The sequence below is a fragment of the Camellia sinensis genome, chromosome 3, assembly GCF_055761805.1.
Source record: "Camellia sinensis isolate YWXY chromosome 3, ASM5576180v1, whole genome shotgun sequence".
Lineage (NCBI taxonomy): Eukaryota > Viridiplantae > Streptophyta > Magnoliopsida > Ericales > Theaceae > Camellia > Camellia sinensis.
The window spans coordinates 22,814,949-22,887,037 of NC_138963.1; the positions used below are offsets into that span (position 1 = coordinate 22,814,949).

The 72,089-nt window shown below is 34.9% G+C and overlaps 3 protein-coding genes across 9 annotated transcripts; 1 reads left to right on the plus strand and 2 right to left on the minus strand.

The window, feature by feature from the left end:
* Window positions 1-1,349: 1,349 nt before the first annotated feature.
* LOC145820933 (serine/threonine-protein kinase AFC1-like) lies at window positions 1,350-4,692 on the minus strand. The gene is made up of 9 exons (XM_082917603.1): window positions 4,399-4,692; window positions 4,266-4,314; window positions 4,037-4,151; window positions 3,708-3,799; window positions 3,034-3,178; window positions 2,872-2,936; window positions 2,428-2,525; window positions 2,212-2,317; window positions 1,350-1,834 (listed from the first exon to the last, which is right to left on the minus strand). The coding sequence occupies exons 1-9, from the start codon at window positions 4,659-4,661 to the stop codon at window positions 1,676-1,678; spliced, it is 1,092 nt and encodes a 363-aa protein (XP_082773729.1). The 5' UTR covers window positions 4,662-4,692; the 3' UTR covers window positions 1,350-1,675.
* Window positions 4,693-40,706: 36,014 nt separating this feature from the next.
* LOC114282013 (V-type proton ATPase subunit a1) lies at window positions 40,707-52,890 on the plus strand. Of its 7 annotated transcripts, none has more exons than XM_082919285.1 (7): window positions 40,707-40,948; window positions 43,585-43,629; window positions 50,915-51,036; window positions 51,310-51,415; window positions 52,034-52,147; window positions 52,253-52,426; window positions 52,623-52,842. In XM_082919285.1, the coding sequence occupies exons 4-7, from the start codon at window positions 51,344-51,346 to the stop codon at window positions 52,653-52,655; spliced, it is 393 nt and encodes a 130-aa protein (XP_082775411.1). In that variant the 5' UTR covers window positions 40,707-40,948; window positions 43,585-43,629; window positions 50,915-51,036; window positions 51,310-51,343; the 3' UTR covers window positions 52,656-52,842. The 7 variants fall into 7 exon arrangements, with proteins under 7 accessions (XP_082775411.1, XP_082775409.1, XP_082775413.1 ...); XM_082919286.1 differs by having other exon boundaries at window positions 40,734-40,948; window positions 50,930-51,036; XM_082919283.1 differs by having other exon boundaries at window positions 52,253-52,677.
* Window positions 52,891-64,264: 11,374 nt separating this feature from the next.
* LOC145820934 (serine/threonine-protein kinase AFC1-like) lies at window positions 64,265-67,607 on the minus strand. The gene is made up of 9 exons (XM_082917604.1): window positions 67,314-67,607; window positions 67,181-67,229; window positions 66,952-67,066; window positions 66,623-66,714; window positions 65,949-66,093; window positions 65,787-65,851; window positions 65,343-65,440; window positions 65,127-65,232; window positions 64,265-64,749 (listed from the first exon to the last, which is right to left on the minus strand). The coding sequence occupies exons 1-9, from the start codon at window positions 67,574-67,576 to the stop codon at window positions 64,591-64,593; spliced, it is 1,092 nt and encodes a 363-aa protein (XP_082773730.1). The 5' UTR covers window positions 67,577-67,607; the 3' UTR covers window positions 64,265-64,590.
* Window positions 67,608-72,089: the final 4,482 nt, after the last annotated feature.

Sequence of the window (72,089 nt, forward strand, 5' to 3'; positions counted from 1 at the left end):
ATTAGTTTCACACACGCTATGAACATGCATTGCTTAATACAATAAAGTTTGAAAATGTGGCAAATGACAAAATGGGTGTTTTAGAAATGTGACAAAAGTGAGGACTTTGCTTAAATGATCATCCTCATCAACTAGGTGTACTAGGGTCATTATTGAGTTCTCTTACTTATCACCTTAGTGGGAGTTACTTATTCACTCAAAAAAAATAAATAAAAATTAAAAAACACCTTAATGAGAGTTTAAAATATTATTTTAGCGGCGTTATTATGGATAATATACATTATTTGTGGGTGCAATTACAGCTATAAATGATAATGACATGGTTTGTTGGTACTCTATGTCGTAAATTGTCAAAATATTAGAGATGACTCAAACCATTAGATTATTTAATTTGTCATTTAAATTTTATTAAAAAATTATAAAATATTTCTTCTTATCGGAGGTCTTGTAAAAAAATTCTCATTTTGATTTTAGGTCTAAGATCTGAAAAAATTTGAACTGCTACTATAAAATGAGCATATAACTCTCTTATATCTGTTACGTGTTTCACATTTATTCTCAAGTTGAGTGAAATTTTTAATGGTATATTTCAATTCACAAACTACAAATGAATTATGTGGTCATTTCCAAACGTTAGAGGATAAATTAAACAAGCTCCAAAACACATAGAGATAAAGTGAAATTTGTCCTACACTCTTTCTTCAATAAAATTGAAAGCAACGAAATTGCAATTTTTAATCAATCAAATAAAGAGAAGAGACAAAATGATTTTTTCTTGAGAAACAAAAAAAATCTTTGTAAGGAATTAAGAATTCTATGCTTTAAAAGAAGTCTGTTTTTTTTTTTTTCAAATTTTTGTTATATATAAAATTTATACAAAAAAATCTAAAAAATAATTTATAAACATAAAATATCTTTATGGGTGTTTTATTTTAAAGTGAAAAATCCATATTATACAAAAATTATATATAAATTTTTTTATATCATTACTAAAAAAAAATGATATTATGATATTTATTATGTCAATATAGCTATACTAACCATATTTTTACATGATATGTAATACGTGACATACACAATAACTGTTGTAATGATATTTATACAAATTTCATTCATATTCATATTCAATCATTAATAGTTATGCGTGCTAATAAAAAATGATATAAAATTATGATAAACATAGAATTAATTTTTTTTAAACAATTTTTTTTTTTTTGTTGTTGATAAATCTATTTTTTTGAACAATTTAAATGATGTCAATTTATGAAAACCCCTAAAAAAAATTTATATAATACTACATAATTCTAAAAAAAAAAATTCAAAGTTCAATAGGTTCAATTCAAAGAAGAAAATCACAATACCAGGATATATTTTAACAAATTATTGACTAAATAACTTCTTCATCAATGGAATGCAACAGACTTTATGGGTAATTCAGTCCAAATACGATAGTAGTATAAGAGGAAACCGAAAAAAAAGAAGGGAGGAGACAAGGAGAAACAAGGAAGAAGGGTATACACTTCTATACAGAAACAGCAGTAACAAGCAGCTCAGAAGAAATGATGTTGCCGGTCAAAAACTATTGAATGGTGTCGAATTTTCGTCTTCGTTTTCTTTAAACTTTTTGCTTGACGAGTAATCACTTACAGTCATGAAAGCATTAGACAAGATCCAGTTAGAAGGGATAGCCACAATTTCTCATCTCTCTGTTGAAGAAAGGATGTCTAAGAGCTTCCCTTGCTGTGAGCCGCTCTGCTGGGTCATAATGCAGAAGCCCTTGCAAAAGATCAATCATATCACCAGCAGAGTGATCCACATGGTCCATTATCAAGTTCTGCAATATACATAAAGAATAAACAGAAAAGGAAAAAAAAGAAAAGAAAGAAAATATAAGAAAAGATCAAATTAATACATAAAGAAGACAAGGGCAAATATCACAAGAAGAACAAGGTTTTCGTCTCTGAATATATTCACATGATCATAAACCAAACATCATTATTCAATGTTGGAAATGCAAATTAATCTCTTGATGATGCAAATTAATCTCTTCATAATGTCATCTGTTTCCTGTATGTGCCAAATGGGATCACACATCCGGCAGCAGGAGGAGGCATTGTAATGATAATGAAAGACACTTAAGTCACACCCTTTACTACAGCTTTACTCAGTTGCCTAACATGAGAGATGGATGGCATAATATCTACCGATTACCTGTAGGCAGGGTAATTTCCCAACTGCCCTCATACTTTCTTTGGAGCTTGCACCCTTTGGCCAATCCAAGTGTGCACTCCTCTTGAAATATTTCTTAGCACCACGGCTGAAAAAAATACAAATAAAAGCTTTATACATGGGATGAAGCAGATAAATAGTATGAAATAAACAAACAAAAACAACATGAAATAAACAAACAAAAACAACAGATCTTACTCTGCACTAATAATCATATGATGTGGCAGTGGCCCTAGCACCCTCTCCATCATAGCTAGATGTTCCAAGTTCTCTTGTGCTTCGAAAAGGGTCTCACCCTGTTAACAAACAAAGTAGAAGTCAAAAAAATGCCATAAATAGAAGCGTGATTGAATGAAGTATGCAATGATGAGTGAACAGAACAACTAAAACTCAGATCAATTACAAGGATATTTATTTTAGACACTGATTTCCTTCCCAATAAATTAATTCTATAACAACATAACGTTTGAAGGGTGCTCATCTTATAAGTGATTGGTCACCACATTGAAAATTGGACGTTCCACTGAATCTTCTAAATCCTTCTTAGCAATTTGATCAACAGACGAAAGATAAACTAAAACCAACATGCCACTAACGCTCTCAGTAGTAGAAACAAACAAGAAAAAGCACAATCTTACTTACCGAACAAAGTTCAACAAGTATGCAACCCACGCTCCACAAGTCACAAGGATAGTTCCATCCAAGACCTAGTGAAAACAAAACAATAAATAATTTTAACACATCAACATTAAATGACAAACATAAAAATACTGACTACAAAATTTGATAACAAATGGCCATTACCAAGAATAACTTCTGGTGCACGATACTGACGCGTTGACACCAGGTAGGTGTGGTCCTCATGTCCAAAAGTAGTACTCCCAAAATCAATTAGCTTAATAGCACTTGACTTTGGCAGATTGTTGCATATAGTCAAAACATTAGAGATCTGAAGTTAAAATAAGAATCAAATTCATAAGCACCAGCCTAGCAACAGTATTATTGATTTACACAGTTTATCTCATCAACTAATATCAATACTCGATTTACATGAAAAATTAGACCAAAGATTTTTATTTGCAGTAATTCAGGACAAATGCAGCAAAAAGAATAACCAAAATATCAATTGTATCCACAAATAGACTCCAAATGAAAAGGCCAACATATCAGTTGGGTTTAAATATAAAACCCTTAGGCTGCGTTTGGATCAAGGATGTGAGGAGGGATTTGCGAAGGGAACGGAAATAGGAAGGGGAAAGTGAATGAAATAGAAGCTCAATTTTTGTCATCCCTTTCTTTTTCCGTTCCCTCCACAAATCGCTTCTCAATCCTAGATCCAAACACAGCCCTATTGAGATGGATTGGAACACACCCTAATCTTGCCAAGTCTGATTTGCATGCACACACAAATGCAAAACTCTTTTAAAGATAAACTAATAAACAAATAAATAAAGAGAACATATCACATGAGTCAATACCCTATAATCTGGCACTTCAACATATTCTGATGAAACAAGAAGTATGTTTTCTGGTTTCAGATCTGTATGAATCAGGTGTAAATCATGCATACCTGCAAAAGCAAGTGAGCAAAATGAATGAGAATCAGAAGTAGAGTTGATCATCAATACTAATCATGCTTGTGCAAACAAAGATTACTCTGGGTTTCAATCTACTGTTAAATAAATCAAAGATGGAAATAGGAGTCCCAGTGATTCCCAAATCTGAGCTTAATTAAAAAAGCATTTGAGCTGCTGAGCAATAAGTTGAAGCATTTATAGAAAAAATGATGCAAGATGTGTGCACACACATGCTACAGATTCCAAAAGTTGTCTGCCAAACTCCCGAACAAGATCAGTTGGAAATGAACGATAGCTGTTTTTGCAGAGAAAATCGTATAAGCTTGGTCCAAGCTTCTCAAATACCTGTTAAGACCATTAAATCCATCCGCAAGTTTTTAAATCACAGAATATCCAGGCACAAAGGGACATCATCGCCCTTTCAAATTAATTAAACCACAAGTATCAATAAATACTTACAATACAAACATGATTACGATAGTCAAACCAATCCCGTATTTGCACACAACTGCAAAGAATAAAACAACTTATACCCAATTACTGTAAACTTTTACAGTTAAAAAGGGACGAAGATATGGAATCTGATGCGTACCGTGTGCTACCAACATCATGCCTGGAAAGTTCCTGTAGGACACCAATTTCAATCATGGCAGCTTCCCGGTACTTGTTTATTGAACGAACAATTTTAATTGCTACAATCTCTTTCCTTTCATAGTCTAAACATTCCAAGACTTTCCCAAAAGTCCCTGCAATTATATTACCCAATGGATTTAATTCATCGAATGAATTAACAATGACGGGAATATGGGATGTCAATTTGAAAAGTTTATGGAACCCAAAAAATGAGTGTTTCATATTAATACCAATCTCTAGAAGACTCGTATTAATAACAAAAATAAATAATAAATAAATAAAAAAAGAAAGAAAGGAACAGGTAAAGGGAGAAGGAAAGAAGCTGAAGGAAAAACTAACCGTCACCCATTTTACTCAAAATCCGGTCTGCAAGTACAAGTAAATAAAATATGTTATTGGTGAACAGATTACAAATCAAAGAAAAAACTGAGAACATGGATCCACAAATAATAGGACATATCTAAACCGAAGATCAATTAATTTGTTATTTTTAAAAATTTTTTAGAAATGAGTTAGAGAACCATTTTCTAGGAAGCACCATAACACTATTTTCTGTTCTCTGTTTTGTGGTTTCTAGTTAGGAATAGTAATATGAACACACACACCCAAAAAAAAAAAAAAAACATGAGTCCTCAAAAGTTTCACAACTTTTAGAAAAAATGATTGAGAGCATTTTGGAAACCACTTCTTAATTACATAATGTGTCCTTTTGAATCTTTTAAAAGCAGACTGGACCAGCCAGTTTGCATTGGGCAGAACACAGTTGGGATAAACTTGTAGCATCCTTTTGAAAGAAAGGCCACCTTTTTCAACCAAAAAAAAAAACACAAAAAAACAAAAATCAGACAGCCAATTTAATCCATGAAAACTGCTCATAAGTCAACAGGACTGGGCAGTCCAAATATCATATAACTAAAAAAATTAGTTGAGCAAGAAGCCGACCATGGTCAGCCTCTGTCTCTAGTTCCCTATGTTTTATGATTTCTCTCTCTCACATCCTTTCTGTCTTACGACTTCTACTCAATCTTGGACTGACTTTTTTTTTTTTTTTTTGACAAGTAGAGAAGTCTTGGACTATCATCGATATATGGTTTGAATCCAGTCATTGGAATTGTTTTTCTTATAGATTAAATGCAAAAATAAATTCTAGTTGAGTCAATGTTTGTTTACTTTCAATCAAATAAGAAAATAAGGTTGAGATGTTCTCATGAAGACAATATTTGAAGATTATCAATGCAAACTTACAACGAGAAGTTAAGTTCTCTCCAATGGCAAAAACAAAATGCCCATCTTTATCATCTGGTCTCCAAGGAAGTGATCCAAGGAGGTCATCCTTACATTCTTGGAACTGGGCAGTCCACTGTTGATAAATTTCCGCGAACTCTTTAGGTTGTCTGTGAAGAGGCTGCTGTGGAGGCAGCCCATCAAGACCCATCAAACTGGAAATAGCATTCGGTGGAGTGCCAGTAACTCGTCTAGAAGAGCTACTCCACGACTCACATGAGAACTGCATATGCAAAATGAAATTTAAATTCATAAATTTAGTATAACCAGATGAAAAAGAACCACTATCACTACTAGAATAGTGGTTTTTTGCGACTGATTATTTGACCGTCGCAAAAAATAATATTTACAACCTTGATAATTTTTTCTTTTATTTATATTGCCCTTTTCTTATACCTATGCCCTAACCCTTTTCACACTCCCTACAATTCAAAAACAGAGAAAAATCTTATTTCGCTCAAATATGATTTCGCTCGCTCGATTGTCTGAAGAAGAGACCATGGTCGTGATGAAGAATCTGATTTTGCTCGATCGTGAAATCTGATTTCGCTTGCTCAAACGTCTGAAGAAATTGGTTGTGATCGATTCTCAAGAACTATGGGATTGCTTGTGATTGATTTCGCTCTATAGACCGCCAACGGTATGAACTCTCTCTCTCTCTCTCTCTCTCTCTCTCTCGTCTCAATGAGTCTCTTCAAATCATTCATTCAATCTAAGTCTTTTTTTCGTCACTATATAATTCGATCATTGTATCATTCTCACTATAATTCATTCAATCATTCGTTCTCACTGTAATTCGATCACTTTTTCGTCAATCTAACTCTCTCTCTCTCTCTCTACATAACCATAGGTCACCTTTCGATGAATCTTTGGTTTAAATCAATGCTTCCTCATCTGCTACAGGTACAAGCTGAACCATTCAATTCTTAATTGTTGTTGCTTCACCTTCCAATTCTCACCTCTCTCTCTCTCTCTCTCTCTCTATATATATATATATATATATATAGCATTGCTATGAACTTGCTTGATTTCAGTTCTGAATTCGAATTATTATTATTATTATTATTTTCTGTCATGTTAGATTGTGGTGCGTTTTGAGTAAAATATCAAAGGTTAAAAATATCAAAGATGTGAACTAAGTAATGATGTGCATGAGACAATTTATGATGTGTAAATAAAATTTTCCACAAAGTAGTGCATTTTAGTGCACAGATAGTGAAAAACTTGAAGAGATGTGATGCTGATTTCTGAATCCTGAATCAGAGTTTACATTGGCTCACATATGAGCCCCCAAGGCTACTATATATATATAATGGCAATGATGGGACTGCTATTGGGAAATTTCAGCTCACAGATGGTTTGACTTGCTACTTCTCTATTTTATCAGTCTAGAAGTTCAATGTTCTTCCATCCTCTAAACTGGTTAGTTTCCTTGGTTTTTGTTTGTGTTTTGCTTCTCAACACCTTCATCAGACTTTTTATTTTTATTTTTATTTTATCTAGTTTGCTTTCAAATTTGAATAAAAAGTTTGATTTTACATGAATTATTTCAACTCTTTCATCAAAATCTTTTTAAAAATTTCCCTTTTATTCCAAATTATGCTTCATCTTTTTTAATTCTCATCAAATTCTAACTTGATGACGTGTTTGATGAGTTCTCATTTTGATGAAAAAAATGTCACTCTCCTGATTTGATGAATGGATTAGAGATGTATTTTTAGCACTTTTGGTCGAATTTAAATTTGATAAAAATAATAAATAAATAATAAAAGTGTTAAGGATTGGAGATGGTTCAGTGAACTTGTATCCTGTATATTTGTATGGAATTTTATTTAGCTTATACTTTTCTATTTATTTTTATTCCTTCTTAAATTATTTGTTTCTCCTATTTGATGTATATGTATGGTTGTCTTAGTTCGTCTGATGTTATAACCATACATGTGTACAAGGGTTTGATGTTGGGGATGTCCCTAAGAAATGTTACAAGGAACATAACAAATACATAACCAGAATAAGGATATTGGACAATACATGTGTACAAAGAACATAACGTCATGTGTACAAGGAACATAACAAATACATAAGCAGAATAAATTTAGAAGTTAGGGACTTATATTTATTTTTGTTATTACTACATGTGCACAAATACATAATCTGGAAGTAAGGGACATATATTTATTTTTGTTATTACTACTATGTGGCAGTAGGGAATGATTCAATGTCAAATGAGTAATGCTAAAGTGACCGCATTTGGATGAAACATTACATTGAACTCACCACATCAAATGAAAGGGTTTTTTAAAATGTAATCACCAGAGCATTACTCATGTCAAATATGTACCTGGGTCCTAGGCTTATACTTATTTTGGGGATGTTCTAAACTTCTACTCCTATAGGATTTGATTTTGGTTATTCATGTTGAGTTCTAGTGCCTCATCTTAGTTCATGTGATTTTGAAAATGGCAGGTTAGCCACAGAGGCACCTACTTCAACATGGTTGGAGTGTTTTTGTAAGCTCTAAGGGTGCGTTTGTCCGGATAAGGGGAGATTATAATTCATCGGACTATTAGTCCTGGGATACATTGTCCCGGGACTATTTGGTTGGACTAAATTTGTATCCTATGTTTGTTTAGTCATGGGATTAGATGTCTAGATTGGACTATTTTTAGTTATCCAATATTTGTTTGAGATATTATAGAGAAGGATAAATGCTCAAATGACTATTTTATCCTTTTCAATTATTTATTAAGTAATAGCAATATTAAACATAGTTTTAATATTTTAATTATTTTTAGCTAGATTAAATAAAAATTTGTTTTATTTTATTTTTTGCACAATATTTTAATTATTTTAATTTATTATTTTCAATTAAATTAAATTTATAATTTATAATTTATATTTTTTATTTAATATATAATTTTAAATTAACGACAATAAAAAATAATTTTATTTAATATATAAATTAAATTTTCAACAACACTAAAAAAATTTAATTTATAAGGCCATAATTTATAATTTATTATTTTTAAATAAATTTAATTTATAATTTATATTTTTTATTTAATATATAATTTTAAATTAACAACACTAAAAAAATAATTTAATTTAATATGTAAATTTAATTTTTTAACAACACTAAAAAAATTTAATTTATAAGGCCATAATTTATAATTTATTATTTTTAATTAAATTTAATTTATAATTTATAATTAAAATTTTTTATTTAATATATAATTTTAAATTAACAACACTAAAAAAATAATTTATAAATGTTCAAAAGACTATTTTATCCTTTTCTAATTGTTTGCTAAGTAATAACATGGAGGGTAAAATGAACACTTCACAAAATAATCCCATGGGATACCAATCCCATGGTTTCTATCCCACCTCCCCCATGGGATAGAATAGTCCCATATTTGTGTGACTAATAGTCCGGGAGGACTATTAGTCCGGAGCAAAAAAAAATAAAACAAACAATGGACTATTAGTCTGGTGGGACTAATAGTCCAATCCCACCCCCTAATCCTTCAAAACAAACACACCCTAAGGCCATGTTTGATTCACAATATTAATAGTGATGTATTAATAATTCTATCAAATTAGTGTGGTATTAACTATCCCACCCCTATCTCATTACTAATAATCCTACAAATTTGTTGGATTAATTATCCATGGGATTAATAGTCCTAAACCAAAATGTCAAAACAAACATCTTTGCTTTAATCCTTCCAATCAAACATGCACTAAAAGTCTTGTTGCCGGGGATGCCTTTATATTTTTAAGGTGTGCAAATCATCTTTACATTTTTCACATTCCAAGTTAGCTACTCGTTACTGACTTACGGAATGATTTTAACATGGGACTTTTAGAGGTGAAATCAACTTACCCAATCTTCCTCTTCCTCAGCGGTGCCACTGCCACTGCTGTAAGAACAATGCCTGTTTCCTGATGTAAACACACAAACACATACACATATTAAAACACATATACATATTAAAACACAGAAACAAATTAATAAAACACAGAAACATAGAAACCTGATGTAAACACAGAAACACTCCCTGTTTCCTTCTGTTCCTTTCTCCTAAAAACCTTCCTGAGTCTTGCGACTACTCGGGTCTTGACTTTAGCTTTGAAATTCTTTTTTTTGTTTTCCAAGGTGGTGGTGGTGGTGGTGGTGGTGGTGGTTGGGATGTCGGTGGTTGGGATGTCGGTGGCGGGTTCGGATGCTTGGGTTGGGAGGGTGCCGATGCAAAGGAGGCATCGGAGGATGCCGGAGAAATACTTCGCCATGTTTGTGAGAGTGAGAGAGAGAGAGGGAGAGAGAGAGACTGTGTGTCGAAAGGGGCAAAAGGCAACGTTGGTTTGGTACGATATGGAGGGGAGGGATCCGCGGGGTGATTTTAGAATCTAATTTCTTAATTTGAATCGAATTTCCATCATTGGAATGGTTACTTATTAGGTAAAATAAATATTTAGAAAAATGTTTGGAAGCACTAAAAATGGAGCACTAAAGGGAGCACTAATGATGTGGCAGTGGGCCTTGCCTATTTTCTATGTCTAGTTTTTATTTTATTTTTTTGTTTTTTGTCATTCTCAATACATTAGTGCTATTAGTGGTGCATTTTTTAGTGGTCTAAATCATTATTGAAATATTTATATAAAAAATTATGATGATTAGATATTAATTCTTTTATATTTAAATTAAATTTATATTTAAAAAATAGATAATTATTTTTAAAATTATATTTGTCGTCTATTTTTTTAAAACAAATATGCTTTAAATATATAGCTACTAATATTAAATTATCTTAATTTTTTTATATGAATATTTTAATTAAAGAGTTTTAAAAAATAAACGGTTCAAATCATCGGAATCAATTCTAAAATAGACCTACTAAATCCAAACGCTCTCTCAGGGGTAATTCGTATTTTAAAAAATGAACGGTTCAAATCATCGGAATCGATTCTAAAATAGACCTACTAAATCCAAACGCTCTCTCAGGGTGTGTTTGTTTTGAAGGATTAGGGTGTGGGATTGGACTCCCCCGAACTAATAGTCCATTATTTGTTTCAATTTTTTTTGCTCCGGACTAATAGTCCCCCGAACTATTAATCCCATATTCGTGAGACTATCATATCCCATAAGAGGGGTGGGGTTATTTCCATGGGATTGATATCCTATGGAATTAGGCTCTGAAATGTCCATTTTACCCCATGCTATTACTTAGCAAACAATTAGAAAAGTGTAAAATAGTCTTTTGAACATTTATGAATTATTTTTTTAGTGTTGTTAATTTAAAATTATATATTAAATAAAAAATTTAAATTATAAATTAAATTTAATTAAAAATAATAAATTATAAATTATGGCCTTTTAAATTAATTTTTTTTTAGTGTTGTTAAAAAATTAAATTTACATATTAAATAAAATTATTTTTTTAGTGTTGTTAATTTAAAATTATATATTAAATAAAAAATATAAATTATAAATTAAATTTATTTAAAAATAATAAATTATAAATTATGACCTTATAAATTAAATTTTTTTGGTGTTGTTAAAAATTTAATTTATATATTAAATAAAATTATTTTTTATTGTCGTTAATTTAAAATTATATATTAAATAAAAAATATAAATTATAAATTATAAATTTAATTTAATTGAAAATAATAAATTAAAAATTATGACCTTATAAATTAAATTTTTTTAATATTATAAAATTATAAATTATAAATTATAGATTACAAAAGGGGCAAAAGGCAACGAAACTAATATGGAGGGGAGGGACCCGCGGGGTCAGTCTACCAACTTGAATCTAATTTCCATAATGGGAATCTAATTTCCATCATTTCAATGGTTACTTATTAGGTAAAATATTTATATAAAAAATTATGATGATTAGATATTAATTCTTATATATTTAAATTAAATTTATATTATAAAAAATAGATAATTATTTTTTAAATTATATTTGTTGTCTATTTTTTTAAAACAAATATGCTTTAAATATATAGCTACTGATATTCAATTATCTTAATTTTTTATATGAATATTTTAATTAAAGAGTTTTAAAAAATGAACGATTCAAATCATCGGAATCAATTCTAAAATAGACCTACTAAATCCAAACGCTCTCTCAGGAGTAATTCGTATTTTAAGCTAACCTCAAGAAGTGTATTTGTAATTTACCCTAAAGTAAACAACAAAAATTATTTTGAAAGGGTACAACCTGCACTGTGAAATTTGTCTATTGTGAGCTTATTTCAATAATTCGAATTGTGCATCTTGTAAGACCTTTCGAGTAGATCATCTATACCAAAAATCAAGTTAATCGGATACCAATATCCACACGATTAAATCACATTTTTTAAAAAATATATATATATAAACTGTCAATTCTTGAAATGATGCATGCCATACATTTTTTCAATTTTTTTTTTTGTTCCAATCATGTGGCAAACAATATTCGATTAACTTAATTTTTTGTATAAATTATCTACTTAAAAAGCCTTGTAAGATAAATAATTCAAATTATTAAGATAAATCCACAATAGGCAAACTACAAGATACATTATAGAGGAAATATCATTTTGCCCCCCAAACTATTACGTGTTTTTCAATTTGACTCCTGTACTTCGATTTATTTCAATTTAATACCTGAACTTTCATCAAATTGATCAATTTAACCCATGCCGTCACATTCCGTCTACAATTGGACGGAATGTGCTGACGTGACACCAAAATTCATTTGGAATTTCATTTTACCCCCAAACTATACCTTTAAAATCAATTTGCTCCCCAAATATAAAAAAATTAAATTTAAATATTTAATAAATAATAAATAATTTTTTATCCCAATAATAAAAAAATTAAATTTTAAATAATATATACTTTGCACAAAAATAATAAAAAATATAAAAATTCTCATTTTGAATTATTTTGAGACTATAAAGCATAGATAATTTGACAAACATGTCGTACCCGTACTGGAAACTTACAAATAGAATTTAATTATATGATTAGCCATGTTTTTATTTTTATTTTTAAACATAAAAAATAAATAAATAAATAAATAAAAAAAGATACTCTGAAGTATGATCACTGCATCGGTGGACTCAAGTCCCGAGGTAACTAGTTGCCAGCCTGATTTAACCTAACTTAAAAGAAGGAACTCACCACCTAACACCAGTGAAATTCAATCATATGCCACAAACAAGCTTAAAATTCGATAGAAAGATTTTCACATAGCGTCACTAGAATTACCCAGCATTAGCCATGTCCTCTAGATTAATTTTAACATGAATAATTGGCTTTAAATCTTAAAAGTTAGCTGGAGTGGACCCCATGAAAATGCGGTGTTGAACCCTAATGGACTTGTGATACGATGTTGAGTTTTGAAAAAGAATAGTTGAGTTCATTAGTATAATACCAAAAATTACAATGAACATCATCAATGGAGGAATTTTTATGTTAGTGAAGAAGCATTTTGTGAGGGGGAAGTGATTGGCTTTTATCAAGGTTTGGGATCTAATTAATTACTTTTTTTATATTGATAAATTAAACTATTTCTTTTGAGATTTTAAAAATAAAAGAAAATTTACTCACAAATCTCATACAGGGGGATGTTGACCTATTTAGTTCTAAGAGTTTTCTTATGAACCAATTAGTTATTTTTGTTTTGAAAAATTGTATTCATTTAATTTGATATCATTTGAGTTTAAGTAAATGCCTTTTCATGATTTATTTTTCTAATTTTTCGATTCATTTTTGGAATGAGAATGGAAATGTGAGGTGTAAAAGATTCTTTTTGAAGGAATTAGTGCCTAAAGTGTTGGTATTGAACATGGAAATCTACATTTCTGTTAGTGTGATTTTTTTATGTTACATTGGAGTGTTATATTAGAGTGTTATGTTTGAAAAAATACACTAAGGAGTTTTTATGTGTTACATTGATTGGAGTGTTACATTTGGGGGGAAAAAAATACACTAAAGAGTTTTTTTGAAATGTTACGTTGCTATGTTTGAGAAAAAGTACACTAAGAAGTTTTTTAGTGTGTTACATTAGAGTGTTATATTTGGAACAAGTACACAAGTACACTGATTGGGATGTTATGTTTGAAAAAAATACACTAAGAATTTTTTTTTATAATGTTACATTGTTGCGTTTGAGAAAAATATACTAAAGAGTTTTTTTAATGTGTTACATTAATTAAAGTGTTACGTTTGAAAAAAATATACTAAGGAGTTTTTACGTTTGGAAAAAATACACTAAGAAGTTTTTTAATATGTTACATTGGAGTGTTATGTTTGGAAAAAGTATATTAAGAAGTTTTCGTGTCTTATATTGCTTGGATGTTACATTTGAAAAAAATACACTAAAGAATTTTTTAATATGTCACATTGAAGTGTTAGATTGCAGTGTTATGTTTGGAAAAATTACACATGGGAGTTTTTTTTTTTTAGTTTTATGTTTAATAATTTCAACATTATGAGAAAATCCACATTTTGGCTCTTTCACACTAAAGTTGGACCTTTGGGTTTATAAAAAAAAAAAAATGAGGACCAAACAGTTCATAAGAGCACTATTTGGAATTTATTGGTATTTCACCAAAAAGAGAAAACTAAATAAGTTTTCCAAGTTTTGCATAATTACATTGAGTTCCTATAAAATTTTCATTTATATAATATTTAACCTTTTTTTCATTATAAATTTATTAGTCATGTGAATGAATTATCTCTTTTACACTTAAATGCATATTCCACTTTATTTATTTTTGTGTCTACACACCGTTTACATTAATTCTGATCTTTTTAGCCTCACTAAATGGGAGGGTGTAATTAATCCAAAATTATAGGTCTTGTTATATTTTCTCCAAATCTTAAGGAGGTCAATGCAATTCATCCTCTCTTTTTTTTTTTTATAAAAATTATGTTGAAAATTTTTCTATTCCATTCTTTCTAGTATAGAAGAATCCAACCCCCCCCCCAAAAAAAAATTCAAAAAAAAAACCAAAAAACTAAAACCTATCTATTTTGGCCTTTTTTTTTGTTGGGTTGGGGGGGGGGGTTGGTATAGTCAAGTAGTGTTTATGAAGGTAAATTTTAAAAATTAAAAATAACCTCATTAGAGACGGAAAAAGAGTCAACAGTAAAGTTATTAAAAAATAAATCTTGAATTCTGATGGAGAATGGAAATTTATAATTAATGTAGAATATCATTTGATAATATCAAGTGATGCCTTCTATAGACTACATGTACCCAAATATAAGGCGGTACCACAAATGAATAGGAGAGAAAAAGAAAGAGGTTTAATGGACTAGTAAAATAGAAATGAACTTGTGAATTGATTTAATTTTTTTTTATAAATGATGTATATGAATTTTTATTTTTTATTTTTTTTAAATGATTCATATTATTAAAACTGATTTGAACCATACATTTCCATCTAAATCTAAACTGGATAAAAACTCAACTCTCTTCCACAAAATATGTTAATCTCATTTCATATAAGATAATTATATTTAATTATTTTTTTATTGAAGTCTATGTACATAAAACAACTTATTGTTAAGAGGTGCATAAACTAATTAATAAAGGTCCCGTTGGGATGAACGTTTGGACTAAAATAGTCATATAGGACAAAATAGATTATTTTAATTAAATAAGATAAAATGTCACATCCAACTCATAATCATTTTATTTTTTCTCTCACAAAAGTTAAAAAATTTTAAAAATCTACCTCAAACGAGTCTTTTTAGCCTTAGGCTAAAATAACTAAAAAGTTAATCCACATTCTAAACGAACACATAATGGAGAGAGAGAGAGAGAGAGAGATGGCTTTGGCATTGAATGATGTTAGATTTTTTTTTTTTTTTGGAATTTAATATTTGTAGGATGACACTAGTGAATCGTGGAAGAAGAAACAAAAAAAAAGGATGACCATTGTGTGGTCCTTTTGGTCGTTGTCACATTGCATTGCATTCACATTTCATTTATTTACTACATTATTATTATTTTTTAAAACAACATTTAGTACCTAAATTCACATTGCCTCCACTGATATTAAAAAATATAGATTGTGTTTGATTTAATTTTTTAAATGAGTTTTTATTTGTCTTTAATAATTTTTTTTATATTTAATTATTTTTTTTTAAATACAGCAAAATTAGATACATCTTCTTATGTTGTGACATTTATTTATTTGTCTTGCAAAAATCAATAAAAGTACTCTATATTTTGAGTTTTCAAAAATATTTTTTAAAATTCTTAATTCATTTTTTCAGTAAATTTTTTTAATAATGTAATTAAGTTTTTAATTTTTTTGATCTGGCTCAAGTAGATATAAAAATTTTAAATTAAACAAATAAATAAAAATTGGTTAAAAAAATAAAAACGTTCACTATAAAAAAATATATGAATTGAAAATTCAAAAAACTACACTTGAAAACTCCAATTAATAAAATTTGAGGGCTGCTAAATGCCCCTACCTTTCTATTGCAGATCTCCTGCTTCTTTAGCCTTCCATCACCAAAATTGCTTCCCTCTTTAATTTTCTTTTGACCCCTACCATAATCTCAAATATACCCTTTGAACCTCACCCGTACACTTTCTACTTGTAACTCCTCCTCCTCTTCTCCAGTAGTCCCCCTTCCACTCCAGCGACCCTCTCTCTCCGACCAACTAATTTGTAATAGTATTCTCAAAGATAAATTTATTCCTTGTGGTCTAGATTTGATCATTGAACAATGGCCAACAATGATCATTCAACAAAACTTCAACGTCAATGATTATTAGATTTGATTCAAATCTCTGACATACATGTTCAGGGTAAAATTGTCTAGAAAAAAGAAAAAAATCTATTAATCTATCTTTTACGAAGAACACGCTTCTTGTTCAGGAGGTTTAAGAAATAAAATAGTTTAGATTGTCCTTTACACAGTAACATGTTGCGCATAGAGAATTTTGGCTAAATTTCCCTAATATTGTTGACAAATGCTGACTTTATTTTTTATTTTTGTCAAATAAAAGAACATGATTTTATTGATAGAAATAAGACGTACAACTAAAGACGCCATCATCAACCCATTGTTAATTGGAATCTCATATCGAAACGATTTGGTACAATTTATGCGCTACTTAGTATAATTTTCTTTTCTTTTTATTTATTTATTATAATTTGTGCAAGAATTTTGGTGTCACTTTTGTTTACATTTCATAAGAAAAAAAATAGCTTGAATAAAATGAAAAAAATATAATTTTTGAAAAGCAAAACAAAAAAACAAAAAAGTGATTTAATTTATGTTTTTTGATTATCCAGTTTCAACATGTTAAAATCTACACCAAATATAGTGATAATAGTCTTCAATTGAAATAGCCTTAGCTACAATTCTATTTTATTGTGTTGGTTTGTATAGCGATCCTAGTTCTTCCTTCTTTGTTGTACAGTATTCCAGACTTAGATTCCGTGTTGTTGGTTGTTGTATATATCTTGTTTCCGTCCTTCAATACTTTGTATTTGAGTTATAGAATGTTTTGGGCAAGATTGTTACAGGTTGGGTGTGATTGGGAGCAAATGGTTGCTGCCCAGAATTTTGGTCCTTCGCTTGAGCGAGCCTTTTGTCGCTCGAGCGAGCTTTATGTTTTAGATCCTTCGCTCGAGCCAGGATTCCTTCGCTCGAGCGAGAGTTGAGTTTTGTATCTGGTGGCTCGAGCGAGAAATCCTTCGCTCGAGCTTGCGTCTGCGTCCAGTACTGGACCTGAGAGTTGCAATCCTTGGCTCGAGCGAGATTTTCTTCGCTCGAGCGAGCGAGGTCTATGTTTTGGGTTTCTTCGCTCGAGCGAGCATTCTGTTGCTCGAGCGTGCTTCTGGGTTGTAGACCTGAAGTTTCGAATTGTTGGCTCGAGCGAGGCTTTCTACGCTCGAGCGAGTATTCCTTGTGTCTGGTTGCTCGAGCGAGCCTGTGTTATATTAGTAGGCAGCAGCGGGTAAACACTTCACTTTTTCATCCCTTTTGTTTTGCAAACCCCAGATCCGAGCTCTCTCTCTCTCTCTCTACACACCTTCTCTCTAGGGATTGATCTACTATTAGTGTGTTTCTACCCTAAGTTCTTTGCAAGAAAGATAGAGGGTGACTTGGGCTTTCTTTTAATCTGAAAAATCTTGGATTTGGAGCACTTTGGGTTTTGGTCATCTTCTCTATTTGAGCTCTTCATTTCGAGGTAGGGATAACCTACTCTATCTTATGAGTTTTGACATAAGTTTTATGCATTTTGATTAGTTGGCGTAGTTTGGTAATTTTGGGAAAAGCTATGGTTTGGTTTGTAAATTATAATGAGGGGTTTTGTGTTTTAAAGCTCCATGTGTATATAAAGCTTTGGAAATGTGGGATTGAGATTTAAATTGATGGAATTTGGTCTTAGGATCTATATTTGGGAAGAAGGGATAAATGCCCTAATTATTGAAATAAATTAATTAGTATAATTAATTTGGGAAAATATGAAATTGAGCTGAAATCTATGAAATTGGGAAATTATGGGATTGAATGGTGTAGTGGGATTAATTTATCACTCAGCTATGTAAATGCTGATATTATATCTGTTTAATGCATTTATTTTTTGTTTAGAAATAACTGCTTTGGGCTATCGGTGGAGGATAGCCATCATTTGTTGTAGACATTGTATGTTGATTAGGGAAAACTGAAACTAATCACATTGAATATGTCATTGAATATGACGGTTGAATTAATATAGCAAATATGTATATTGATTGATTATTGTGTATGACAAGTGTTGAATACATTGTATATGTATATTGTTTAGGGGGGAGATAGGGGATGTACTCCATGGTTTGAGAGGAGATAGGGGATGGACTCTCAAACATGTTTGGGAGGAGATAGGGGATGGACTCCATGGATACAGCAAATATGTGTATCACTTGAAGTGTTAATACAGCAAATGTGTGTATTAAATTGAAATAATGGAAGTGTTTTAATGTGAGTTGTAGACTCATTTGAATTGTGAATAAAAGAAATGTTTTAATATGGAATGTATTCCCATTAATTGTTTGGCCAGGTTCTGAGTCATGTTTATGAAATGATTTGGATAAGTTGAGGAAAATAGAATGTAACATGGACATAATTGTCATGAAACTGTATTATGATTTAACTGGTTATAAGTGTTAACCATCTATCAAATGCTATTGTTTTAGTCATTGCTTATATTTGGTTTAGTATACCTCTACTGGGCTTTGGCTCACCCTATATGGGACATCATTTTCAGGTTCAGGTGATATGCCACCTCCAAGGACGTAGCTTGGGAGGCTCGAGGCTGATAGACCTTTTTCTTGTTCTTTTGATATTACATGTAGATTCAGGCCAAGGGCTTAAGGTGTATTTGAGTTAGTACTCTCTTTTGTGACCAAGTGTTGGCTTCGAAAGTTGTAAGCCCATAGGGCATTTACTTTTGTTGTCAACATGTAATATTTTTGTACTTAACTACTCTGATGAATGGAAGGACATTTTATTCTCTTATATCAATGCATGTCGAAAATGTTGTGTTTTATAAATTATTTTGAGGGCGTTACAGTTTGGGATATAAAGTCATGTGATTAGACTATGTATCTAGTCAGTTCTTAATTCCATTTTCGGATATAAAAATGGGTCTTTAAAAAAATTTATATTGATGTATTATTTTTTATCCTTTCATTTTCAGCTAAAATACCAACCAGCTCATGGGTGGAACTGAATCAATAAATTTTGAATCCATAATTGATTTTACGATGTTGTTTGTTTGATATCCTATATTCTTTGTATATTGGACAAATATATAAACATAAGGAGTATACCCCCCCCCCCCCAAAAAAAAAAAAAAAGAAACAAAAAATCACTTATATAGAATATGATTTTGGAGTTTTATATCAATTCATTTTAAACTGTAAGACCTAGGTTATTATTTTAAAAATGTCATGCAAATTTGTATCAGTGATTTTAAACCAAAAGACCTAATTTATTATTTTAAAAATGTCATTATAATATATTGATGCATTTTATTTATGTCAACGACATTTTTAAAATAATAAATCAATTTAATATTGGTCTGTTTTTTTTTCTTTTTCATTTCTTTTTCATTTGAAATGAACGAATTCAAATCTATGACATTATTTTGTACAAATTTTTATTTGTATATCAAAAATTTTCGTTTATTTTTATTTTTATGAAACCAATTCTTGGCCATACTCTCTCATGCTTGTCCATCCTTTTGGTATTTTAATGGTTCTTCAGGAGTTCATATATCATATTGCAACTTCTTTTAACTTGACAAAATTAAAAGACTTGTATTGATCATAAAATACTAAATAATTTGGGGTTAATTAGTCAAACTAACTGAGGTCTAATTCACATGAACCAATTAGTCACACAAATCTTGTGCGCTCATAATAAGGTTTAAATTTTTTATAACTATATTTGCTCTTTAAATGTGGAGACAATGCAAATGAAAAGTTCCAACGTAAAAAAAATGGAGGGTTTTCTTGGTTAGTGAAATGCAATTTGTTAAGATTAGTTGCTTTTTTGGGTAAATCTATAAGGCATTAATGTTTGCTAATTTTATATTTTGAATTTGTGGAGGGAAATGAAGAAAAAGTTAGAGAAGTGAGTGCAATATTAAATAAATTTTTGTTTACTTTTTTTGTTTATTTATTTATTTATTTATTTATTTTTCACAAATTACCTTACAAAATCTAAACAGAAAAATGAGATATAAGAGAAAACCATAACAAATTTATAGTCTATTGCAACAACTCCAATCAACAAATAAAGCACAATGATGGCCAACTAATCAAGTGCCACCATGACCACGGTTCAAGGAATCCAACATAGTCATCTCATCAAGCGGGTTCTCTACCTGCAGCTTAAATGCCTCTACCTTCACGGCCACCTTCCATAGTGTAACTCACATGAAAATTAATTAATACATTTAATATCACAACATTGCACAATATGTCATAATATCATCTAATTTATTTTTATTTAGAAAATATTTTTTGTTTCTCGTCTTTTGTGTTTGTTAAGATGGATGATATATTTTCTAAAAAAGAAAATAATAAAAAAATAGTTTTGTCTTTAAAAAGATTATTGTATAGTACATTAATTCACCTGAATTGATTGTTTGATATTTATCTTTGATCTCTCTTTTTTTCTTTCTCTATCCTCACCATACATTTAAATAATGTCATTTTTTAAAAAAAAAATTCATGTGAAAATGTTTTGTATAATGAATTTAAAAAATATACCTAAAAAGTAAAACTCAACACATTTTAAATTCTTAGTAATTTTTTAAATATTTTTTTTTCTAAGCAGACCATCTCAGTATAAGGATAACTATTGAGGTACTCTGTTATTTTTTATTTTTTCATTTGAGTGCCTACAATATCATTGATTTGTATTAAATTGGTAATCTGACAAGTATAAAATAATATAACATAGGCACATAAATTAATTATATGCTTAAAATTATTTTCAATTGACTTTTTACCAAATCTATTTTTTAGTAGAATTATTTTTAATTGACATTTTACCAAATCTATTTTTTAGTAGAATTATATAAAATTGGTAAATCATTTAGAAAATATTTCTCAAAGAATTGGTAGATTTTCAACCCAAAATTATTAAGTTTGACAAAATATTGCATAAGAATGAAAGTAGATATGGTTTTCCATATTTTTCTTTTTCTTTTTCTCATTATTATTATAAGAAATATATTTGAAAGTTCTAATTAAGCATTCCTAATCCACCCACAATGACATTGAATGACCATATGAAGAGGGACCCACACTCCTCATTTCTTCTCTCTCTTCCGTCTCATTAGAGGTCAATACGGAGATGATGTATTAGGAAATGTAACACCACTCTTATAATTGAGAGCTCGTTTGGCATAAAAAAACCAAAGGCAAAAAAGACAAAATACGCTTTTTAGCCAAATAAGACAAAGCATCATATCTAATCCATTATCATTTCATTTTTTCTCTCACAAAAATTAAATAAACCAAAAAGCCTATTCCAAATGAGGCTTTTTAGCCCCAGGCTAAAATAACCAAAAAGTCAACCTACATCCCAAATGAACCCTAAGTTTCATGAGTTAGAGGTCAACATAGGGTGATATATTGGGAGATGTAACACCACTCTTATTATTGAGTCTCATGAATATAGGTTAGTTAGGAAAAAAATAGCTTAAATAAATTAAAATATATATATATATATATATGTACGAGCACGAAATATTGTCCTCGTATAATCCTGTTGATCAAGATTGCACTCCTCCGTACGTCGTCGCTTTACTCCCTGAAAACACAAACGTGAGCTAGCCAGCGCGGCTGTGCCGGATACCTCTCCGATGCCTAAGTCAGCAAAATAGACAAATAGACAAAAAGCTCTGTATATTCGGGAATCAAAGTTGTGTTACCTCTCCATAGGTGATGCTGTGAACTTTTATAGGTTCTGCGTGGCACAATCTTAGTAGGACTCTTACTCCTCCATGTAGAGTCCTCCTAGGAATCACATTCCTGAAAGATAATGCTTATCCTTCAACACCCCCCTCACTGCTTAAGCCAAGTGAGATGGTTTTACCATGGTCAGATTCCAATTCGACCGAGCTAACATGACCGTGCTAAAGCCACAGACTAGACTGAGTTTCAGCTAGCTCGGTTCTTCCTTTCACTGCGTATACCTCGGTTTGACATACTCCAACTGTGGTGTTTACTTACTACCGTGCTAACCATAGTAAACCCCCGACCAAGCTATCGATAGCGAGGTCCACCGCAAGAAGCCCAAATACCTTGGTTCTGAATACCATGACCGAGATAACTACCTTTACTCCGTCTGGTGACTTTAATCACACTTGGACCGTGGTGACACTTGCCAATCCCTTTTCATACTTGGGCCGAACTAACTATGGTGCATTAAGACCGCGCTAACCAAAGCGAGGTCCACCATGAGAAGCCATCATACCTTGGCTCCAAATACTACGACCAAGCTAACTATGGCGCGCTACGACTGCGGTGACCGTCATTACACTTGGACCGAGCTAACACTTGCGATCCACTTGCTAAGCTCTTTTTACCGCGGCTAACACCTTTACCTCGGCTGACACCTTTACCTCAGCTGACCCCTTACCTCGGCTGATATCTTTACCTCAGCTAACATTGCGGTTAACCAAGTTACTTCGACTCTTCTCTCCATTTGACTACCTTACTTGGTAGCTCGGCCATAGTGTTGACCGCCACTAGGAAGTAGCTAAGTCCCGTAACTAGGTCCCGTGGCTAGTTCTCATAGCTAGGCCGCGTAGCTAGGTCCAATAACTTGGTCCCGTAGCTAGGTCTTGTAGCTCGGTCTCGTAGCTAGGTCCTGTAGCTAGATCCAATAACTTGGTCCCATAGATAGGTCTTGTAGCTTGGTCTCGTAACTAGGTCTTGTAGCTAAGTCCAATAACTTGGTTCTGTAGCTAGGTCCTATAGCTAGGTCTCGTAGCTAGGTCCTAAAAATATCTTTGACCGCCACTCCAACCTAGGTCGGCCCAATTTGGCTACACAAATTACCCTTTCAATTGCCCCTTAATTCCATCTACGTAGCATGATTTGGGATTACCTGTTAACAGCCGAGCTAAAAACTTCAGCCCTTCAACCGAGCAATAACTTGGGGCGAAACCAACTCCCTGACTTAGTCAAAACCGAACTAAGAATGCCGCACCATAAGCATCAACCGGGCTACGAATCCCTCGTTCCACTTAGTCGAGCGAGGACTCCATTTATTTTGCCTTTGTTTCTTTTAGCACGGTCCAACGATCCGTGCTTAATATTTTTCCTTTTCACTTTGCAGACTGATTAGGTTGGCCAGGCACACCTTTGCACGCTCAACCGTGATACTATATCTTGCAATGTGAGGCTGCCAAAGACCTCTTCTTTAAGTGTGGGTGGAAAGCAGCTGTGGCGCAACTCAATCATAGCCAAGAGACCGAGGTCTTCCTAAACCCTCCTCCATATTTTATACCGAGCTCCATGGTGGATTATGCAAATGTTATTCAGCAAAAATTTCTTCAAGCTGAAGAGGAAGATGATGCATCCCAAGAGCCTGATAACAACGCCCAGCTCGGTCGCCAGTCTATCTCTCCAACTCCAGTGGTCTCCATCCAACCTTTGCCTGTTATGTCTGATGCGGTGCCTTCGACCGAGCTCAACCAAAGTGTGCTTGCCATAACCTAGCTACCTTTAGGTGAAGCCAGGGTTGAATTGGACGCCGATTTAGATGACCTCTTTGCATGACCATGTACTTTCTTTTCTTTGGATGCTAACTTTGGAAGCTTTTGTAACCGGGCTATGGCCCCTCCTTTTGTAATGCACTTTTGGAATGAAATCTTCAGTTTGGAATGAAATCTTCAATTTTCTCATCTTTCTGTTCGCTTTATACCTGCATCCATTATTCAACTATAACTTGTATGAAGTATAACAATTTCTTTCCAAGATACCAATCTCGATCTCAACCTTGCAATCTACTTATCCCTGCCAACCACTCTTTAGCCTAGATCCTTATCTCGGCTGAAGAGTACCAAAATTTGTTTATTCTAGTCAACCACTCTTCAGCCTAGATCCTTATCTCGGCTGAAGCGGACTAAAAGTTAGTTTTTCCAGCCAACCTCTTCAGCCTAGATCCTTATTACGGCTGAAGAACAATGAATGTTGGTTTTTCCAGCCAACCTCTTCAGCCTAGATTCTGATCTCGGCTGAAGAGAGCTCAAAGTTGGATATTCCGGCCAACCCTGAGTGAAGTGTTTGGTTATTCTGGCCAAACTTTTTCATTGCCTCCCAATCGGGCAAAGACTTGTTGTTCAAACCTGCCAACTTCCTGCAGCCTAGATATCCTTATCTCGGCTTAGGAGAGCTAAATATTGGTTATTCCGGCCAACACAGAGCTAAGCGTTTGATTATTCTTGCCAAACTTCTTGGTTACCCCCTAAGTCGAGCAAAGACTTGTTGGTCAAACCTGCAAACTTCCTGCAGCCTAGATATCCTTGTCTCGGCTTAGGAGAGCTAAATGTTGGTTATTCTGGCCAACATAGAGCTAAGCGTTTGGTTATTCCTGCCAAACTTCTTGGTTGCCCCCTAAGTCGGGTAAAGACTTGTTGGTCAAACCTGCCAACTTCCTGCAGCCTAGATATCCTTATCTCGGCTTAGGAGAGGTAAGTGTTGGTTTTTCCAGCCAATGCTGCTTTTAATGCCCCTAGCTCGCTAAAACAACTTTTACAAAAGAAAACAATCTATGCTGAAAAGGAAACTACTTGTTTTATTGAGGAAAAGAAAAATTACAAGCACTCTATAGGAAAGCTAAAAATAAAATAACTTGAGATTGGCAGTGTTCCGCGGCCTGGGGATAACCTTGCTATCTCCATCTTCCAAGTGATATGCCCCTTTTCCTGCTAATCAACCACTTCGTATGGTCATTCCCATTTGGGCCCTAGTCTTGCCATCTCCGAGTGCCAAAGTGTTTCCCATTACTTTGCACAGCACCCAATCTCCAATCTTAAATTGCCTTTTATTCAGCTGCCTTGCCAACATCTGTGAACAGCTCCTTGCTCTCGAGTTCTTCCACTAGCTGTACATATCCTTTGGCAGTGCGGCTGCCATTTGCTGTGACGAAGCATTGTTTGGACATAATTTGGTCTCCAAAGACTTCTTCAATTACCCCGGCTTCGTTGGGGAACCGCAATACTTGATGGTAGGTTGAAGCTACCGATCGCATGGCGTGCAACCATGTCCTTCCCAATATTATGTTGTAAGAGGAAGGGACTTTCAATACCCAGAATTCCACTTTGTTTTGTCATGGTTCCTGCCTTGACTGGGAGGATTATCTTGCCCACTGGCCACTCTGGCATTGAGTTGAATCCGATCAGGGGAGATGTTACAGGTGCCAAGTCTTTGTCCTCCAGTTTCAATTGTTTGAAGGTTTCGTAATACATTATCTCACATGAGCTTCCTTGGTCGATCAAAATCCATTTGATGTCGAAATGCTTGACGCGTAGAGTGACGACCAGTGCATCATTATGAGGGCAGTATATCCTTGCTAAGTCTTTGTCCGAAAAAGATATAACCTTTATGGGTTCTATTCTCTCCTTTTTGATGGTAGGTTGTGCACTTAGTACCTCCCTTAAGTGCTCAGCCTTTTTTATCATCCCCTGAGCTCACATACTCGCTCAGGTTCGAATACTCCATGTATTACGTTTATTACGCCTTGAGGTAGAGAGTCTACCGGCATCCCATTTGGGTTGCTGTGGTTTTGGGGGGTTGGCTGTGTCCCTCCTTCTATGTATTGATCCAGGTGCCCAGCTACCACTAACTCCTCCAAATGCTGCCTTAATGGTGTGCAATTTTCAGTGTGGTGCCCCTTTTAATCATGGAAGGTGCACCACGACCTCTCGTCAGTTTAGCAGGCCATCGGACGAAAGGTTCATTGGGAATCTCGCTGAGAATCCGATAGATCAGTTTTTTGAACACCGTGGTAATGGCAGTACGGACTCTCAACCTCCTTTTGTCTTGGTCCTCTCCGTTGTCCCGCCTGCCTCGCCCGTTTCTGCTTGGACGTTCTACCGCGTTGACTTTTGTCGTAGTCTTTTTATCTGGTATTGCGGTTGTGCCAGATTTTGCTTTAGCGCGGTTGTCATCTTCCTCCACGCGAATATGTTGGTGTACTCTCTCCATCAAGGCTTCCATCGTATAGGGTGGCGTCATGGTGATTGAGTCCCTCAACCTGTTTCTGACTGGAAGACCTCTTTTATATTGTGCGATGGCGAGATTGGTGGGGCAATCCCCAATCTGGTTGAAGGTCTCCCAGTAGCGGCTATTGTAGGATCTTAACGTCTCCTTGTCGCCCATGTCGATAGAGAGTAGCTGATCGATCTCCACCGGGGTTTTGGTGTTCGTTCTGAACCTTGTTACGAACGCCTCCGCCAATTGCGCCCAGGAGGCTATGTTGCCTTCTGGAAGCTTTTCGAACCAAGTCAAGCCTAGGTCGCCAAGGCTGGATGGGAAGAGGATGCACATCAAAGCCTCGTTTCGCCGATATACCACCATAACCTGGCGGAAGTGGCTTAGGTGCATGTAGAGGTCTGTCTTTCCCTCGTACATGGTGAATTTAGGCTGGAGGAAGCCTGAAGGTAGGGGCGCGTTCTCAATTGCCTGAACGAATGGCGAGGTCTACAGCCTCGCTAATGCTTTTTCTGTTGGTTCGTAGGCAGAGCACGGTATTGGCATTCCAACCTCGACGCTTCCATGCGTCCGAGGAGCCAACTATTGAAGGGCAGAAACTTTGCGAGGGTCGTGCGCCCTAGTGTCCTCCTTCCATCGTGCCCTTTCTTCTAGCACGGTTCATAAGTCGGATGATCTAGGCAACTCCGTCTGCCTGGATGATGTCTGGTGCGTGCGTGAGGGTCGATAGGTGCTTCCCTCAGTGCAAGACCTCTCAGATCTCGTTCTCTCAGACCTGGAGCAACGAGTCCTGGAGGTTCTGGATTGAGTATCGCCTGTTCTGAGGCTTCTACTCTCTGCTCGTGATGGTGTGGTATGCCTACCACGATCTTCTGAGTAGCGAGGGGGCGTTTTGCTTTTGCGCCCCTCTCCTGTCGCTACTCTTTTTTATTTGATCTGGCGTTTCATAGACTCCTTGTCCGCCGCCATCCGTCGTATCAATTCGTCATGCTCCTTCATGCGGTCCTCCAGAACTTGAGGATCAATCCTTCGCCTTTGTCTGTCAGGACTTTGTGAGTGAGAACGACGGGGGCTATTATTCCGCCTCCCCCTAGTATCCCTCCTGGGGTTCTGTCGTTGGGGCTCCAAATCTGCCATGAGAGGGATAGGAGGCAAACCTTCACGCCTCCCACCCCCTTCTAGAGTTTGTCCATCTATGGCGAACTGTGGTAAATCTTCGTTGTGCGCCATTGATTCTTACTAGCAAGGAAAACTTGATCAAGAGGTTTTGTTCTAGTCTGATGTTCCCATAGACGGCGCCAATTATACGAGCATGAAATATTGTCCTCGTATAATCCTGTTGATCAAGATTGCACTCCTCCGTACGTCGTTGCTTTACTCCTTGAAAGCACAAACGTGAGCTAGCCAGCGGGTGTGTGCCAGATACCTCTCCGATTTCCAGTCAGCAAAATAGACAAATAGACAAAAAGCTCTGTGTATTCGGGAATCAAAGTTGTGTTACCTCTCCATAGGTGATGTTGTGAGCTTTTATAAGTTTTGCGTGGCACAATCTTAGTGGGACTCTTACTCCTCTATGTAGAGTCCTCTTAGGAATCACATTTCTAAAAGATAATGCTTATCCTTCAACAGCCCCCTCACTGCTTAAACCAAGTGAGATGGTTATACCATGGTCGGATTCCAATACGACCGAGCTAACATGACCATGCTAAGGCCGCAGACTAGACCGAGCTTCATCTAGCTCGGTTCTTCCTTTCACTGCGTGTACCTCGGTTTGACATACTCCAATTGTGGTGTTTACTTACTACCATGCTAACCATAGTACGATAGCTAGGTCCACCGCAAGAAGCCCAAATACCTTGGTTCTGAATACCATGACTGAGATAACTACCTTTACTCTGTCTGGTGACTTTAATCACACTTGGACCGTGGTAACACTTGCCAATCCCTTTTCATACTTGGACCGAACTAACTATGGCGCGTTAAGACCGCGCTAACCAAAGCGAGGTCCACCATGAGAAGCCATCATACCTTGGCTCCAAATACTACGACCAAGCTAACTATGGCGCGCTACGACCACGGTGACCGTCATTACACTTGGACCGAGCTAACACTTGCGATCCACTTGCTAAGCTCTTTTTACCGCGGCTGACACCTTTACCTCGGCTGACACCTTCACCTCGGCTAACCCCTTTACCTCGGCTAACATTGCGATCAACCAAGTTACTTCGGCTCTTCTCTCCGTTTGACTACCTTGCTTGGTAGCTCGACCATAGTGTTGACCACCACTAGGAAGTAGTTAAGTCCCGTAAGTTCTCATAGCTAGGCCGCGTAGCTAGGTCCAATAACTTGGTTCCGTAGCTAGGTCTTGTAGCTCAGTCTCGTAGCTAGGTCCAATAACTTGGTCCCGTAGGTAGGTCTTGTAGCTCGGTCTCGTAGCTAGGTCTTGTAGCTAGGTCCAATAACTTGGTCCCGTAGCTAGGTCCTATAGCTAGGTCTCGTAGCTAGGTCCTGAAAACATCTTTGACCGCCACTCCAACCTAGCTCGGCCCAATTTGGCTACACAAATTACCCTCTCACTATATATATATATATATATATGACTATTGAAAAGTAAGAGAAAATGTGTATTTAAATTCTACCTTATGATTCTCAGCATTCAACTTGTTAGAAACTACTGTTGGACAATCTTCACTGTAATTAAATAGATTAAATTTTGTTGTGTACTAAATAACAACTAGAATATAAAGAAACAAAGGAAATGAGAGAATTTGTTTGATTACAAAAATCAAACTAGAAATAAAATTAAATAAATAAAAACAGATTTTATTTTGTTACAAAAACAAAATTAAAATCTGATTTAATAAACAAATAAAACAGAATAATAAATTAAACAACTTACTTAATTAATTTCTTCAAATTAAAAAAACTGATCAAGTCCAGTATTTGACACTTTGTCCTTAAGACAGATCCGTCCTCTCCACGGTGCTTTCAGAATGTGGATGTCTATCTCCCAGGATGAAATGATCAACTACAAACAATAGCAGCACTACAAACTGTTTGCCTAACGAACACACTAAGTGTTTATACTCTTTCTGACAAAAAAAAATGCAGCAAAATGAAGAATAAATTTGCAGAGGTGAAGTACGAAATTTCTGAATGAAACATCAAATGAGGGTTGTCCTATTTATAGATGGATTGGTGGCTGCAGGTTTTGAATTAAACAGGTGCAAACTTGTTCAATTTAAACAGATAGGCACTATTTGGATATGTTGAAAACTGTCTGGATTTGAATTTAAACAGATTTAAATCTGTTGGATTCAAAAAACGAAAGGGACCTGTTTGGATGTGTAGAAAAAATCGGACCAATTTATTTCTGGTTTAATTTTAGCAAAAAATAAAATAAAATTCAAATATTTTTTGCCCAAAAAGATAGGTATTGGGCCGGACAAGCCCAACCCAACCCAACCTCACACCACGCACTCGCGCCCAAGCCCAGCCCGCCCAACTGGACGGACGGCAACGGCGGCGTACGCGTGGTGACTTTTGTGTCCAATGGGTCTAGCCTATTTTGCCCATAACCTCTCCCTCTACAAAACTTGGATATCCCTTGGGGCACACCCCAAGTACCAATCCCATGCCTTATAAACCCATTCAAAACTTCCCACAAAATCAATGTGAGACAAGCCATTTTACAACCTTAAGGAATTTCCACCAAAACTCCATTTCCATGGAGCACACTTTGACTTCAATTTTTCATTCACTCGGTAATGGTTTTGAGTAACCAAGTATACCACGTGAATCACAATGCGGCATAGAACGCGTTACCACTTTGACCCGCCAAATTTGACGCTTGGGTCCCACCTAAATAATAGACCAAAGTTAGGAAAATTTTTTGGTTTTACCTAGAATTTTCCAGCCATTTCCAACAATCCCCCACGTGAATGGAATTTGATGACAACGGAAATGCAACAATATGCAGACTTTATCGAAAGAGTATAAGTCGAAAACATCTTGCATCAGGATAGGTAGCTTTCGGCCTTGAACCTTCCTTAGTGATAACCTATCGGACTTACTAGCTAACCAATGTACGCGATGCCTTGAATTGTTTAACCGTTTGTGTAAGCCAAGACAATAGATTTCACAGAAAATATCTTCTAACACATCATGGTTCTCACTGTTGTGCTCATTTTGGCCTTGAACGCTCCTGGTTTTCATGAGTGTTTCTAGAGAATTTAGCCTCGTCATTCTCATAGAACCGGCCCCAGTTCGACACTTATATAGGTGATTCTTACTGTAAGTATCTCCTTATACTCGTCTTGATTTTATGCCTTAATCAAGATATAAGTAATCATTAAAAGTAAAGCTTATCCTTATACCCCTACAGACAACATATGTTGCAGATATCACTCTCACCATAGGAATGGGTAGGGAATTTTTATTCCTTGGTGATTTCTGGCGAGCCACACATAACTTAGTTATCCCTTTGAACTTAGTTCTTGGGATCTCCAGTCATATAAATAGGGTTACCATTATGATGACTCTTATATAATAGGCTTTAATCCCATCCCCTTCGATGAATTATACACTAGCTCTTTTGTCAAACCTTTTGTTAACGGATCCGCAATATTCTCTTTAGATTTTATATAATCTATTGAGATTATTCCATTTGACAACAATTGCCTTATGGTATTATGTCGACGACGAATATGTCGCGACTTACCGTTATACATATGATTCTGTGCCCTGCCTATTGCAGATTGACTATCACAATGAATGCAAATAGCTGGCACAGGTTTTGGCCACATTGGAATGTCTTCTAAGAAGTGACGAAGTCATTCTGCTTCTTCTCCTGTTTTGTCTAAAGCAATGAACTCAGATTCCATTGTGGATCGCACAATGCATGTTTGTTTCGTGGATTTCTAAGAAACAGCAGCGCCTCCCAGAGTAAAAACATATCCACTTGTGGATTTTGAATCTTTAGTATCCGATATCCAATTTGCATCACAATAACCTTCAAGTACTGTTGGATATCGAGTAAAGTTCAAACCATAATCACGGGTGAATCTTAGATATCTAAGAACCCGAATGATCGCCTTCCAATGGTCTTCTCCGAGGTTACTTGTGTATCTACTCAATTTACTGATAGCATAAGCTACATCAGGACGAGTACAATTCATAAGGTACATTAGGCTTCCAATGATTTGGGAGTATTTTAACTAAGACACCATATCACCTTTATTTTTCGATAAATAAAGACTAATGTCTACAGGTGTTCTTGCTACATTTATATCATCCTTGAAAAATTTACCAAGAATTTTCTCAATATAATGTGATTGAGATAATGCATATCCGTCAGATGTTTTAGTAATTTTCATTCCTAATATAACATCTGCGACCCCCATATCTTTCATATCAAATCTTTTGTTAAGCATTTGCTTAGTTGATTTGATCATGTTTTGACTGCTTCCAATGATAAGCATGTCATCCATATAAAGGCAAACTATGACATATCCTTGGTCAGTGTTTTTAATATAGACGCATTTGTCACATTCGTTTATCTTAAACCCATTAATAAGCATTGCATGATCAAATTTTTCATGCCATTGCTTAGGTGCTTGTTTTAATCCATAAAGAGACTTTACAAGCCGACAAACTTTCTTTTCTTGCCCCGGCACTACAAACCCTTCAGGTTACTCTATATAGATCTCTTCATTTAGATCACCTTTTAAGAAAGTTGTCTTAACATCCATTTGATGTATCTCTAAATTAAACAACGCTGCTATAGCAATAAGCATGCGAATGGATGTTATTCTTGTCACAGGGGAATATGTGTCAAAATAGTCCAAACCTTCCTTTTGTCTGTAACCTTTAACTATAAGTCTTGCTTTATACTTGTCTATTGAACCATCTGCCTTCATTTTTCTCTTGAATATCCATTTATATCAAAGAGGTTTAGAACTTGGTGGAAAATCCACCAATTCCCAAGTATGATTTTGCATAATGGATTCAATTTCATTATTAACAGCCTCTTTCCACAAAGGCGCTTTAGGACCTGTCATTGCCGCCTTAAAGCTTTGAGGTTCATTTTCTAACAGGTATGTCAGAAAATCTGGACCAAAGGATTTTGATGTTCTCGCTCTCTTACTTCTTCTTGGTTCATCATCAGTTAAATCCTGTTGGTCAAGACCATTACTAGTCTTTTGTGTTTGATTGTCATTAGTCTCTTGACTTTGTGTACAATCATAAGTTCTTTTCTGTGAACTTAATTCCTGTCCTTTCTTGTAAGGAAAGACATGTTCAAAAAACACAGCATTCCTTGACTCTATAATAGTGTTCACATTTATATCAGGTATTTCTGATTTATAAGTGTCACGACCCAAACCCGACCATATGGGTTTAGCACCGTAACCGGCCCGTAATCCGTAATTACCGAAGGCCTGCTTAATAGTAATAACAGTAATACAAAGTTCAGGGGCTGGCAGAAGCCATAACAGTAATAAAAGATGTCCAATGAGCTGTGACATTCTGTATGCAAAAAGACTTTTCTGACCATATTCACATTCAAAACCAAAACGGTATATACATGCATCATATACAGACATTCAGGTTAGGGACCAAATCCCTACCATAACAGTACAATACGAGTCTTAAACATTCATACAAAACAGGGACGAAACAGAGACAGAAGGGTGAAATTGAGACACCCCAAAAGCAGCCTTAGCTTGAACAGATCTGGAACCTCAAAGTGAGGCACAAAGGTTGGCTTGACAAAACAAGAGCTTAGCCTGACGCTCCTAGCAATGGTCCGGTGCCTGAACACCTACATATATATATATAAACAGTGAGCTAAAGCCTAGTGGATAACAGTTGTGTAAAGAGGTTAAGAATGAATGCCCTTTCAGTGATTAATCAGTCATATCAGTCATTTAGAAACCATAGCAGTTATAAGTGGCATATCCAATAGCAAAACAGTACAGTAGGTCTTAACAGACCGAACAGTCAGTTGATGGCCATCATGTCAGTAAACAGTAGTGGTTCCAAACATGGGAACCGACAGAGATCTCTGTAACAGTAGCAGTAACAGTACAGTAACAGTAAATTGCTATGGATGCCACGAATACAGTTCACAAATAGGACAAACATTCATTCAGTAAACAATGTTATTTCATAAAGCAGTTCAGTCATTCGTTCAGAAAGTAATCTCAATTGAACGTATCTTTACAACATTGTTACTCACAGAGCACTGGGCTATAGATAGGCTAGTGCGCGTCCTCGGATGCCAACCGTACACAGTTACAGAATGAACACACACTAAGTCAAACACTTGGGTTTGATAACTTAACCCTTATCTTGACTCGGTGTGGTTCTACATCAATCTCCCCATTAAGATGCCTTAAACATGGCCTAGGATGGAAAGAGGATGCGATCATACCACAGTAGGGGCCATCATCGCACATCTAAATTAGAAGAAACTGAAAGCAGAATTCCAAAAGCAAAGAGCGGCGAGTATTAAAAAAGGGTCTTTTGAGATAGTGAACCTGGATAGTTAGAGGGCGTTGAAAAGGCAAAGCTCTTGAAGGTCTAGAGCCCTATCAGGGACAACCCGATCATACCACTCTTGCCACTCCGGTCTCACCGTGGGCCAGCATCGGTGGGGACGGTTCATCATCCAGTTTCCCCAGTCAAGGCCACCTTCGTAAAGGAGACAATGGTCTTCCAGACGTGGATATAAAGCTGGAAGCTCAGTAAGAATCTCCTTGAATATGGGCCCAAGCACATAGTCTTGTTGCACATGACGACGAGGGATGAAGATGCGTCCGTCGATGGCGCTTTTCTCCCCAGCCTTGTACTTTTCACATTCTGCATTAATGATTCTTTTCAGGGTTACAGACGGGCTCGCACGCTCTACGATTGGTACTTTCAATGAAGAAGAAGCCATTGATAAAACGCTTTCTCAGAGGACGAAGCTGGGAAAGGAAGTAGAGAGAAGTGAAAGGTCGGTAGAGATAAAGGGTTTTGTGTGTTGAGCGAGAGAGTAATTTCAGAGCACGAAATAAAAGGGTTTGAAAAGCCTTTGTGTCTGGAAGATATATAGCGTAATTCGTTAAGTACTAAAAGTACAAATATGAAAAGTTTCCTTCAATATTGATACTTTTGGAGGGAAAAACACATCCCAAATGTTGACGCCAGCTTCGAAGTAAAATGTTTGGCTTCGAAACCAGATTTTGGCACCAAAAAATTAAATAACAACGGCTTCGAAACTGAGAAGCCGGCGTCGAAGCACATTCCATGCCTAAGGATGTATGAATGCTTAAGTATTTGTTTGCTTCAAAGGGATTAAAGACCTATTTTAGGTTTCTTAATGAGAGTAATGTCTTTCGAAGCAAAACTTGATGCCCTTTAAGGATGGGAATTGGTGTTCGAAACATCAAAACCAATAGTTGGTTTATATATACAAAAAATATTATCTTTTCGAACTAAAACAGTGCAGCCCTAAAAAGGAGCTTCCATATTTTGAAAGTATGGACTGTTGTTCAAAGCAAAAAATGGTTAATTTAAAACTGATTGATCGTACTAACCATGACCATATTTTGGTTATGATTAAAACAAGCTTTAAGGGGTAAGACTGTTGATTTCAAAACACTGATTCTAAATGAAAATCAGCAAAACTGTCAACTTTATTCCATAAATTGGAAAAGTTCTTGCTAGTTTTTTAGTGTTTCGTTTAAAACGATTGAGTCTAGATTCGAAGGATAAGATTGTTCAGTTCGAAGCCCTAAATTTGCTTTTAAAGACAAATGGAGACAAGATCAAACAATGCCAAACAAAGAGAAAAGTCTTAGTTGTATTAAAGCAAAAGCAATTACATCGAATGGCCCTCTTTGGGTACAAATTCAAGTTCATAAAAGTAAGGAATAGAATAAATAACAAGATCATGAAATTTGATCCAACTATGATCAATGAATTTCTGTTCTTTCTTTATTCTATCCTCTATTTCTTCTAGGATTGGATGCATGAGTTGATGTGCTCTCACTTCATACAAGAGTTCTTCAGCCTTTATTTCGAATGCTATTTCTCTCAATCCTTGTTCCAACTCGTCAATATCTAAGTCATCCCAGTGCGCAGAGTCTTTATTCTTGAAGTTATCGAATTCTTCAATGAAGTTCTCCACTTCGTACTGGGCATGAACTCGAAGGGATGAGAGTTGGTCCAAAGATTGAGTGGTGACCACAGAGATCCGATGCCAGTGAAGAAGCAAGGGGAGTTGGTCCAAAAACATGTGAAGCTCTGCTTGGGCGAGGGGGTTGAGGACGTGACCCCGAGTCAGAATGTCACAAGCCCATCGAAGGTTCTTAACAGGAACATCATCCTCAAGGACATTGAAAGGCAAGTGAGAGAAGGCCGCGAGCAGAAGTTGGGCTTGTTTCCGCTCAGCTGGAGTAGGGGAAAGTGGAGGCTTGTAAGGAGGAAAGACCTTATCCGCAGAGAGGGCAAGCCTCAGTCTCTCTGTCCAGTAAGGATTTGGTGTAGGAGGAGGTATGAAAGCTTCCATTTCGGGAGAAGGGGCAAGGGCAGAAGGAACAAAGGCATTAGTATAATCGAGCCAGTCAAAAGAGCAAAGCTTTGCCTTCTGGGCTAAGAACGATGGGTTGTACCCTTGTGCCTCTTCTGGGCGTCAGGCAGCATGCACTATCTTTGTAGGCATGGAGGATGTGTACCATGCTACAAGCAGATTGTCCTCCAAACTGCGTCGTCGGTCGATAGGCACGTGAGGATAAACCACCGAGCTTCGCGCATAGGAAGGAAACTCTAGAGGATCAGTGAACTCGACGAAGTGATGGTTAGTTCGCTCCCTTAAATCACAGGCCTCAGGTTCCGACCAGCTTGCCCAGTCAGAAGCCCTAGAGGAAGAAGAAGCCACAGCCTTATCCCATGTAGAGGGTTATGAAGAAGAACTTCTCATGTCCATATTTGCAACTTTCTGAATCAAAGGATTGCGGGCAGTTTGTTTGTAGTCCAAGGGTGAATCAGAAGAAGAACTTCCCATGTCCATAGTCGTAACTTTCTGAATCAAAGGATTAAGGGCAACGTGTTCGTAGTCCAAAGGTTGATAAGTTGCAAAGGCTTCCATGACTTGAATATAGAAAGGTGGGTAAAGGTAGCCAATTAATGTAGGGAGGTTCTTTCAAGGAGGAACAACATCATCAGATGACTCTTCGTGTGTTCGATCAATAGAGGAGAAAATTGATTCGGCCATAAGAAATGTATCAGTCTGTTCGAATACTAAGGTGGTGGGGGTGTTCAAAAGATTGAATGAGAGTTTAATGCAGATGATGAATGACATTTGCATTTCTGGAAGAATGCAAAGCCCATGCACATTCTAAGACGTGGATAAAAGAACTTGATCTACTAATATCACCAAGTATTGGGTATATTAGTGCGGGGGGTAATGTTGGCTACATATTTTGTATAAACCAATTACAATTCGACACGTGGCAGAATGAGGGTAATACGGGAAGAATATTCAAGTCTTCAATCATGATCGTACATGTGGCAGTTAGTATTGGTTAATACAAGATCTGAGTAGCATTAGATCAGCAAAAAGATACAAAGTGATGTGACTTCAACGGTTACTCACATTCAAATTCAAATTCAGGAGGGAAGCCTAACTGCAAGTGATGGCATAGTGGAGCTAATTATAAGGCAACATGATCAGCGATCATGGAGGAGCAGTTTGACGGTTGGAAATGCTGTTTGATGGTCATCCTTGAGAAGTATAAATAGCAGAGAAGGCCCCAGAAAAAGACCCCCAGACTCAGATCCAAAAAACCAGTCGTATTCTACTTTATTTCTTTTTCAGTTTTACATTTCCAGTTCTTTACATTTCTGCACTTTAAAATTCCTGTACTGCACTTCGTTCATAGGAGTAGTTTCAAGTAGATTGTTGCTGTAAACCTCTACGAGGCTGAGTTTGGATCATTGTAAGTTTTTCATTTTAATGAAATGCTTCAATTGTGCTTCATTTAATTGTTATTTTGCTTAATTCTCCTAAATCAAGCCACCAGTAAAAGTCCTCTTCATTGAGGCTGAAAGAACTAAAAAACAATCGTCTGATAATTGGTTGACAATTAATTTTCTATAAGGACTGATTGATCCTTGCTGGCACGCTCGTAATTACAAAAATAACCTTCGAAAGCCAAAAAGCCAACAACCATCATATAATATTTAGCTTAGTTATGTGTATTCCTGTGTAACAATGATGTGATTTGAGGGTGTTGTAAGCAAACTTAGGGTTTGGGTATATATATGGAAAGAGGGGTTGTTGTTAAACATGAAATATGTGGGTTTTGAAAATGAAATGGTGTTGGGTCACAATGGTTGGAAATGATATTTGGGTTGATAATTAGGAATGGGAAAGTTTTGCCCTAAAATGACTATCATGATTATTTTATAGAGATAATTGAAATTGCCATTGAAAATGTGAAATTGAGAGAGTCCTGATATGAATGGTAGGATAAGTTATGTATTAACTCATTCTTTGGAAATTTGAATAAATTATTTGTCATGAGATTGAATATCTATTTACAAATAACTATATTAGGCTATCGGTGGAGGACAACCATGATTGTTGTAGAAATTACATGAGGATTAGGTGGATTGAAACTGATCTCTTGTTGTTGACATTTGGATATGACTTTGCTTATATACATTGTACATGTATGATTATGTGGGAGTGGAAAGGGGATGTGCTCCATTGTATGATGTTGTGTTTAAATACATTACATATGTATGAATAATTGTTTGGGAGGAGAAATTGGTTGGACTCTATTATAATTAAGTTAGCCGGAACGTACTAGGTGAAAGTCACGAAATTATGCATGGGTGCCTAGCCCGCGAACGAAATATCCGTAAAATGAAAATTGTAGTGCTTGTATAGCCTACGTTTATATGGATCCCGTTTGACGGCTGCCCGCGGACGAAATTTCCGTAAAATAAAAGTTTTGAAGTGTTCATGCATTTTTGATGTGATGGTAGAACTAATGAGTTGAAGTCTCATTTGGATTGTTAAAGAGATAATGAAACTGGTTCATGTAATGAAACGAATGGAAATTGGTACCTTATGATTATATAAACTGTGGATATCACTATCACTGATGTTGTGTATGCATAGTGTGCTTATACCTTTGCTAAGTTTCATATATTGTGCTAGATGATTTCTACTAAGCTGTGGCTCACCCTATTTGGGAGTAACATTTTCACGTGTTGGTGACTTACCTCCACCAAGACAATAACTTTAAGGGATATTTTGGGGGGGCAAGAACTTCTTTAATTTGAATTGTATATTTTTGTAAAGCCTAGGACTAAATGTGTATGAGCTAGTCTCCTTTTGTGTAACCAAGTTAAGGCTTGGAAAGATGTAAGCCAATAGGGCATTTAATTATGTTAAACCATTTTGTATTATTAACTTCATGTAATGAAATGACTATTTGCTCTGATTCATGTTGTTTTTAATTTATGTTTGGGTAATATTTATTGTATTATTTTGGGGGCACTACATTCGCAAACCATCACCCCCTCCTCCTCCAATTTATTATGTGAATTAAAAATTCAAAGAGAGCATTTTGAGTGCATTTCTACTAAAACCTTAAACCTTAAATGGCAGGTTGATTATAGATTTAAAATATGAAGACAACTATATCTCACCAAAAATTTTGTTATTATTTTGTAGGGCAAACTTCACTTTACCCCCCGTGGTTTGGACAGGGTGCGAATTACCCCCATAACATTTGGAAATCACCACATAACCCCTTTGTGATTGGTAGACTAAAATGCATATTAACTTTTATTAACAGAAGTTGTAAATTGATAGTTATACCCTTCTTCTCTCTCTCTCTTCCTTCTCTACTTCTTCATTATATCCAGAAGTGGTATACTCTTCTTCTTTTTCTTCTTCTCTCTCTCTCTCTTCATTCCCTTCTTCTTCCTCCATACCCATTCAACAAATTTCCACTTCCATTCAACAAAACACCTGATTTAGCTTCATGCTACCAACTCTAACACACCCACACACACATATAAAGGTTGCCCTATTTTGTATTATCAAAAATGTGGCAATATATTACTTGCCATCAAAATTCATTAATTATTTATGAACAAATAAACTAATCATTAGTACATAAAAAAAGAGAAGAAGCTTTCTCTAGAGTCAATAACAGATGTTATTGGACCCTCATAGGTTGATTATGCAGCATATATTGATCATTCAAATCATTCATATTGTAAGACTCATTTGATCATTCTTACAAAAATCAAATTGAATAGTTGTTGATGCATTGTTATGTTATATTTGTCTTTTAAATAATGAATGGTATATTTTTAAAATTACAATTATCATTATTTTGACTAACAATGTGATCTAATAATATAGTTACGATTATTCAAATAAATTGATTTTTTATAAAAATAATATTTTTGATAGATCGTATGAATAATTTAGATTTTTAAAGTGAATCCTTATTATTGAACCATCAAATTAGTCGATCGTTAAAATTGAATAGCAAGTTATAAAAATTGGAGCGATCCCCTGATGGACCACAAGAGCCCAAATAAATAAATAAATAAAATACAAATAAATAATTAAAGGGGGTGAAATATAGCATTTTGTTTGAAAAGTGAGTTGGGATTAATTTAATTTATTAAAAAAAATAGATTAAAAAATTAATAAAATAAAATATTACATTTAAATTATAATAATTTCATTTTTAATGTCACAAAATTATAAAATGTCAAAAATTATTCTTAAATAAATTTGTTTAATCAGATTAAAATAATTTTAAAAATTCGGCTAATTCCATCGGAATCATCATATCTGGAGGAGTGAGGATCCTCTCCTTGCAGCTTCCGTGCTTGCGCCCGTCCTTGCAGGCCTTCGGGTCTACTTTTAGGCTCAATTTTGATAATCCGAACCGTTCATATTTTATGATTTATTCAGGTATATCATACCTGTAAAAAATCAAGTTGATCGGATATCAGAAAGCATATGTTCGGAAAACTGTTAAATTCTTTAAAAAATAGTGTTTAGTTCAATTTTTCAAACACATACTTTCTGATATCCGATCAATTTAATTTTTTACAGGTATGATATACTGAATAAATTATAAAATATAAACGGTTCGAATTATCAAAATTGAGCCTAAAAGTATAGCCGAAGGCCTGTAAGGACGGACGCAAGCACAAGCTTGTAAGGAGAGACTCTTGACTCGATCTGGAGATCTAGTCAGTCTCTCTGTGTCTCAATTCCATCGCAATCATCACTCGGTTGATGGAAAATGGAGTACATAGACAACTTGCCAGCCATGGATCCGATGCGCTCCCAGAAGATGACTTTCGTTCAACTCATTGTCCCCGCCGAGTCCTCTCACCGTGCCGTCTCTTACCTCGGCGAACTCGGCCTCCTTCAATTCCGAGACGTACGCTTCCACTCTACTCAGATCCTCCTTTTTCTTTTTTTTTTTTTGTTCTTTCTTCTTTTTTCCATTGCATACTCATCTTCAATTGATGTGCTAATTCGCTTTCATGAATTCCAAATTTATAAGTTTTTGTTTTTTTATGCTTTTTTAACCTTCTGATTCTCTCTAGGCACGTAAATCGCAGACTAGTGTGGTATAGCTAGGGTTATTGTAATTGGAGATGGTATTGGATGCAATCTCAGTGGAAATTTGATGAGTGGAACAAAAATTTCACACGGTCATACATTGAGACATTTGTGTAGTTTTGGATTTATAGGTTGTTATGTCTTGAAAAAGTGCAATGGATGGTATAGTGGAGGGTGAATAGGACCAAATTATGCAAATTATTAATCAATTTTATCTGCCAGAAATTTAAAGCAATCAAATCATAACCACAAGAACAAGGATTTTTTGTGTAACCATCGAAGAGAGGAAAATCATGGTCACTTGGCTCGCAAATCAATCAATTATTTCAAGAGATTAAAACATGACTCAAATAAAGTGACTTAAAATGCTTACCATTGACATCCGTTTGTTCTTGACTCACCAGTGGCGCTGACCCCTGTTGGCTTGAACTCCACGGATTTCTCTGATCCCTGCAATGCAAATCTGTCACCATCATCCTTCTCTTGAATACAAATTGACTCCACCACAGATTGTTTAACACTGCTATCACAATCGACCAATGACAAACATGGTGCAATTAGGTTATTTATACTATGTGGCTTTGAATTTGCACAACTACATCACCTTTATTTTATTACAAGGAGGGCAATGTGATGTGTCTAGGTATGTATTTTGAGTAGAGCTTCTCTCTAGAATGCTGAAGGATCTTTTGTGTAGTATTTTACAGGGCACACTAGGAGCTTAGAGAGAATAAAAAAGAAAGTTTACAAGCAGAGCTATTAAGGATGGAGAGGAGAGTGACTTGAAGAGCTTTCTACTAGCTTGATCCTTGAGAGCTTCTACCACACTTCTCCTTATAGGGAAATGCTCAAAAATATATTCAAACAAGCATCTCAATTAGTCTTAAAGGTCTGCATCAAAAGCCTTCAAATTAGGGATGACGAATGATGACCAACTCTAGGTTACTTGAGCAACTCATTTTGGTGCGAAATTTGTTGTTTGCTCCATGGGTCAGTCGAGTGAGTCTTTCAAGCGATTGCCACCATCAAACATTTTGGCTTGATTTTTTCTTCTCAAATTCAATCAAAAAATCGATCCCTCAATATCTTTTGTCCATTTTTAATTTTGTGCTAGGTCTAGTAGGTAGCTAGAGCGAGGTTGTTTCTACCCCCTATCGCCACTATTGATCCATCACCACAATCGATCTCAGTCACCACAGTTTCGACTGCCACCCCAATTCATTCCGTAAATCCATTTCGGAAATCAAGGTCCACAATATAGCAATAACAAAAATCTCATCCCAAATTTACAATATGAAGCTTGAAATCTTGTTCCATCGTACGAGGTACAAGGGATTGTGTGTTATTAGATTGGCTGGGCCAAAGTGGGTAGGAGGAAAGGGAGCATGGGGTGGGTGGTGTGGTGGATGTTAGGTGTGGGGATGGATTTAGGGAAAGAAAGGGGAAGAGGGAGGAGGAGAAAAGGAGCTGAGGGCTAAGAGGGAAGGGGTGAGGATGGTGGGGGAAATGGTGGGGATGGCGGTAGTTGGGGAAAGTGGTGAAGGGGGTGATGGTGTCCTGGGGGAAGTGGTGAGGGGGTGGTGTGGGAAGTAATGAGGGGTGTGGTGGTTGTAATGGTGGTTTGTTTGTTCAAGGTCTAAACAAAGAGGAAAAATTTGTCATTATCTTCTCCTATTTGGTTTTGCACTGTATAAAGAGCCCACGTGAGCTTCACTTTCACATGAGCATTTGTTGTCAACTTAGCAAACATAAGTTAATAGGACCACATTGCTAGTTGCCTGTAAGTGGGAGGGTGATTGTTACAATTGAAAAATGTGGGATCAAAGTGGAATTTAGGGTAATTTGTAGGGATTCTAATTGTAATTCACCTATTATTTGCTGATGCTAGGTTTCTATTAATTTGATTTGAATCTTCACAAAGAAACAAAGAAGAGGGAATTTTACTTATTATCTTCCTCTATTGGGTTTTGCACTGTATAGAGAGCCCATGTGAGCATCTTCGGTCAATTTAGCAAACAGAAGTTAATAGAAGGACCACATTGATAGTTGCTTGTAAGTGGGAGGGGTTGAGTTTTACAATTGAAAAATGAGGGACCAAAGTGGGATTTGGGATAAAGTGTAGGGATGCTAAGTGTAGTTTACCCATTATTTACTGATGTTACGTTTATATTATTTTGGTTTGGATTTTCTCAACAGAACTGATGGTGTAAGCAGTTAGAATTATGTAATCTTTATTAGATTGTGAATTTGGAATTGTGTTCAATCTCGTTTTTCTTTTGGGGATAAACTCTGCCATAATTTTCATATTGTGAAAAATGTAGTTTTACTCGGTTTTCTTTTACAAAATTGTTAGCTTATTGTCTAACCAAATAAAAAATAAAGGACCTTTTTTTCTTATTTTTTAGTTATTAATTGATCAATGCACTCACTTTTATGAATTGTTCTTGGCAGTTGAATGCTGATAAAAACCCTTTCCAGCGAACATTTGTTAATCAGGTATTGTTTATAAGAACTGCTATTTGCTTTTGTATAGAATGTTTAATCAAAACTTTTATTACTTTTTTTCTTGTAATGAATGGTTTGCACATTTTATATTCAGTACAGGTACTACAACTAAAACCCAACATCGATGGAAACCTATGTTTTCTCTAGCTTTATGTTGTGTATGGTAAATAAAGTTATTAGTATAATTAGCTCATGGCATAAATTCCTGCCCGTGCAATCGTATTTGCAGTTTTCATGCTTCCTCAACTCATTGAACAGAGAAGTCTGTTGGTATCTACATGATCATCTTTTCATTAAGTATTGACAAATAAAATTACACTCAACCATTTTAGCTATCTAAGTGTACAAGCTATGTTGTGATGTGAGATACTTTATGTCACTAGAGTTATATATACGTGTACAAATTTATACAGTCTTTGTTTCTTCCAGTCAAGTGGAAATGGAAGTCTTCTGCTTCACTTGCCTTTATATTGGTCTTTAACAAGAGGATGGGTCCGAATTGTGCCCGTGCTTCGTATCTTAGATTAGCTCTTGTTTTTTATTCCATTTACCTCTCTCTACAAAGAGAATTTGTGAGTAGTGGGAGTTTAGGACGGTGGAGCACAATTTGAATTTTGTGAAATTATCAGTTTGCCTTTATTTTAGAGAAAGTGTCATGGATTTGTTTTGGAAGAATACAGGGAGCACTAAAACAATAGTCAGGCTTAATATAGTTGAGTGATGAACAAGAAAGATTAATTATGCGCCACTTTAATGCCCTACTTTTTAACTTTTTAACATCATGAGGAATGCCTTTCATGTTCTTAACAAACACAAGCAAATGAGGGACAAAGCTATTACCCCTTATCACCATTTGTTGAGAGAGAAAAATAACAACAATAGAAGAGCTCGATAAGTTGGCTTCTCTTTCTGTGGAATATGTATACCAATTGAAATTTGGGTGCTGGATGGATGTTGTGAATTTTTTTTTTTTTTTTTTTTGATAAGTAATTAATTTTATTTGAAAAGCATCAAGAAGATGCAAAGAATACAAAGAACCTAGAACTCCTAACCAATAATATTATCCAAAAAATCTATGAAAACAAATATATCCGGGTTGGCCCGTGACTCCAACCAAGTGCATAAAGTAAGCAACAAGCTATTCTGAAGCCAAGACCCCGACTAAGTAATGTCGAGAAACGTCCGCCGATTCCTCTCCAACCAAACCAGCCACATCAAACAAAAAGGCACGACGAACCAAATCCGTTGACGTCGACGACCAACACGAGCCCCTCCCCAACTCCATAACATCTCCAACACCCCCTGGGGCTGCACCCAAACAACCCCAAACAAAGAGCATACCAACCCCCATAGATGAGATGCCACATCACAATGAAGAAATAAATGATCCACCGACTCTGCATCCATACAACACATACAATAGCGATTCACTAAGACATGACCTCGATGGACCAAATTATCAATAGTGAGATTCCGGCCCAAAGCAGCTATCCACAAAAAGAACACTACCTTAGATGGAACGCCCGGAACCCAAATGCTTCGCCAAGGGAACAACGTGGTTGCCCCCCCCACCAGACTCCGATAAAAGGATGACACCGTAAAGACGCCTTTTGTACCCAACACTGTCCACACCACCCTATCCTCCCCTCGCCCAACGGGCCCCAAACCATGTACAAACCCCAATATCTCCTCCAATTGAGTAGCCTCCCAATCCTGAACTGTCCACCGTAGGCGGACGTCCCAGACTACTACCTCTCCATTCCCAAAACAGTTCGCCATAGTCACCTCAGGGTCCGCCGCAATGCCAAAAATCAAAGGAAATCGATCTTCCAACAGCACCTCCCCACACCATTTATCCCTCCAAAACCTAACCCTCTTCCCATTTCCCACTCGGAAATGCACCCGATCCCAAAACTCATCCCTCCAAAACCAAATCCCTCTCCACAATCCCCGCCCATGAAATCTTGTAACTTTTCTGGTCCTCCAATCCCGGCTATCCACCCCAAATTTTGCAGCAATCACCCTTTGCCAAAGCCGGTCTCGCTCCCACGTAAAACGCCAAAACCATTTACCCAATAAGGCTCGATTAAAAGTAACCAAACTCCGGACCCCCAAACCACCCGCATCCTTTGGAGAACAAATCCGAGCCCATCCCACCAAATAATAACGAAAAACCTCCCCTCCACTCCTCCACAGAAAATCTCTCTGAAGCTTCTCCAAACGTCGAGCCACAGAAACCGGAATTACCTGTACTGACATAAAGTAAGTCGGAATACTACTCAGCACACTCTGAATCAAAGTGAAACGTCCCCCTTTTGACAAATATTGCTTCTTCCAACCTGCCAGCCGTCGCTGCACTCGCTCCACCACACCATTCCACACCCCTTGCGACTTAAAAGTAGCACCCAATGGCAAGCCTAAATAAGACACTGGCAGAGCTGACACCTTGCACCCCAAAATAGCTGCTAACATGGGGACTCTGTCAACCTCTCCTACTGGGATTAACTCAGACTTACTCAAATTCACTCTCAGACCCGAGACCGTCTCAAAACACAGCAAAACACACCGCAAATAGCCCAACTGCTCAGCACGCGGCTCGCAAAAGACCAAAGCATCATCTGCATACAAAAGATGCAAAACACCCACCACTCCTCTGCCCAAAGATCCGACCGAAAAACCCTCCAACAAGCCTTCAGCTACAGCCCGCCCCAACAATCTAGTAAAGGCCTCCATTACCAAGAGGAACAACAATGGCGACAAGGGGTCTCCCTGTCTAAGGCCACGAAAAGTAGAAAAGAATCCTACCGGTGTACCATTCACCAATACAGATAGCTGGACCATAGAAATATAGAATTTCATCCACCGACACCATTTCTCCCCAAAACCCATCCGCCTCATAACGTAGAAGAGAAACTCCCAATTAACACTATCATAGGCCTTCTCAATATCCAACTTACAGATCACCCCAGGACGCCCCTGCCGAAGCCTCGAGTCAACACATTCATTAGCTACTAATACGGCATCCAGAATCTGACGACCCCCGATGAATGCATTTTGAGCTTCAGACACCACTGTTGGCAAAACACCACGCAGCCTATTTGCCAAAACTTTAGTTAACAGCTTATACATGCTTCCAAGTAAACTAATAGGCCTAAAATCCCGAATATCCTTAGCCCCTCCTTTTTTTGGAATCAAAGCCAAAAAAATTGCATTGAGACTCTTCTCGAACCGCCCCGAACTAGAGAAAGCTTGAAAGACTTGCCTAATTACCCGCCAACAATGCTGGAAGAAGGCCATCGTGAACCCATCTGGACCTGGAGCCTTGTCCCCACTTATAGCCTTCAAAGCCCCCATAACCTCCTCTTCAGAAAAATCCATCTCTAGAGCCTCCCTATCCCCTCCATCAATAGCGTCAAAAAGCACCCCATCCAAACCTGGCCTCCACTGTCCTTCCTGCCGACTAAACATAGTCTGATAGAAGCCCACTATACCCTCTCTAATCTCTGTAACTGTGGTCAAGTCAGTTCCAGCTATCCGCAATCTAACAATCTGGTTCACCCGGCGATGGCAATTTGCCAAGCGATGAAAGAATTTTGTGTTTCGGTCCCCCTCTTTCAACCATAAACATCTAGATTTCTGTCAGAAGCACACCTCCTCCATACGAGCCAGACGAACAAAATCTTGCCTAGCCGCCTCCCTCTTAGCAAGATCTGCTTCCCTCAACCCCCCATTCATCTCCAGCTCATCGAACAACTGCAAAATCCCTAGCACTTCCGCTTTCTGCGTCTCTATCCGACCGAACGACTCTGTGTTCCACTGTTTCAAGTTACCTTTAAGTAGCTTCAGTTTTTAAGCCAGCCTGCCACTCGGCGAGCAAACACCACGTAGCTCTGCTACCACTTCTGGACCATGTCAATGAAACCAGTAGACTGTAACCACATGTTCACAAAACGGAATGGCGTAGGCCCGCCACGAAAACCTCCACTATCCAACAGAAGAGGCCAATGATCTGAAACTGGACGAGGCAAACGAAGCTGCATAACCCCCGCAAAATGTTCCTTCCAATTTCCGCTGACCAAAAATCTATCAATCCGAGACATCTGCTGCCCATTAGACCAAGTAAAGCTCCCCTCATGAAGCGGTAAATCCATCAGTTGACAATTATCAATAAATGTACAAAAGGCCCGCATTGCACCGTTCACCCGACTATTCCCAACCTTCTCAATCGGCCCTCTGACCACATTAAAATCACCCCCCACACACCATGGTTCTGACCACCGGAATGCAACCATTTCCAGCTCTAAAAAAAACTCAGCCCGTTCAGCATGACGAACCGGCCCATATACTTCTGTAAACACCCACCGAAAACTATCTGCCACACACCTAAACAAGCAAGAAACCGAGAAACCCCCTAACTCCTGTCCCTCCCTCACTACGATCCTGTTGTCCCAACAGAGTAGAATCCCTCCTGCTGAACCCACAGCAGGCAAATAAATCCATTCCACAAAACGACCACCCCAAATTTGTCGCACCATCGCATCCTCCATTACCTCCATTTTTGTTTCTTGTAAACATACTACATCCGCTTTAGCATTTCGCACCACTATACTGACAACCATCCTCTTATCCCTATCGTTCAACCCTTGCACATTCCATGACAAAATTTTTAATCCCATTTCAACAAAAGCCCCCCCCCCCCCCGGTGGCTTACGAACCTCTCGCCCTGTTATCCTGTTGACATGGTCATAATTAATTGAACAATGCAGATTTTTAAGCTCACGAGCCCCTTTCCGGCCTGCTACTGGCGACGACTTTCTGCTCGTTCCAGAACTAGAACTCCCCGGCCTCCGTGATGCCTCTACCGCTGAAAATAATCGCATGGCCTCTGCCTCATGTCCTTCAAAAGACACTCCTAACAAGCGGCTTACCTCACTAATCCTGTCCAGGACCCATTTAGACACAGCAGTGTCAGAAGGAATCGCAGTTTCACCAAACCCAGCATGATGGCCTGAAGCTGAGTTTGAACCGTCTTGCCACAACCCTTTGTCACTTCCCATAGCCAAGGGCTGAACCACCAGGGATAGTTCTTTCCCAACATCAACCACAGTCTCCATTCGATCGCCCCACGAAATCGCAGCTATCGGCATATCTTCCCTATATCGACCCCCATCGTCGTGAGACTGGCAGAAAAGCCCCCACCTCGAGACGACTGACCTCGGCCACCTGCTCCGCCTCCTGCCAAGGTGCGAAATCCTCACCACCATCAGCCAAGCATTGATTCGACGTCGATGGGTCGCCCGTCGTTACAGTCGGAACTCTCGTAGAGGTCAAAACCCGATCCGCCTGAGGAAGATCCAATCCCTGATAAAGGGTATCAAAAATCTTGGCCACTGGAGTCGTGTGTCCATTAGATTGGACCCTACTCTGCCCTAGATGGACTCTTCCCTGTATTGCCCAAGAGCTCATTCAATTGAAAGTGGCCCACTTTCGCACACTGAGCCCAAATCCACTGCCAGAAGCCCTCCTAGAGCCCACATGCACTGTAGGTTTTTTATTTGGCCCAAGCCCATTAAATGGACCCAGACCCAGTCCCAGTCCCTCCCGTTTGCCGTTTTGGTCACAGGTGGAACGAAATTGTGGCCCAACAAATTGAGTACCTCCCCTAATCTTTCGGCCCAAGGTAGGCCCAGCCCCCTGACCTCGCTGCTTTGGTAACCAAATCTAAGATGATCTGACCCTATCTCTATTATTCTGCAAATCTGGCCTCCGCCATTCTCGCCCAAAATCACGATGTCCAAATCTCCCTAAATCTCGCGATTCCAAATTCGGTCGTTGCTGGACACGATTTTCCGACGAGCTCCATCGCTCCATGGCTGGACCCACCTCTAACCAGACTGGAAGGATGTACCACCATTGGCCCCATCTAACATGAATCCGCGGCGGAACTCCATGCCCCGAACCCCGAACCTTCAAACAAATACAACCCAGTGACTCCATCGTCGTCGTCGCAACATCGGTGGCCAGAAAACCCCCACACCGATCCCCGATTGGTCGAAACACTTGCTCCCCTCGAAGGTGAATCGAAAGTCCCAACACCTGTACCCAAACACTTTGTAGGGGCAAAGAACGACCCTTAGTGCACAGTACCTCCGGTGACCACCGTTCAAGCTGTAGGGGTCGACCATCAACCACCCATGCATTATTCAGAATCCGAGTAGCATCACCTCTGTTCGAAAAGGCAAACATTACAAATTGGCCTCCAATCGGTTTCACTTGTACCCCTCTAGTGACGCACCATGCCCAATTTGCCCATGCCGACAACCGGTGAGCCTCCATGCCTTTCTCCCCCAGAGCACCCACTCAACCTACCAAACAAGAATCCAAAAAACCGACCCACCCTAGTTCGGACCCCTGCTGGACTTCCACCTCCCTACCAACAGACCTCGCCACTGCTACCCCCGCACCTTCTGGCCAAGCTCTTACTGTACCAATGTGATTTGGACGCCCCCTGGACACCCAACCATTATTTCCCCAAAAACCTTCCAGAACCAAGGCAACCCCTTCTCAACCGTCTCCGTAAGATGATTGAGAGATGAAAATCTGTCGTCGCCGATCCCCCGACTGGACCATAACCTGAACTTCCTCGCCCTCCTCCCCGTGACGAAGCCAACAGGCCACACTTCATTGTCCCCATTGGCCACCCTACTAGACACTCGAAGCAATTGTGACGCCACCCACTTAATCTCAGCACCAACCAAATCAATAGCCCGACGAAGTCCCTGCCCCCGTTCAACAATCTCGACACGTCTGCATCCAATGCCATCTTCCAGCCCCTCCTCGAACTCAAAAGATCGATCACCATGAAAAATCAGTCGCCGGCGAGATAAATCCTCCGAAACCATGCCTCACTCCATAGCCATCCAACTGTGAACTTACGCCAAGTTTCCTAATGTTATCAATCCAAGCCCACCATTGCATTTAGAATTCATCTCATGCTTTCATGCATCCAAATATCCGGATGGATGTTGTGAAATGCCCATCTAGATAAGGTATGAACTTAGTGGTAAACAAAATTACTTAAATATTTTATATAGGTAGAATGATATCTACTACAGTTTCCTTTTATCATTTTTATTTTCATATTTCTAGATTACCTTGAGGCATGAACTTAGTGCTAAACAAAATTACTTCAATATATTTTTTGTAGGTGGAATGATATCTACTACAGTCTCCCTTTATCATTTTTATTTTCATGTTTTGGGGAGTCATTTCACAGGTAAAAAATGTGCAGAAATGTCAAGAAAGCTACGGTTTTTCAAAGATCAAATACAAAAAGCCAGCCTAATGTCTTTTGCTCATCCTGCTATGCTAGAAGACGTGGAATTGGAGGAATTAGAGGTCCATTTCTAGTTATTAATCCTCATCTACTGACAAGGGAACCTTTTTTTTTTTGTCCTCATAATTTTTATGTTGTTTTCCTTTCTTTCTGTCTGGATTTTTTTACCCCCTCTTATAGTGCCAGCAATAACCATATGCTGTAAGAAATGGTCAAAAAGTGAAGAACCATTTCCTCTTTCTTGCAAAGGCAACTTTTCTTAGAGAACTAATGTGCATTTTTTCTATTAAGTTATGATCTAATGTGCTTTATTATTGTCTTTCTCTTAATTCTAGATACAACTTGCTGCATGAACATGAGTTGATTGAAATGAACCATAACATTGAGAAACTACGACAAACGTACAATGAGCTGCTAGAGTTCAAGATGGTACTGCAGAAGGTATACTTTCTTGCAATTTTCTTGAGTGCAGTAGGCACCGATAACATCTATATGTTGCTTCTCGATATAAATGCCCTTTTACAGTTACAGAAGTAATGATTGTGGGAAAACCTACCATTACTCAAGTGATATATTTATTTCTCAAATTCATGTATTTAAGCTGCTGTTTTGCTATTTACAGATATGTAAATCAAGCTGCTTCTTTGTGTGATCAAAGCTTTCCTGATCATTTGTTGGTTTCTTTTCTTTTGCTATCTCAAATATAAAAATACTTGTTTATTAAGTCTTTACAGTGATTGTATCTTCAAGAAATTATCTTTACTTTATATCTGCAGTTCTAGCCTCATTGCTTCTATATTTGACTCACTGTAAACATTGGCTCATGAGCCCCAAATTGTCAAGTGATCTCTGTTTTTTCCTTATTAATGTGTTCATTATTTCAGATGGAGTATAAATACATCACATACCTAAATCTACTTAATTATTATGAAATTGTGGCTAAATAGACCTTTGCCGAATAACTGAAGTTATGTTTCTTGACAATGTATGTATATGAAGCATTCCTTTCAAACTCTAGTTTTATTTGCTTTTCTCATGCCTTCACATGGGTGATTCCAGGCAAGTGGTTTCCTTGTTTCAAGTAAGAGCCATGCAGTTGCAGAGGAAAGAGAGTTAGATGATCATGTGTACTCTAATGATGACTATGCAGATACAGCATCTTTACTTGAACAGGTAATTGGCTGCTTTGTTGAATACTATTTTGCATGATTAACTATAAACATGAAACTTTTTCAGCAACGATTAACATGGTCATTCAATAAATAATTTATTCTACAGGAGATGCGACATGAGCCATCAAATCAATCTGGTTTAAGATTTATTAGTGGCATTATCAGTAAATCCAAACTTCTTAGGTTTGAGCGAATGTTGTTTCGTGCGACAAGGGGCAACATGCTTTTCAATCAGGCACCAGCTGATGAACCAATTTTGGATCCTGTAACAACTGAAATGGTCATCTTTTTCCTTATTTCGATTATTACTTTTTGGGAAAAATCTTATCTCAATTTATTCTTCATTAGAACTTACAATATGAAAATTTGACCAAGTCTACTTATTAATGGTATACTTTTTTTTTATTGCTATCAAGAACGTTGGATGAATTCTTTTACATTAAAAAAATTTGACTCTTCTGATATTGTCCATGCAGGTTGAGAAAATGGTATTTGTAGTGTTCTTCTGAGGGGAGCAGGCAAAAACAAAAACAATGAAAATTTGTGAAGCATTTGTGCAAATTGCTATCCTATACCTGAAGATGTAACGAAACAGAGCAACTAACTCGAGAAGTATGCTTTTGAATTTTACTGACTGTATTTTCAACATGCTCGCAAGAAAGATAATTTGATGATATGTTTATTCCATTTTCCCTATTATTGCTTAGCGGATAATGTAGTGTAGTTTACTTGTGACTAGCAAAATATCGCGTGTGTTCTTTACAAAAGCTAATATATTCTCAATATTAAATAATTGAACATGTTGAGGTCTATCACCATTAAAAACTCATAAACAAAAGGTTTAAACTTAGTTGGGAAAGGTGTTTTTCATTGTAAGAAAAAACATTAGAAATACAAAATTCTAGTAGTAGCAGCAGCAGCAGTAGGGATTAAAAAAAGAAAAAAGAAAAAAGAAAAAAATACTTTGTAATCAAAACTAAAATAAAATAAAACAAGTGACTTAATCATGCTTGTTAAGTTTATGTTCTGTATCTTGCCTCTTGTCCTTTCTAGTTTATCTGATTCTCCAAAAAAAAGAAAAAAGAAAAAAATACGGTATCTGTAATTTTTTGAATATTTATGGTTCTCTATAAATCAATTATTATTATTGGTGTCGTGGAAAGCCATTGATAATAGGGAAATGAAATGGTTACGGTTTAAGTTTACTGATAATTTGATAAACCGATCTTTGAAAGTTAACAATGGAAATTACAACAATCTTTGGATCTATTCTAACAAAATCATTTTTTATGATTTTATTTTATTTTATTTTATTTTTTGTGTGTTTGATTGTTACTTTTTAACTAATGTGCTAGTAATTGTATTAATAATAGTGTGAGTGATAATTGGTGGGCGGTAGTTATGATGGTGGTGGAGTTAGCGGAGATGGCGGTAAAAGTTTTGGTGACATAGATAAGTATTTAATTTGAAAATTGTTTTTACCTTTTAAAAATATTTTTAAAAAAATGATTTCCATTCAAATAAATTTATTTTCAATGTCAAAAGCGTGAGTAATTTTGAGAATGCCCCTACTCCTTAACCATTTTGTTTTGTGTTAAAAATATGTGGAAGCGTATTTATCTCATACCTGTATTTGTATTCTGGATACATAAAAAATAAACAAGAAGTGTAATATTTTATCCCCATAAATTCAATATCAAAAAAGTCTTGCACATATTACTTTTTATCGATTTTTTTTTTTTTTTATAGCCGACTCACAATTTGGTTTTAATTTTTTGGATTCAATTTTTTTAAATTTAAGTTTTTTTTTTTTTTTTTAGTGTATATTTTAAAAATTTTAATCAATTTTTTTTTAAAACTTTTTTAGATGCACCTTACTTAGATGTATCTAAAAAATAAAATATTTGTAAAAAAATATTTTAAAAAATCAATAAATACACAAAAATACGAAAAATATATTGAATTCTCGTTTTTTTTTTGTATTTTTGGTATTTAGTAAATTTTCTAAAGATTTTTTCACAAATATTATATTTTTTTTAAGTGTATTTATGTTAAGTGTATCTAAAAATTAAAAAATTACTTAGAATATTAAAAAAATTAATGAAAATAAAAAAATAAGAAAAATAAAAAAATTTAATTTTTTGAAAAATAAATTCTGAAAATTCAAAGCAAACAAGCGGTCAACCTCACTCCTATCATGAGTAGGTGCTAGAAAATATGATTAAAATTAAAAAAAAAAAAAAATACACAATGGAAAATCTCTAATCTTATACATATCCAAAATCTAAAATAGAGCTTCTACTCAACTTGTTATCAGTGTAATGTTGACATAGTATTATTAAATGTTAATATTAAAAATTTTAGTTTGTTTAGTACATTCCTAATTTTTCTCACTTTTCTAATGATTTTTAAGAGAAGTTAAAATAAATTTTTTGACAAAAATTGAGTTTACCAAACAAGTCCAAACTTTTTAAGTAAAATATACATTTTTAGCTAATAAATTGACTTTTAAACTATAATTAAATGAAACCTTAGATACACTAGAAAAATTCAAATTACATGAGTTTGACTAGATTAAAATTCATATGAGATTAACTCAAAAAACAGGCATTGTTTGGTTTGTTTTTGAGAAACAAATTTTGGAGAAAATTTCCAAGATTTTGTTTAGTGATTTTAGAAAAAAAAAAATTCAAAATCACTTTATCTCTCCTACACATTTTTTTTTTGAACTATCTCTTCTACACATTAATCAATCATTTTTTCTCTCTTCTCTCTCCTTCTCAATCACTTTTTCTCTCTCACAAACATCAAGTCATTCCAAACTCCCATACTCCAAAACTATTTTCAAAATAAAAAATGTTTCATACCACTAATTTTGCACCACTAATGCACCACCAATGATGTGGCATCATGTGGACTCCACCATTGATGTGATAGTTTGGCATTTGTTTTATGTATTTTTATTTTTTTTTATATTGCCACCTCATTAGTGATGTTTTTAGATTTTCAAATTTAGTGCTCTAAATCACCACTCTTTCAAAATATACAACCAAACAAATCCAAAAAATTTCTAAACTCTATCCTCCAAAATCTTTTTTGAAAATTTATCTCCCAAAACCAAACCAAACACAAACATATTTTAGAACTAGCTAGTTAAATTTTTAAGCTAAATCTAAACAGTTTACTGCATGACTCGACTCGACTCGACTCATTTATAATCATAATTGATTGAAAAAAAAATTAGAAATGAAAACTTTAAAGATTGGTGCGTTTGGTTTGTGTTTTAAGATAATTTTTCAAAAAAAAATTTGGGAAAGAGAATTTAGAAATTTTTTTGGTTTGTTTGATTGTATATTTTGAAACAGCAATGGTTGGTGGCTCAAAAATATGTGGCTCGAATGGATCAACTGTTAAATAATGGCTGAATGAAAAAAATATCAGCAAGGGTCTAGATTATTTGTTTAGTGAGGCTTGAAAAAATTATAAATAAAAGTAAAAATTGACATTTCTGAAAAACATAAAAAATTATTATGTTTGTTACCCATAAAAAAAATTACAAATAATTTCATTTTATTTTCTTTTTATTTAACAAATATTATATCCAAACTTATAATTTTTTCAATAATATTATATCCAAATATACACAAAAAAATATTTTTTAATACATGTAGCCATGGTGGGCCGAGGAGGAAAAGAAACCAACCCCACCCTACTTCCTCAATGGGAATGGGAAATGCTTGTGGACCGGGTTGGAGATGCCAATTTGTGTACATATGTAAATCATTTTCTTGGGGGAGAAATTATCAAAGCATATAATAAATTTCAGCAAAATTTGACACTCAAAAAGATGGGCATGGGTTAAATTAAAAACGCTGGGTCACATAAAACATGTTGCCATTTCAACACGTATAGTTCCTTCACTTTTGAAACACTTCTCAATTCAAAAAACAAAAAAACACACACAAGAAAGTGCATTAAAATAATTTAGGTGATTAAATTAATGCTCACGTGCCTTTTTGTACCGAGTTTTCTCAATAGTCTATACATATCAAGAAAATCATAGTTTTATCTAAAATTGTAGGGAACTTCTGCTTAATCCACACCATTTCTATTTTGATATCAACTTCCCAATCAAAACGTGTTTAGTATTTGATAGGTAGTTGATATTGAAACAATTGATTTTTGTTTTTGTAAGTTGTTGGAGTGTTTATCAAAATAAATAAATAATTGTACAATCAAAATAAATATGAGTAAGAAGAGAAAATATCAGATTTACGTGATTTGAAAAATTTATCTACATTCATGGATATTACCGCTCGTCCACTATATTAAATTATGTATGTATTACACATCATATCTCCAAATATATGAATATATAATAAATCGGATTGATGTATGGTAATCTTGCTCTCTTTAAGAAAATTCAAGCCTTTCTCGGTTAATAAAACTACCACTCCCTGATGTAGTAGAATATTACATATTAGTCTGTCTCCTCCAGAATATAACAGTCCGACTTTTAGTCGTATTGATTCAACCAACCCTACATAAGTAGGCAATTCCAAAACTCCACCACAAAAACACCCTTACAACTTGTCTAATAATCTCTATAAACACAATATAAAATATATACGAATACATTTATTCTCCACTTAAAATATGAATTCACAAACTCTAATTTATATACATACACACACAAATAAAGAATTCTCGCATTTAATATAATAATGAATCAATTGTGACTCACCATAATAAATCATATAACTCATAACCTTTCATATGAATTATATGGAATGTTATTTACCTGTAATAATTCGCTGAGAGATAAACTTACACTCAACCCTTTCAATTCACCATATTGCAATATTATATAACTATAATTTTATTAATTACACTGAATGACATAATATATGTATACACACAAATGCATCACAATATATATATATATATATATATAATTTTAATATTAAAATAACATAATTACATTTATGCACCAACATAAGGGCCATTAAGAGTAACAAACTAAAATGGGTAAATTACACTGACACCCTTGAGGTTTATGTTTATTACAGTTCCCCCTTCACATTTGGGAAATTACACTGACCCCCTTGTTAATTTAATTTTATGTATGATGATCATTACGGTGAGGGGGGAACTGTTATGAAACTTTAAACCTCAGGGAGGGAGATGTAATTTTCAAAATATAAGGGAGAAAACTGTAATAAACATAAACCTCATGGGGTGTCAATGTAATTTACCCAAATAAAATTATGCTAGAAACATCACCTATGCCCATATAATCCTATAACGCACTGTAATATTTTTCATTTTAATCTTGTATAACATATATGTGACAGCTACTGTGTATTTCGAAACACATGGATTTGCCTTTGAACTACATTGGTACAAGGAAGAAGAAGTCTTCACTTTATAAGGTGTTCAATTGTATTGGATTGATAGTGATGTGGTAAAGGAGTGGGCCTCGTGCACACATAGGTCACCACCAAATGGGCCAACATAAATTTTTGGAATTGGCTTCATAAATTCTAATTTTATAGAAAAATCCTTAATTTGTTACCTCCAAAGGGGGGTTGGGGCTTAGGGTTATTGGTCAATTACATTTTTTGAACAAAATACTTTTACTCAAAACATTCAAAAGTCTTTTTCAACTTGTAGTAGTACTTAATTGAGTCCCATTCACAAAAGCAAAACAAATGATGAATCCAGTAGTAGTACTTAATTGCCTCTTCTTTGTCAAAATAGAATTAACCACCACCAACATTTATATCAGTTTGATTACCTCTTCTTGTCAGTCTAGGAATAATCCTCAAATCACAGGGCACAATTTGCATATCCATATGGGAGAAAGAGAAGCGTGTTGAAGTTTTTTATAGGCAAAAATACTTCTTTTGTTTACATCAAATTATTCAGTATTTTCCTTTACTAGTAAGGGCAAAAGTTATGACAATCACGATACCATAATGTGACAACCCTCACCTCTGATTTGTGTTAATTCATGTTTAAGAATGATAAGTGATTGATTATTAGGAAATCTTGAACTGATTACATGAGTGTGTTGTCTTAATTGCATTTCTATCTGTTTGTTATAGAATGATCTGTTCATGTTTTAAGTTCCGAATTGCGAATTAAAAGCCTTATCGACGATCGAATCAGAAATTGATTAGTGTTATATGCTAATTAGAATTTATGTGATTTTATGGTAAGTTTAATTAAAATTCAATTTGGAATGATTAAATTAGAATTATTAAAGTTAAATTACATCAACTTGAGTTATTACGAAATTGCCATTGGGTGGGCCACTTTTACAAATCTTGTTTGGAACTCAATTCTTACACCATTCTTCATCCTTGCCCTAGACCAAACCGTATGAGAGAGGGAGAGTAGGAGAACAAGGTTGAATTCACCTAGATTTTGCTTGAACCTAGAAGATTTGAAGGAGAATTGTATAATTAGGCCTCTACACTTAGAATTGAAGACTTAAGGTAAGGAATTCATCCTCTCAATTGTGAATATAAGTTATTTCTTGCATGGTTCATGGGAAAATTTGGAGTTTAGAGTCAAGAATTAATTTAAGAGTTGAATTGAGAATTAATTCATGCATGCATATACATATTCTTGAATTTTGAGCTTGTTTTTATGAGAATTTCCTCATGCATGTTCATATTTTGGTAGAGGTCCATGAATTCACCATGTTCTTGAGCTCAATCTTGCATTTGATCATGTTTTGGAGCATTAGAGTTCATGGGAACTCATGCATGTTATGTTCTTGCATTGTTCTTCTAGTTTCTTTGAAATTGGTGTTCAATTGGTTTACTTTTGGGTTTTGATTTTATTAAATGATCTTCAAAACTTGTTGTATTATGAGTTTCCAAGTGTTTTCTAGAAAATTGGCCCAAAAGATTGAGTTTTGAGGTGTTGAATGCTTGGTTTGAGCTTTGGAAGCAAATCTAGAAAACCCAGAATTTGGCTTCTACGCTCGAGTGAAGGATTCCACGCTCGAGCAACCGCCTTTGTGTTCTGAGTTCCGCTCGAGCGATGGAATGCTGGCTCGAGCGTAGATTGCAAGCTCTCAGGTTTTCTGCGTGTGCAGACGCACGCTCGAGCGAAGAACATGTCTCTCGCTCGAGCGAGCATCGAGCAGAGATTTTCAACAACCAGTACTTTTTATGTTTTTGCAGACTGCTCGAGCGAGGAAGTCCACGTTCGAGCGACCCCTCTGTTTTGGTAAGCTCGCTCGAGCGTAGAAAGCCACGCTCGAGCGAGACCCCTATTTTCAGCAAATTTTGAAAAGTGTTTTAAAGTGTATTTTTGTATCCTTACTCCATCCTAGGCATTCCTAGGCCATGTTTAAGGCATCTTAATGAGGTTATTGATGTAGAACCACACCAAGTCAAGATAGGGGTTAAGTCATTACTCTCAAGTGTGTAACTTAGTGTGCGTTCGTTCTATTACTGTGTAGGGTTGGCATCCGAGGACGCTAATTAGCCAGCCTATAGCCCAGTACTCTGTGAGTAACAATGTAGTAAAGATATGTTCAATTATGATTATTTCTGAACAATCAACTGTACTGTTTTCTGAAGTGATACTGTTTACTGAATGAATGTTTGTCCTATTTTATGAATTGTACTCGTGGCATCCATAGTAACTTACTGTTACTGCTATTGTACTGTTACTGTACTGCTACTGTCACAGAGATCTCTGTCGGTTCCAATGATTGGAACCAATACTGTATACTGTTTTGATGACCATCAACTAACTGTTCGGTTTTTTAAGACCTACTGTACTGTTCTGCTATTGGATGTACCACATATGACTGTTATGGTTTTTAAATGGCTGATATGACTATTTAATTACTGAAAGGACATTCATTCTTAACCTCTTTACACAATTGTTATTCACTGGACTTTAGCTCACTGTTTATATTTATATGTAGGTGTCCAGGCACCGGACCGGAGCTGGGAGCGTCGAGTTAAGCTCCAGTTTTGTCAAGCCAACCATTGTGTCTCACTTCGAGGTTCCAAATCCGTTCAAGCCAAGGCTGTTTTGGGGTGTTCCAGAATCACCCTTTTTGTCTCTGTTTTGTACTGACTGAATAAAACGTGGTTGTACAGTTATGGTGAAGGGATTAGGTCCCTAAACTGAATATTATGTATATCTGAGATGTATATATGTTTTGGTTATGAATGTGGCTTGTTCTTAAAAGTCTTTTTGCATTCAGATTTTCACAGCTCATTGGATATCTTTTTATTTACTGTTTGGCTTCTGCCAGTCCCTTACTCTGTATTACTGTCATTATTGTTAAGTAGGCCTTTGGTAACCATGGGTTACTGGCTGGTTGCGATACTAAACTCATAGGGTCGGGGTTTGGATTGTAACACATAAATACTTGCTTTTGATTTTTGTTACAAAAATAGATACTAACCCTTTGATTTTGTCGACACACAAATTCTATGTGAGTCCCACAAAATAATAATAATAATATTTTAGCCAGTAAATATTGAGTATGATGATAATATTACAAGACAATATAATAAGAATCATAAGAGGACTAGATTAGTGAAAAATAAGTTTTATCCACCTATAGTATGTTATTATAAGATTATGCTAATAACACTATAAAAAGTTGTCAATAGCAAACACAAAATGTTAAATAGTTCTAATCTCGATACATTTTTTTACATATTTCAATAGTATAATTTTCTTACAAATTTTTAAAAAACTAACTTTTAAAACTATTTTTAACATTTTGGAGGTGTTTGGAAATTGATTGTTTTTAAAAATAATTTTATGTTATTTTACGAATATATATATATATATATATAGGTAGATAAAATAATTTGACAACTAATAATACCTAATTTGAATTTTTGACTTAAAAAACCAAAGTTCCAAATAATGCTATATCATTGTATTCAATACTAGAAGGATAAGCACACTACGTGTGCTATCAAAATGATCATGGCAATTGTGAATCTCTCTGTATATTATTCTTTGTGAGTCTTTATATTTGTCAATAACTGCTTTTGAGGCTATATAGAGGTAGTTATACAGAAATAATTATAAGGGATATTTAAGGCCTTCTTTGAAGACGAAGTATTTTAATTATAAAGTCACTATAAATTATCACACCATTTTCTTTATTTTTTTACACATTTTTTCGTAAAAAGTTAAAAAATTACTAAAATAACTTATTCTCAAATGAAACCTAAAAATGAAATAAAAAAAAAGGGTGTAAGTGCCTTGCATATGGTATGCAAGGCACACCTAAGAAAGGTCCTTCATTTTATTCCTTCAGTACTGATTTAGTACTCTAAAATGGTAGCATAAATGTCAGCTCTAATAAGTTAGCAGTGTAAAAAAAAAAAAAAAAAAAAGGTCAAACTATTACATCAGTAGTGAAGTCCACATGGTGCCACGTCATTAGTGGTATATTAGTGATGTTGAATTAGTACTAGTAGTCTGAAACATTTTTCCTTTCAAAGACAATGAATAACAGCCTCCTGAAACCATGAAAATCTCACTTTCATTTGGTTGTACAAGAGAGAGAGAGAGAAAGAGAGAGAGAGAGAGTTATTTAATAGACTTGCGGCCACAACTCACTTTGGTGCGGTGCAAAATGAATTTGTGACGTGTTTTTCCCCTCCTAAAATTCAATAGATGCCTCTTGTATTTTATTTATTTTTTATTTTTTTGTTTGTTGATAAATTGCAGTGACATTTTTTGAGATTAAAAAAAAAAACAACAAATTCCACAATTTTGAGATAATTATATCAAATTTTTTTACTATTTTAATTCATATAACAGTTAATCCCATTTTCATTAATAATTCTTTAGTCAATAATGATGTTGTAATTTATAACAATAGCATATAAAAGTTTTAGAAACAAAAAAAAATTTTGCCTCCAAAAATGAAATTTTGTTCCAAAATATTAAGAGACAAATTCTTGTCGTCACCAAAAAGTCATTTAAAAAATTCAAAAAATAATTTTAAAAATATTACTAATAAATATAAATTTAGAAACAAATTCTGATTTCAAAAGGATAATAGCTCATCACTACAGGATAGTAATTAGGGAGACTTACGTATAGATCCTAATAGGTGGACATATTGTCCAATAGGTCCCATGATAATTAATGACATTTTTCATCAAACATATTAAAAAACGTCACTAACTATTAATTTTCAGCGACAGCTTGAAAATTGTGTCACAAAAAATGTCATAATTATAAGTTTTAGCAACAATTAAAATAATTGTCACAAAAAAAGGTCACTAATTTTTAACTTTCAACGGTAGTTTGAAAAATTTGTCATAGAAAAGTATCACTAATTATAAGTTTTAGCGACAATTTATAAAAATTGTGACAAAAAAAGTTGCTAATTGTCCATTTTTAGCTATATATGCAAAAAATAGTCACAAAAAATTATTTTTAGAGACAATTTTATGAGGACTTATTTTCAATAGGATTTAATAGGAATTAAGTCCAATTATTAGGACTTATTGGTAGTTTGTATTTTCTCAATACGTCAATAGAGTTTAGTGTAATTTTATTATTATTATTATTTTACCAAAATTGATAAAAATGTAATATTAAACCTTTAAGTTAACATAATTGAAGAACCCCCCTATCTTGAGATAATTCAACTTGGTTCCAACCCCTTTCCTTAATGGATATCGCAATTTTCATTTGATATTTACAAGTAATACACATGCAAGTGAAAGAATTGAAGAAATTGTTATTGCAATACCAAAATTAGTTTCACACACGCTATGAACATGCATTGCTTAATACAATAAAGTTTGAAAATGTGGCAAATGACAAAATGGGTGTTTTAGAAATGTGACAAAAGTGAGGACTTTGCTTAAATGATCATCCTCATCAACTAGGTGTACTAGGGTCATTATTGAGTTCTCTTACTTATCACCTTAGTGGGAGTTACTTATTCACTCAAAAAAAATAAATAAAAATTAAAAAACACCTTAATGAGAGTTTAAAATATTATTTTAGCGGCGTTATTATGGATAATATACATTATTTGTGGGTGCAATTACAGCTATAAATGATAATGACATGGTTTGTTGGTACTCTATGTCGTAAATTGTCAAAATATTAGAGATGACTCAAACCATTAGATTATTTAATTTGTCATTTAAATTTTATTAAAAAATTATAAAATATTTCTTCTTATCGGAGGTCTTGTAAAAAAATTCTCATTTTGATTTTAGGTCTAAGATCTGAAAAAATTTGAACTGCTACTATAAAATGAGCATATAACTCTCTTATATCTGTTACGTGTTTCACATTTATTCTCAAGTTGAGTGAAATTTTTAATGGTATATTTCAATTCACAAACTACAAATGAATTATGTGGTCATTTCCAAACGTTAGAGGATAAATTAAACAAGCTCCAAAACACATAGAGATAAAGTGAAATTTGTCCTACACTCTTTCTTCAATAAAATTGAAAGCAACGAAATTGCAATTTTTAATCAATCAAATAAAGAGAAGAGACAAAATGATTTTTTCTTGAGAAACAAAAAAAATCTTTGTAAGGAATTAAGAATTCTATGCTTTAAAAGAAGTCTGTTTTTTTTTTTTTCAAATTTTTGTTATATATAAAATTTATACAAAAAAATCTAAAAAATAATTTATAAACATAAAATATCTTTATGGGTGTTTTATTTTAAAGTGAAAAATCCATATTATACAAAAATTATATATAAATTTTTTTATATCATTACTAAAAAAAAATGATATTATGATATTTATTATGTCAATATAGCTATACTAACCATATTTTTACATGATATGTAATACGTGACATACACAATAACTGTTGTAATGATATTTATACAAATTTCATTCATATTCATATTCAATCATTAATAGTTATGCGTGCTAATAAAAAATGATATAAAATTATGATAAACATAGAATTAATTTTTTTTAAACAATTTTTTTTTTTTTGTTGTTGATAAATCTATTTTTTTGAACAATTTAAATGATGTCAATTTATGAAAACCCCTAAAAAAAATTTATATAATACTACATAATTCTAAAAAAAAAAATTCAAAGTTCAATAGGTTCAATTCAAAGAAGAAAATCACAATACCAGGATATATTTTAACAAATTATTGACTAAATAACTTCTTCATCAATGGAATGCAACAGACTTTATGGGTAATTCAGTCCAAATACGATAGTAGTATAAGAGGAAACCGAAAAAAAAGAAGGGAGGAGACAAGGAGAAACAAGGAAGAAGGGTATACACTTCTATACAGAAACAGCAGTAACAAGCAGCTCAGAAGAAATGATGTTGCCGGTCAAAAACTATTGAATGGTGTCGAATTTTCGTCTTCGTTTTCTTTAAACTTTTTGCTTGACGAGTAATCACTTACAGTCATGAAAGCATTAGACAAGATCCAGTTAGAAGGGATAGCCACAATTTCTCATCTCTCTGTTGAAGAAAGGATGTCTAAGAGCTTCCCTTGCTGTGAGCCGCTCTGCTGGGTCATAATGCAGAAGCCCTTGCAAAAGATCAATCATATCACCAGCAGAGTGATCCACATGGTCCATTATCAAGTTCTGCAATATACATAAAGAATAAACAGAAAAGGAAAAAAAAGAAAAGAAAGAAAATATAAGAAAAGATCAAATTAATACATAAAGAAGACAAGGGCAAATATCACAAGAAGAACAAGGTTTTCGTCTCTGAATATATTCACATGATCATAAACCAAACATCATTATTCAATGTTGGAAATGCAAATTAATCTCTTGATGATGCAAATTAATCTCTTCATAATGTCATCTGTTTCCTGTATGTGCCAAATGGGATCACACATCCGGCAGCAGGAGGAGGCATTGTAATGATAATGAAAGACACTTAAGTCACACCCTTTACTACAGCTTTACTCAGTTGCCTAACATGAGAGATGGATGGCATAATATCTACCGATTACCTGTAGGCAGGGTAATTTCCCAACTGCCCTCATACTTTCTTTGGAGCTTGCACCCTTTGGCCAATCCAAGTGTGCACTCCTCTTGAAATATTTCTTAGCACCACGGCTGAAAAAAATACAAATAAAAGCTTTATACATGGGATGAAGCAGATAAATAGTATGAAATAAACAAACAAAAACAACATGAAATAAACAAACAAAAACAACAGATCTTACTCTGCACTAATAATCATATGATGTGGCAGTGGCCCTAGCACCCTCTCCATCATAGCTAGATGTTCCAAGTTCTCTTGTGCTTCGAAAAGGGTCTCACCCTGTTAACAAACAAAGTAGAAGTCAAAAAAATGCCATAAATAGAAGCGTGATTGAATGAAGTATGCAATGATGAGTGAACAGAACAACTAAAACTCAGATCAATTACAAGGATATTTATTTTAGACACTGATTTCCTTCCCAATAAATTAATTCTATAACAACATAACGTTTGAAGGGTGCTCATCTTATAAGTGATTGGTCACCACATTGAAAATTGGACGTTCCACTGAATCTTCTAAATCCTTCTTAGCAATTTGATCAACAGACGAAAGATAAACTAAAACCAACATGCCACTAACGCTCTCAGTAGTAGAAACAAACAAGAAAAAGCACAATCTTACTTACCGAACAAAGTTCAACAAGTATGCAACCCACGCTCCACAAGTCACAAGGATAGTTCCATCCAAGACCTAGTGAAAACAAAACAATAAATAATTTTAACACATCAACATTAAATGACAAACATAAAAATACTGACTACAAAATTTGATAACAAATGGCCATTACCAAGAATAACTTCTGGTGCACGATACTGACGCGTTGACACCAGGTAGGTGTGGTCCTCATGTCCAAAAGTAGTACTCCCAAAATCAATTAGCTTAATAGCACTTGACTTTGGCAGATTGTTGCATATAGTCAAAACATTAGAGATCTGAAGTTAAAATAAGAATCAAATTCATAAGCACCAGCCTAGCAACAGTATTATTGATTTACACAGTTTATCTCATCAACTAATATCAATACTCGATTTACATGAAAAATTAGACCAAAGATTTTTATTTGCAGTAATTCAGGACAAATGCAGCAAAAAGAATAACCAAAATATCAATTGTATCCACAAATAGACTCCAAATGAAAAGGCCAACATATCAGTTGGGTTTAAATATAAAACCCTTAGGCTGCGTTTGGATCAAGGATGTGAGGAGGGATTTGCGAAGGGAACGGAAATAGGAAGGGGAAAGTGAATGAAATAGAAGCTCAATTTTTGTCATCCCTTTCTTTTTCCGTTCCCTCCACAAATCGCTTCTCAATCCTAGATCCAAACACAGCCCTATTGAGATGGATTGGAACACACCCTAATCTTGCCAAGTCTGATTTGCATGCACACACAAATGCAAAACTCTTTTAAAGATAAACTAATAAACAAATAAATAAAGAGAACATATCACATGAGTCAATACCCTATAATCTGGCACTTCAACATATTCTGATGAAACAAGAAGTATGTTTTCTGGTTTCAGATCTGTATGAATCAGGTGTAAATCATGCATACCTGCAAAAGCAAGTGAGCAAAATGAATGAGAATCAGAAGTAGAGTTGATCATCAATACTAATCATGCTTGTGCAAACAAAGATTACTCTGGGTTTCAATCTACTGTTAAATAAATCAAAGATGGAAATAGGAGTCCCAGTGATTCCCAAATCTGAGCTTAATTAAAAAAGCATTTGAGCTGCTGAGCAATAAGTTGAAGCATTTATAGAAAAAATGATGCAAGATGTGTGCACACACATGCTACAGATTCCAAAAGTTGTCTGCCAAACTCCCGAACAAGATCAGTTGGAAATGAACGATAGCTGTTTTTGCAGAGAAAATCGTATAAGCTTGGTCCAAGCTTCTCAAATACCTGTTAAGACCATTAAATCCATCCGCAAGTTTTTAAATCACAGAATATCCAGGCACAAAGGGACATCATCGCCCTTTCAAATTAATTAAACCACAAGTATCAATAAATACTTACAATACAAACATGATTACGATAGTCAAACCAATCCCGTATTTGCACACAACTGCAAAGAATAAAACAACTTATACCCAATTACTGTAAACTTTTACAGTTAAAAAGGGACGAAGATATGGAATCTGATGCGTACCGTGTGCTACCAACATCATGCCTGGAAAGTTCCTGTAGGACACCAATTTCAATCATGGCAGCTTCCCGGTACTTGTTTATTGAACGAACAATTTTAATTGCTACAATCTCTTTCCTTTCATAGTCTAAACATTCCAAGACTTTCCCAAAAGTCCCTGCAATTATATTACCCAATGGATTTAATTCATCGAATGAATTAACAATGACGGGAATATGGGATGTCAATTTGAAAAGTTTATGGAACCCAAAAAATGAGTGTTTCATATTAATACCAATCTCTAGAAGACTCGTATTAATAACAAAAATAAATAATAAATAAATAAAAAAAGAAAGAAAGGAACAGGTAAAGGGAGAAGGAAAGAAGCTGAAGGAAAAACTAACCGTCACCCATTTTACTCAAAATCCGGTCTGCAAGTACAAGTAAATAAAATATGTTATTGGTGAACAGATTACAAATCAAAGAAAAAACTGAGAACATGGATCCACAAATAATAGGACATATCTAAACCGAAGATCAATTAATTTGTTATTTTTAAAAATTTTTTAGAAATGAGTTAGAGAACCATTTTCTAGGAAGCACCATAACACTATTTTCTGTTCTCTGTTTTGTGGTTTCTAGTTAGGAATAGTAATATGAACACACACACCCAAAAAAAAAAAAAAAAAAAACATGAGTCCTCAAAAGTTTCACAACTTTTAGAAAAAATGATTGAGAGCATTTTGGAAACCACTTCTTAATTACATAATGTGTCCTTTTGAATCTTTTAAAAGCAGACTGGACCAGCCAGTTTGCATTGGGCAGAACACAGTTGGGATAAACTTGTAGCATCCTTTTAAAAGAAAGGCCACCTTTTTCAACCAAAAAAAAAACACAAAAAAACAAAAATCAGACAGCCAATTTAATCCATGAAAACTGCTCATAAGTCAACAGGACTGGGCAGTCCAAATATCATATAACTAAAAAAATTAGTTGAGCAAGAAGCCAACCATGATCAGCCTCTGTCTCTAGTTCCCTATGTTTTATGATTTCTCTCTCTGACATCCTTTCTGTCTTACGACTTCTACTCAATCTTGGACTGACTTTTTTTTTTTTTTTTTTGACAAGTAGAGAAGTCTTGGACTATCATCGATATATGGTTTGAATCCAGTCATTGGAATTGTTTTTCTTATAGATTAAATGCAAAAATAAATTCTAGTTGAGTCAATGTTTGTTTACTTTCAATCAAATAAGAAAATAAGGTTGAGATGTTCTCATGAAGACAATATTTGAAGATTATCAATGCAAACTTACAACGAGAAGTTAAGTTCTCTCCAATGGCAAAAACAAAATGCCCATCTTTATCATCTGGTCTCCAAGGAAGTGATCCAAGGAGGTCATCCTTACATTCTTGGAACTGGGCAGTCCACTGTTGATAAATTTCCGCGAACTCTTTAGGTTGTCTGTGAAGAGGCTGCTGTGGAGGCAGCCCATCAAGACCCATCAAACTGGAAATAGCATTCGGTGGAGTGCCAGTAACTCGTCTAGAAGAGCTACTCCACGACTCACATGAGAACTGCATATGCAAAATGAAATTTAAATTCATAAATTTAGTATAACCAGATGAAAAAGAACCACTATCACTACTAGAATAGTGGTTTTTTGCGACTAATTTTTTGCGACTGATTATTTGACCGTCGCAAAAAATAATATTTACAACCTTGATAATTTTTTCTTTTATTTATATTGCCCTTTTCTTATACCTATGCCCTAACCCTTTTCACACTCCCTACAATTCACAAACAGAGAAAAATCTTATTTCGCTCAAATATGATTTCGCTCGCTCGATTGTCTGAAGAAGAGACCATGGTCGTGATGAAGAATCTGATTTTGCTCGATCGTGAAATCTGATTTCGCTTGCTCAAATGTCTGAAGAAATTGGTTGTGATCGATTCTCAAGAACTATGGGATTGCTTGTGATTGATTTCGCTCTATAGACCGCCAACGGTATGAACTCTCTCTCTCTCTCTCTCTCTCGTCTCAATGAGTCTCTTCAAATCATTCATTCAATCTAACTCTTTTTTTCGTCACTATATAATTCGATCATTGTATCATTCTCACTATAATTCATTCAATCATTCGTTCTCACTGTAATTCGATCACTTTTTCGTCAATCTAACTCTCTCTCTCTCTCTCTCTACATAACCATAGGTCACCTTTCGATGAATCTTTGGTTTAAATCAATGCTTCCTCATCTGCTACAGGTAGAAGCTGAACCATTCAATTCTTAATTGTTGTTGCTTCACCTTCCAATTCTCACCTCTCTCTCTCTCTCTCTCTCTATATATATATATATATATAGCATTGCTATGAACTTGCTTGACTTCAGTTCTGAATTCGAATTATTATTATTATTATTATTATTTTCTGTCATGTTAGATTGTGGTGCGTTTTGAGTAAAATATCAAAGGTTAAAAATATCAAAGATGTGAACTAAGTAATGATGTGCATGAGACAATTTATGATGTGTAAATAAAATTTTCCACAAAGTAGTGCATTTTAGTGCACAGATAGTGAAAAACTTGAAGAGATGTGATGCTGATTTCTGAATCCTGAATCAGAGTTTACATTGGCTCACATATGAGCCCCCAAGGCTACTATATATATATAATGGCAATGATGGGACTGCTATTGGGAAATTTCAGCTCACAGATGGTTTGCCCTGCTACTTCTCTATTTTATCAGTCTAGAAGTTCAATGTTCTTCCATCCTCTAAACTGGTTAGTTTCCTTGGTTTTTGTTTGTGTTTTGCTTCTCAACACCTTCATCAGACTTTTTATTTTTATTTTTATTTTATCTAGTTTGCTTTCAAATTTGAATAAAAAGTTTGATTTTACATGAATTATTTCAACTCTTTCATCAAAATCTTTTTAAAAATTTCCCTTTTATTCCAAATTATGCTTCATCTTTTTTAATTCTCATCAAATTCTAACTTGATGACGTGTTTGATGAGTTCTCATTTTGATGAAAAAAATGTCACTCTCCTGATTTGATGAATGGATTAGAGATGTATTTTTAGCACTTTGGGTCGAATTTAAATTTGATAAAAATAATAAATAAATAATAAAAGTGTTAAGGATTGGAGATGGTTCAGTGAACTTGTATCCTGTATATTTGTATGGAATTTTATTTAGCTTATACTTTTCTATTTATTTTTATTCCTTCGATAAATTATTTGTCTCTCCTATTTGATGTATATGTATGGTTGTCTTAGTTCGTCTGATGTTATAACCATACATGTGTACAAGGGTTTGATGTTGGGGATGTCCCTAAGAAATGTTACAAGGAACATAACAAATACATAACCAGAATAAGGATATTGGACAATACATGTGTACAAAGAACATAACGTCATGTGTACAAGGAACATAACAAATACATAAGCAGAATAAATTTAGAAGTTAGGGACTTATATTTATTTTTGTTATTACTACATGTGCACAAATACATAATCTGGAAGTAAGGGACATATATTTATTTTTGTTATTACTACTATGTGGCAGTAGGGAATGATTCAATGTCAAATGAGTAATGCTAAAGTGACCGCATTTGGATGAAACATTACATTGAACTCACCACATCAAATGAAAGGGTTTTTTAAAATGTAATCACCAGAGCATTACTCATGTCAAATATGTACCTGGGTCCTAGGCTTATACTTATTTTGGGGATGTTCTAAACTTCTACTCCTATAGGATTTGATTTTGGTTATTCATGTTGAGTTCTAGTGCCTCATCTTAGTTCATGTGATTTTGAAAATGGCAGGTTAGCCACAGAGGCACCTACTTCAACATGGTTGGAGTGTTTTTGTAAGCTCTAAGGGTGCGTTTGTCCGGATAAGGGGAGATTATAATTCATCAGACTATTAGTCCTGGGATACATTGTCCCGGGACTATTTGGTTGGACTAAATTTGTATCCTATGTTTGTTTAGTCATGGGATTAGATGTCTAGATTGGACTATTTTTAGTTATCCAATATTTGTTTGGGATATTATGGAGAAGGATAAATGCTCAAATGACTATTTTATCCTTTTCAATTATTTATTAAGTAATAGCAATATTAAACATAGTTTTAATATTTTAATTATTTTTAGCTAGATTAAATAAAAATTTGTTTTATTTTATTTTTTGCACAATATTTTAATTATTTTAATTTATTATTTTCAGTTAAATTAAATTTATAATTTATAATTTATAATTTATAATTTATATTTTTTATTTAATATATAATTTTAAATTAACGACAATAAAAAATAATTTTATTTAATATATAAATTAAATTTTCAACAACACTAAAAAAATTTAATTTATAAGGCCATAATTTATAATTTATTATTTTTAAATAAATTTAATTTATAATTTATATTTTTTATTTAATATATAATTTTAAATTAACAACACTAAAAAAATAATTTAATTTAATATGTAAATTTAATTTTTTAACAACACTAAAAAAATTTAATTTATAAGGCCATAATTTATAATTTATTATTTTTAATTAAATTTAATTTATAATTTATAATTAAAATTTTTTATTTAATATATAATTTTAAATTAACAACACTAAAAAAATAATTTATAAATGTTCAAAAGACTATTTTATCCTTTTCTAATTGTTTGCTAAGTAATAACATGGAGGGTAAAATGAACACTTCACAAAATAATCCCATGGGATACCAATCCCATGGTTTCTATCCCACCTCCCCCATGGGATAGAATAGTCCCATATTTGTGTGACTA

What these genes read in the sequence shown, in the direction of transcription:
- LOC145820933 (XM_082917603.1), bottom strand. Translation starts at nt 4,661, where the DNA reads ATGAAACACTCATTTTTTGGGTTCCATAAACTTTTCAAATTGACATCC. An exon ending in TGCACCAGAAGTTATTCTTG is followed by an intron (nt 2,937 to 3,033) that starts GTAATGGCCATT and finishes TGTTTTCACTAG; the next exon opens with GTCTTGGATGGAACTATCCT. An exon ending in GGAAATTACCCTGCCTACAG is followed by an intron (nt 1,835 to 2,211) that starts GTAATCGGTAGA and finishes TGTATATTGCAG; the next exon opens with AACTTGATAATGGACCATGT.
- LOC114282013 (XM_082919280.1), top strand. Translation starts at nt 43,589, where the DNA reads ATGCTGATAAAAACCCTTTCCAGCGAACATTTGTTAATCAG. An exon ending in AGCGAACATTTGTTAATCAG is followed by an intron (nt 43,630 to 51,309) that starts GTATTGTTTATA and finishes TCTTAATTCTAG; the next exon opens with ATACAACTTGCTGCATGAAC. An exon ending in TCAAGATGGTACTGCAGAAG is followed by an intron (nt 51,416 to 52,033) that starts GTATACTTTCTT and finishes GGGTGATTCCAG; the next exon opens with GCAAGTGGTTTCCTTGTTTC.
- LOC145820934 (XM_082917604.1), bottom strand. Translation starts at nt 67,576, where the DNA reads ATGAAACACTCATTTTTTGGGTTCCATAAACTTTTCAAATTGACATCC. An exon ending in TACTTGTTGAACTTTGTTCG is followed by an intron (nt 65,441 to 65,786) that starts GTAAGTAAGATT and finishes GTTTGTTAACAG; the next exon opens with GGTGAGACCCTTTTCGAAGC. An exon ending in GGAAATTACCCTGCCTACAG is followed by an intron (nt 64,750 to 65,126) that starts GTAATCGGTAGA and finishes TGTATATTGCAG; the next exon opens with AACTTGATAATGGACCATGT.